Source organism: Camellia sinensis, chromosome 15 (genome assembly GCF_055761805.1).
Source record: "Camellia sinensis isolate YWXY chromosome 15, ASM5576180v1, whole genome shotgun sequence".
Classification (NCBI taxonomy): domain Eukaryota; kingdom Viridiplantae; phylum Streptophyta; class Magnoliopsida; order Ericales; family Theaceae; genus Camellia; species Camellia sinensis.
The window spans coordinates 91,254,180-91,326,268 of record NC_138975.1 but is presented as its reverse complement, the minus strand read 5'-3'; the positions used below and the strand labels follow the sequence as shown (position 1 = coordinate 91,326,268).

General features: G+C 39.7%; 5 protein-coding genes across 8 annotated transcripts in view; 1 reads left to right on the top strand and 4 right to left on the bottom strand.

Annotated features, from left to right (window-relative positions):
- Positions 1 to 959: 959 nt before the first annotated feature.
- Positions 960 to 1,709, bottom strand: LOC145813121 (uncharacterized). The gene has a single exon (XM_082908392.1). It carries the CDS (start codon positions 1,707 to 1,709, stop codon positions 960 to 962), a length of 750 nt encoding a protein of 249 aa, XP_082764518.1.
- An 11,921-nt stretch (positions 1,710 to 13,630) lies between these two features.
- Positions 13,631 to 14,614, bottom strand: LOC145813120 (protein FAR1-RELATED SEQUENCE 5-like). The gene is made up of 2 exons (XM_082908391.1): positions 14,504 to 14,614; positions 13,631 to 14,305 (listed from the first exon to the last, which is right to left on the bottom strand). The coding sequence occupies exons 1-2, from the start codon at positions 14,612 to 14,614 to the stop codon at positions 13,631 to 13,633; spliced, it is 786 nt and encodes a 261-aa protein (XP_082764517.1).
- Positions 14,615 to 17,389: 2,775 nt separating this feature from the next.
- Positions 17,390 to 17,794, bottom strand: LOC145813119 (uncharacterized). The gene has a single exon (XM_082908390.1). The coding sequence runs from the start codon at positions 17,792 to 17,794 to the stop codon at positions 17,390 to 17,392; it is 405 nt and encodes a 134-aa protein (XP_082764516.1).
- Positions 17,795 to 26,452: 8,658 nt separating this feature from the next.
- LOC114288254 (glyoxylase I 4-like) lies at positions 26,453 to 35,905 on the top strand. Of its 2 annotated transcripts, none has more exons than XR_014356905.1 (3): positions 26,453 to 26,711; positions 26,824 to 26,927; positions 35,336 to 35,905. XR_014356905.1 is itself a non-coding variant. In XM_028231746.2 (3 exons), exons 1-3 carry the CDS (start codon positions 26,557 to 26,559, stop codon positions 27,047 to 27,049), a joined length of 270 nt encoding a protein of 89 aa, XP_028087547.2. In that variant the 5' UTR covers positions 26,453 to 26,556; the 3' UTR covers positions 27,050 to 27,406. The 2 variants fall into 2 exon arrangements, 1 of the variants encoding a protein (XP_028087547.2); XM_028231746.2 differs by lacking the exon at positions 35,336 to 35,905 and adding an exon at positions 27,039 to 27,406.
- Positions 35,906 to 68,773: 32,868 nt separating this feature from the next.
- The window catches only part of LOC114288284 (protein-L-isoaspartate O-methyltransferase 1), an 8,630-nt gene continuing 5,314 nt past the window's right edge, over positions 68,774 to 72,089 (bottom strand). Inside the window, exons 4-6 of one of the 3 annotated variants that reach the window (XR_014356904.1) lie at positions 70,772 to 71,032; positions 70,081 to 70,141; positions 68,774 to 69,163 (exon numbers count right to left, since the gene is read on the bottom strand). Coding sequence is in view for 2 of the 3 variants with exons in the window: in XM_082909482.1 (XP_082765608.1) it covers positions 70,782 to 71,032 (251 nt within the window). In the remaining variant the exon portion in view is untranslated. Of the gene's footprint in view, positions 69,164 to 69,517; positions 70,142 to 70,527; positions 71,033 to 72,089 lie in introns of those variants that run through there. The other 2 variants (XM_082909482.1, XM_028231769.2) reach the window with 2 other exon arrangements.

Genomic DNA, 72,089 nt, shown 5'->3' with positions numbered 1-72,089 from the left:
GAAGGGGCTTCTAATCTGGAGACTTAATCGGCCCCAACGTGTTGTGCACCAAAGGGGGACACCAAATTCGGAGACTTAATCAGCCCTAAGGTGTCATGCACCGAAGGGCGCTCCAAATCCGGAGGCTTATTTGAGCCAATAGTGATATCCATGAAGGGCGCTCCGAATCCGGAGACTTAATCGGCCCCAAAATGTTCTGCACCGATGGGGGCTCCGAATTCGGAGGCTTAATCGGCCCTAAGGTGTCATGCACCGAAGGGCGTTTCGAATCCGAAGGCTTATTTGAGCCAATCGTGATATCCACGAAGGGCGCTCCAAATCCGAAGACTTAATCGGCCCCAACGTGTTCTGCACCGAAGGGGGCTCCGAATCCGGAGGCTTAATCGGCCCTAAGGTATCGTGCACCAAGGGCACTCCGAATCCGGAGGCTTATTTGAGCCAATCGTAATATCCACGAAGGGCGCTCCGAATCTGGAGACTTAATCGGCCCCAACGTGTTCTGCACCGAAGGGGGCTCCAAATCCGGAGGCTTAATCGGTCCTAAGGTGTCATACACCGAGGGCGCTCCAAATCCCGAGGCTTATTTGAGCCAATCGTGATATCCACGAAGGGCGCTCCGAATCCGAAGACTTAATCGGCCGCAACGTGTTGTGCAAAGAAGGGGGCTCCGAATCTGAAGGCTTAATCGGCCCTAAGGTGTCATGCACCGAAGGGCACTCCGAATCTGGAGGCTTATTTGAGCCAATCGTGATATCCACGAAGGGCGCTCCGAATCCGGAGACTTAATCGGCCCCAACGTGTTCTGCACCGAAGGGGGCTCCGAATCTGGAGACTTATTGACACTAATGGGAAGTGAATTACGTGATGGAAAAAGATGAGACTTTTCATTGCAGAAGTCAGCTAAATACAAGTATCAAAGCCCACAAGTCGGGTCAGTGATAGAACTTTCATAAAACTGTTCATGCTAACTGCCAGCAGCCACGGATCTCTTTAATGCCACGGGCTGTCGGGAAGCGCATAAGCTGATGATAGGTGCTTGGCACGGCTTGCATGATATGCAACCAGGTTCGCCCCATGATGACATTATACGGCGAAGGAAGCTTTACGACCAAGAATTCAACCTTGACTGTTCTGGAGCCCGCTTGAATGGGTAGTGTGATCTTACCCAACGGGTACCCTGGATTCGTGTTGAAGCCGAATAACGGATAAGGCGCTAGAGATAGATCTAACTTGTTGAAGCCGAGTTTGATGAGGGTCTCATAATACATAACCTCCGACGTACTCCCTGGATCTACGAGAATGCGTTCGACGGTAAACTGGTTTACGCGTAATCTGATAATCAACGGATCAATGTGGGAGATTGTCATGCCGACAAGATCAGAATCGTTGAAGGCAATACTCGGAGCTTTTTTGGGCCATTTGGTTAGAGTATGTCGCTCTCGAGGGACTGGATGTGATTGATTTGTGTGCACGATTAAAGGCGCTGGCAAGCTATATATCATATGGATCACGCCAAGTGGAGGTGAATCTTGTCTTAAGGCTAGTGCCTTGGTTGGGTTGCCTTTTCTTACGTACTGTTGCAGCCGGCCAGCTTGCACCAGTTCCTCCAGGTGATCCTTTAATGCGTAGCAACTTTCAGTTTCATGGCCATGATCTTTGTGATACTCGCAGCGCTTATCCTGCCTTCGTGTGTCAAGAGGGCCTACCATCTTCAACGGCCATTTGAAGAACGGGAGATGTCGGATTTTGGACATTACCTCATTGATCGGCTCTGTTAGTTCTATATATTTTTTGTCGGTACGTCTCGTGCGCCTGCTGTCGACTTGCAGCAGTTCATCCGTTCGGTGAGAGCACTGATCATTTGATCGGCGAGAATCCCGCCTTTTATCTCGTTTACCCCGCTACCGTGGTTCTGGGCTTTAAGGCGGTACGGAACTTATTGGCTGAGCAATTTTAGGGGATGCTGTTTTACTAGATACGCGTCTGGCTTTAACCCGCAAGGCATCATCCTCTACCTTGCAATATTCTTCAACTTTCTTCATCAACCCCCAGACCGTTTTGGAGGGTCTTTTGGTCAAGGAACTGCGGAGGGCACTGTCTGGTTGCAATCCCATTTTGAAGGCGGTGATGGCCATGGAGTCGTTGCAAGCGTCGTCAACAAGATTAAAGCATTCCCAATAGCGCGCCGAATACGCTCTCAGTGTTTCTTCAGGTTGAATTTGCATCGCCCAGAGAGAGTCTGCTTGTTTCAGCTGGACCTCGTTGGTGATGAATCTGGCCCTGAAGGACTTCTGTAATTGATGGAAGCTTTTGACCGAAGCCGGCTTCAGTTTGCAATACCACCTGACTGCCAAAGGTCCCAAGCTGCAGGGGAATATTCGGCACATGAGGGCCTCGTTGTCTGCATGCAATGTCATGGCTTGCTTGTAGTGACGGATGTGATCGGTCGGGTCTGATTTTCCATCGTAGCGGATAAATGACGGAGCTTTGAACTTCTTGGGCAGAATTGCCCTTGCAATTTGTCGGACAAAGTGTCACGACCCAAACCCGACCCTATGGGTTTAGCACCGTAACCGGCCAGTAATCCGAGATTACCGAAGGCCTGCAGAACAGTAGTACAGTAAAACAGAGTACAGGGCCTGGCGGAAGCCAATACAGTAAATAAATAATGTCCATTGAGCTGTGACAGTCTGCATGCCAAAAGATTTTTCATGCATTCACATATACAAACAGTACAGTCAATACAAAATTTACGGTCACACAGTACAGGGACTTAATCCCTTGATAACAGTACGGTAAACAGTCAGTCTATACAATTCATCCAGTTATTACAAAACAGTAAGACAGTACAGAGGGGGGACTTCTAAAACACCCCTAAGCCTTAGCATGATAGGCTCGGAACCTCGCAGTGAGGCACAAAGGCTGGCTTGACAAAACTGGAGTAAGCCTGACGCTCCTAGCTGCGGTCTGGTGCCTGAACACCTACATATATATATGAGCAGTGAGCTAAAGCCCAGTGAATAACATAAAGCGTAAAGGGATTTAGAATGAATGTCCTTACAGTAATGAAAACAGTTCATTTCAATCAGTATTTCAGTTGCTCAGTACAGTAAACAGTCATATGTGGTATATCCATTAGCATATCAGTAACAGTAGGTCTTAAAAGACCGAACAGTAATGACGGCCATCAGCCAGTAAACAGTAGTGGCTCCACGAGGGAACCGACAGAGATCTCTGTAACAGTAACAGTAAACAGTAGGTGCTAAGGATGCCACAGTACAGTTCAGAAATAAAGGACATACATTCATTCAGTAATACTAGTTCAGTAAACAGTTCAGTTCAGTATTCAAAGATAATCAGTTGAACATATCTTTACACAATTGTTACTCACAGAGTTCTGGGCTACAGTAGGCTAGAGCGTCTCCTCCAAATGCCAACCCTAAACAGTTAACAGATTGAACACACTCTAAGTTTCACAGATGGGAAAGGTAATAATTAAATCCCTAAATTTGCCTCGATGTGTTCTACATTTATATCCTCATTAAGATGTCTTAAACTAGGCCTAAGAATGCCTAGAATGGGATGAGGATGCAAAGATGTACATTTAAAAGCATTTTCAGAAAAACAGAGTCCCGCTCGAGCTCAGGTTTCCCCGCTCGAGCGGACATGCAACAAAGGTACACGCTCGAGCGTAAAATTTCCCGCTCGAGCGTACTGTAAAAGTACTGGATGGGTGAAATCTCCGCTCGAGCGTGAGACATGACTCCGCTCGAGCGCCCAATCCTCCGCTCGAGCGGACTGCAAAACAGTGCAGAGATGCTGGATGCTCGAATTCCACGCTCGAGCGGCACTTTCCCCGCTCGAGCGGAAGTGCGAAATCTGGAAATTCCAGATTGCACCTCCAAGCTCAAAACCAAGTTGTTAACAACTCAAAACCGATCCTCTTGGGCTTATTTTCTGGAAAACTCTTATAAACACATGGAATAACATGATTCAAAACTCAATTTGAGAAATCAAAGCCCAAGGGTGTTTAATTCAAACCCAATTTCAAGCCATTTTCCAAGAACAATATGAACATGCAAACATGCATGATCTTAAATCATTTTCAAAGCTTTAATGCTGTTTCAAAAGAGCTCAAACCTTCAAAAACAAGATGAACTCATGGAGTATGACCAAAAGATGAACATGCATGTGAGGAATCGTGGACTACAACCTCAAAACTTCAATATATGTACATGCATGCAACAATTAAGCTTCAACATAGCAATTTGAGCCATAGGGTGGCTCTAGACCTCAACTTAGCTCTAACCCATGCAAGAATCAACTCAAAACATGAATAAGAAGACAATGGAGCTACCTTTAGTCTTGTAGCTCAAGAAGGGAGCTCAAATATGCAATCAACCTTCAATTCTTCAAACAATTCTAGCCAATTCACAATGAAACAAGTTGAACTCAACTCTTCTAGCTCCTCTCTCTCTCTCTCTCTAAGGACGGTTGTGTGCAGGAAGTGGAAGAAGAAATGTTTTGTTGAGTGTATTAGGAGATCAAAAGGCTCAAGTAGTGGGCCACTCTAGTGGCAATTTGGTAATAAGTCCAATTCATGAAATTTGGTACCATTAATCTAATTTAATCATACCTAATCAGTTTTCAGATGACTTCACCATAAAATTACATAAATTATGTTGATCAAGACACACTAATCAATTTTGGATTCGGCCACCGATAAGGCCTTCAATTTGCAATTTAAACATGCAAACAGGAACAGATAATCAAACAGTCAAACAGATAGAATACAATTTAACACACATATACTCAGTCAATTCGATTCCAGTTTTCAGTCAGTCAGTTCAGTACCTTAGGCAGTTCAATTATCAATCAATTATCAGTCATTATCAGTTCCGTTTAACAGTAATCGGTGATTATCGGTAATCAATCAGTCATAAATCAGTAAACAGTATGAGGGTTGTTACAGTCTCCCCTCCTTATAAAGAGTTTAGTCCTCTAAACTCGAGTTACCTTCATTCTGGAAGAAAACAGGATTCAGTGGAAACAGTTCAGGATATCTTTTAGCCATGTCCTCTTCCCTTTCCCACGTGGCATACATGCCACCGTGGTTCTGCCAGTCAACTTTCACTAGTGGGATCTCTTTGTTCCTCAGTTTCTTGATCCGTCTGTTTACAATCTGTATGGGCCGTTCCTCGTAAGTGTAGTCATCACTCAACACTACGTGGGTATGCTCTATTACATGGAAAGGATCCCGAAGGTAGTCTCTCAACATAGAGATGTGGAAGACGTTATGCATATGCTCCATTTCAGGAGGAAGCGCAACTTGATACGCCACCGGATTGATTTTCTCAATGATCTCGTATGGTCCGACGTATCTCGGTGCTAACTTGCCTTTGACTCCAAAACGAGTCTGGCCCTTCATTGATGTCACTTTCACAAAAATGTGATCACCCACTTCATACTCTCTGTCTCGTCTTCTGACATCAGCATAACTTTTCTGTCTGCTCTGTGCAGTTTTCAATCTCTGTTGTATCAGTTTCACTTTCTCAGTCGTTTCATACACAATCTCGGGCCCAAGCAAAGGCCCATCTCCAACTTCTGCCCAGCAGATCGGAGATCTACATTTCCTGCCATACAATGCCTCGAAAGGCGTCATACCAATACTCGAATGGTAGCTGTTGTTGTAGGCGAATTCAGCCAAAGGTAAATGACTTTCCCAGTCTCCCTGAAAATCAAGGACACACATTCTCAGTAAATCCTCCAGAGTTTGGATGGTTCTTTCTGACTGGCCATCTGTTTGAGGATGATAGGCACTACTCAGCCTCAAATCAGTACCCAATGCAGTCTGTAGACTTTGCCAAAACCTCGATGTAAACTTCGAATCCCTGTCAGAAACAATAGACACAGGCACTCCATGCAGTCTTACAATTTCAACAATATAGATAACAGCCAATTTGTCCGCATTATAGATTGTCTTGACAGGTAAGAAGTGAGCGGATTTGGTTAGTCTATCAACAATAACCCAAATTGAATCCATACCTTTTCTGGAGTGAGGTAACCCAATGATGAAATCCATCGTGATATGCTCCCATTTCCACTCTGGTATGGGTAGGGGTTGCAATAATCCGGCAGGTCGTTGATGTTCAGCTTTGACCTGTTGGCAATGAAGACATTTGGACACAAAGTCGGCAATTTCTTTCTTCATTCCTGGCCACCAGAAATTCTGTTTCAGATCTTGGTACATTTTCGTATTCCCCGGATGGATCGACAATTTCGAATTGTGGCCTTCTTGCAGAACTCTTCTTTTCAGTTCAATATCATTCGGTACACACAGTCTTTCTTGAAATTTCAGTACATTATTCTCAAATTTGAATCCCGGTCTCGGTTTGGATTCTCTTTCCTCGATGATCTTCTTCAAGAAGTCATCCAGTTGCTGTTTCTCTTTAATCTCTTCAATCAGTGCTGGTTGGGCAGAAATAGCAGCTAAGGTTCCACCTTGTTCTCTCAAAACAATTTCAATTTCAGATTTTTCAAGGTCGTAAAGCAATTCTTTCTGTCCAGTAAACAAACATGCTACGTTTCCAATTGATTTCCGACTCAATGCATCGGCAACGGTATTGGCTTTTCCCGGATGGTATAATATCTGTAGGTCATAATCTTTAATCAGTTCTAGCCATCTCCGCTGTCTCATGTTCAGTTCTTTTTGTGTGAGGAAATATTTTAAACTCTTGTGGTCGGTATATACTTCACATGTCACCCCGTACAGATAGTGACGCCAGATTTTCAGGGCAAATACTACTGCAGCAAGTTCCAGATCATGGGTCGGGTAGTTCTTTTCATGCGGTCTCAGTTGACGGGAAGCATAGGCAATTACTCTCCCATTCTGCATTAAAACACATCCCAAACCCTTATGAGAAGCATCACTAAATACAGTGTAGCCATCCGTACCTGAAGGTAAGGTAAGAATCGGTGCAGTCACTAATCGAGTTTTCAACTCCTGGAAGGCAGATTCTCTTTGGTCAGTCCAGTCAAATGATGTCCCCTTTTGTGTCAGTTGGGTCAACGGTAAAGCAATCTTGGAGAAATCTTTGACAAATCTTCTGTAATATCCAGCCAATCCCAAAAAGCTTCGGACTTCAGTCACGTTTGTCGGTCTAGGCCAGTTCACTACAGCTTCAATTTTCTGCGGATCAACAGAAATTCCATCTTTGCTAACAACATGCCCCAAAAACATAACATGGTCAAGCCAAAATTCACATTTAGACAGTTTACCATACAGTTTCTGTTCTCTTAAGGTTTGTAGGGCAAGTCTCAGATGATGTTCATGTTCTTCTATATTCTTGGAGTAAATCAATATGTCATCAATAAATACAACAATAAAATTGTCAAGGTACGGTTTAAAAATTCTGTTCATAAGGTCCATAAATGCAGCTGGTGCATTCGTGACTCCAAAAGGCATAACTAAAAATTCGTAATGTCCATACCTCGTTCTGAAAGCAATTTTATCAATGTCTTCCGGTTTAACCTTCAGTTGATGATACCCCGATCTGAGATCAATCTTAGAAAATACTTGAGCACCCTGTAACTGATCAAATAAGTCATCAATACGTGGCAATGGGTATTTATTTTTCACAGTTACCTTATTCAGTTCACGGTAGTCAATGCACAGTCTTAGTGAGCCGTCTTTCTTCTTGACAAACAAAACAGGAGCGCCCCATGGCGAAGTGCTAGGCCTGATAAACTTCTTATCCAGCAGTTCCTGCAGTTGCACTTTCAGTTCTTTCAGTTCAGTTGGGGCCATTCTGTAAGGAGCTTTCGATATCGGCTGTGTACCCGGATTCACATCAACAGCGAATTCAATCTCCCTGTCAATCAAATCCCCTGGCAAATCATCTGGAAATACATCTGGGAATTCCCTGACTATAGGAATACAATTCACATCAGTTTTAACACTATTATCAGTAGCCACAGTCAGTACAGAACACAGATATCCTTTACACCCCTTTCTAATTAATTTAACAGCTTTCACTGACGAAATCAAATACGGAGGAGGTACTACTCCACTCCCATTAAACACTAATTCAGGCAAACCAGGTGGACGGAAAACAACTTGCTTGGTCACACAATCAATAGTGGCATGATATTTTTGTAACCAATCCATCCCCAATATTACATCAAAATGATCAATGTTCAAGGGTAGTAAATCAATAAACAGATGCATATCCCCAACAATGATTTCACATGCGGGGTACATATAAGAACATGTCATAGATCCCCCAACGGGTGATGATACAGCTAACAGATAGTTCATAGGTTCTAAGGGTCTATTCAATTTACGCGAAAAAGCATGCGACACATAAGAATGCGTAGACCCCGAATCAATCAGTACATAAGCATTCTGAGTACAAATAGAGAGAATACCTGACACAATGGTCTCGGTATTCTGGACGTCTCTCGGTACTAGGGCGAACACTCGGCCCTGCCTCATGGGCTCCTTCCCGGTAGCTTTGGGGTTAGGCTTTGGTGCTACAGTTGATGCTGCTGCGCTTGGTGTAGCTTTGCTACTAACTTGCGGAGCAGAGGGACAGTCTCTAACCATGTGGCCCACTTTGCCACATCTGTAACAGGCTCCAGATAGTTTATAACAAACCCCTTTGTGCTTCTTGCCACACTCAGAACAGGGTGGTATAAACCCACTTCCTTGGCTGGGGCTAGTTGTCAACCCCGTATTCTGTTTCTTGTTGGTCGGGTTATGCTTGCCTTTCTTGAATTTGAAACCCTGCCTTTTACCATGCCATTCAGTTGTTGGTGGTTCAGATTTCAGTGCTTCAATGTTCGACTCGGCCATCAATGCCCGGTCGAGAACACCCACAAAAGTCGGTAGTTTCAAAACATTTATCCGGTCAAGTATTGCCACATTAAGGCCACCCTCAAATTTTCTGGCCTTCTTGTAGTCAGTGTCCACCATGTGTGGTGCATATCTGGCAAGTTCAGTAAATTTGGTTTCATATTCTGCAACGGACATTGTGCCCTGCTTCAGCTGTTCAAATTCAGTCACTTTCCTATCCCTGACACACTGTGGGAAGTACTTTTCAAAGAAGGACTCCTTGAACTGAGCCCAAGTCATAACAGTATTTGTATTGCGGATCAACATCCACCACCTTCTAGCTTCTTCTTGTAGGGTGAAGGTAGCTAACAATACTTTATTCGCTTCTGAGCACGGAAACACTTCAAACAGTTTCTCTGTTTCCAGAACCCAAGCTTCAGCTTTTAACGGTTCGAGGCCTCCCTGAAAGGATGGCGGTTTCATCTTGCTGAACTTCTGGGTCAGAGCAATAATGTCCCCATCATTCACATTCACATTCACATTCATATTTTGTTCCGGTACAGCCGGAGGAGGTAGGGGCTGTTGATTCAGTTGTTGGTCCAGTCTAGCAGTTATCAGTTCCATCATTCTTTCCATTCTTGCCTCAGTAGATGAGGATTCAGGTTCATTTGCATTGTCCATTTCACTATAAGCGGTTATAACAGTTATAGCAATTGTAACATAAACATTTGCAAATTTAGACAGTTCACATCAACATGTATTCAGTCATAACATAACCACACACTTTTCAAGTTCATGAAATGCCCTAATCACTTTTCTAGGACACCCTATAGCTCATTTGGACACGTGTGTGCGGTATAACTCGTGGTCAAGTATCGCTCTGATACCACTCTGTCACGACCCAAACCCGGCCCTATGGGTTTAGCACCGTAACCGGCCAGTAATCCGAGATTACCGAAGGCCTGCAGAACAGTAGTACAGTAAAACAGAGTACAGGGCCTGGCGGAAGCCAATACAGTAAATAAATAATGTCCATTGAGCTGTGACAGTCTGCATGCCAAAAGATTTTTCATGCATTCACATATACAAACAGTACAGTCAATACAAAATTTACGGTCACACAGTACAGGGACTTAATCCCTTGATAACAGTACGGTAAATAGTCAGTCTATACAATTCATCCAGTTATTACAAAACAGTAAGACAGTACAGAGAGGGGACTTCTAAAACACCCCTAAGCCTTAGCATGATAGGCTCGGAACCTCGCAGTGAGGCACAAAGGCTGGCTTGACAAAACTGGAGTAAGCCTGACGCTCCTAGCTGCGATCTGGTGCCTGAACACCTACATATATATATGAGCAGTGAGCTAAAGCCCAGTGAATAACATAAAGCGTAAAGGGATTTAGAATGAATGTCCTTACAGTAATGAAAACAGTTCATTTCAATCAGTATTTCAGTTGCTCAGTACAGTAAACAGTCATATGTGGTACATCCATTAGCATATCAGTAACAGTAGGTCTTAAAAGACCGAACAGTAATGATGGCCATCAGTCAGTAAACAGTAGTGGCTCCACGAGGGAACCGACAGAGATCTCTGTAACAGTAACAGTAAACAGTAGGTGCTAAGGATGCCACAGTATAGTTCAGAAATAAAGGACATACATTCATTCAGTAATACTAGTTCAGTAAACAGTTCAGTTCAGTATTCAAAGATAATCAGTTGAACATATCTTTACACAATTGTTACTCATAGAGTTCTGGGCTACAGTAGGCTAGAGCGTCTCCTCGAAATGCCAGCCCTAAACAGTTAACAGATTGAACACACTCTAAGTTTCACGGATGGGAAAGGTAATAATTAAATCCCTAAATTTGCCTCGGTGTGTTCTACATCTATATCCTCATTAAGATGTCTTAAACTAGGCCTAAGAATGCCTAGAATGGGATGAGGATGCAAAGATGTACATTTAAAAGCATTTTCAGAAAAACAGAGTCCCGCTCGAGCTCAGGTTTCCCCGCTCGAGCGGACATGCAACAAAGGTACACGCTCGAGCGTAAAATTTCCCGCTCGAGCGTACTGTAAAAGTACTGGATGGGTGAAATCTCCGCTCGAGCGTGAGACATGACTCCGCTCGAGCGCCCAATCCTCCGCTCGAGCGGACTGCAAAACAGTGCAGAGATGCTGGATGCTCGAATTCCACGCTCGAGCGGCACTTTCCCCGCTCGAGCGGAAGTGCGAAATCTGGAAATTCCAGATTGCACCTCCAAGCTCAAAACCAAGTTGTTAACAACTCAAGACCGATCCTCTTGGCCTCATTTTCTGGAAAACTCTTATAAACACATGGAATAACATGATTCAAAACTCAATTTGAGAAATCAAAGCCCAAGGGTGTTTAATTCAAACCCAATTTCAAGCCATTTTCCAAGAACAATATGAACATGCAAACATGCATGATCTTAAATCATTTTCAAAGCTTTAATGCTGTTTCAAAAGAGCTCAAACCTTCAAAAACAAGATGAACTCATGGAGTATGACCAAAAGATGAACATGCATGTGAGGAATCGTGGACTACAACCTCAAAACTTCAATATATGTACATGCATGCAACAATTAAGCTTCAACATAGCAATTTGAGCCATAGGGTGGCTCTAGACCTCAACTTAGCTCTAACCCATGCAAGAATCAACTCAAAACATGAATAAGAAGACAATGGAGCTACCTTTAGTCTTGTAGTTCAAGAAGGGAGCTCAAATATGCAATCAACCTTCAATTCTTCAAACAATTCTAGCCAATTCACAATGAAACAAGTTGAACTCAACTCTTCTAGCTCCTCTCTCTCTCTCTCTCTAAGGTCGGTTGTGTGCAGGAAGTGGAAGAAGAAATGTTTTGTTGAGTGTATTAGGAGATCAAAAGGCTCAAGTAGTGGGCCACTCTAGTGGCAATTTGGTAATAAGTCCAATTCATGAAATTTGGTACCATTAATCTAATTTAATCATACCTAATCAGTTTTCTGATAACTTCACCATAAAATTACATAAATTATGTTGATCAAGACACACTAATCAATTTTGGATTCGGCCACCGATAAGGCCTTCAATTTGCAATTTAAACATGCAAACAGGAACAGATAATCAAACAGTCAAACAGATATAATACAATTTAACACACATATACTCAGTCAATTCGATTCCAGTTTTCAGTCAGTCAGTTCAGTACCTTAGGCAGTTCAATTATCAGTCAGTTATCAGTCATTATCAGTTTCGTTTAACAGTAATCGGTGAGTATCGGTAATCAATCAGTCATAAATCAGTAAACAGTATGAGGGTTGTTACACAAAGGGATCGTGTTGATCTTCTTCATCCGAACTGTTTCTCCTGCGCTTATTCCTTGTTGGTAGGCTTTTTTCGGAGGAGCTGGAGGTTTCGGATCGTCCCTTCTTGTCGAGCTCCGTGGATAATGAGTTGGAGTCACTATCGGTGTCCCTTGGTCGGGCTCGAGGTCGTTGTTCACCTGCCCTTGGAGGTCATTCGGGATCTTGGCAAGCGGCTTCTCTGGATTTCGCTACTTCCAGGGCCAAATCTTGGTGGAGACGTTCATTTTCAGTGATCATATTCTCCAGCCTCTATTCATTCTGCTTTGCTTGTTCCATAATTACTTGCATTGTCTCTTGCGCTGAAGTCGTTGGTGAGTCGAAGTTCAAAGCGTGTCTTGCAGCGATGGTTTCCTTTCCTAGCATATTTGCTGGAGTAAGGTCATCTCTCTGTGTAATCTCGTCAGTGGCTACTGGAGGATCTTCGGTTACGCCTTCCATGGATGTATTCGAGTATTCCCACAGACGGCACCAATTGTGGGGAAGTGGTTTGGAAATACCCTTCGAATCTTGGGAGACGCTTGGGTTCTTCAGATAGTCACCTGAAAGGAAATAAACACTCCGACGTGGGTGCCAAAATTAGCACTCCGACGGACAAGTCAGTCTCAAGCTCTAGGTTACTTGTATTCTAAGTTAAACAAGGAGATCCTTACCCTTCTCTGTAGTTCCTGTATTTATACTCGTTTACTGGGCCTCGGGGCCAAGGCCTACTCGTTACTTATTGTCCTCTCTCATATTCGGCTCCATGGATTTACGCTTATCCGGCCTATCTATTGTATTCGGCCTCCTGAGCGCGCCGGGTAACGCCGAATAGTGTCCGTTCTGCAGAGTACGTTCTCCCCGGCATTGCCAGTTATTCGGCTCCCACATATTTATAATTCTATTCTTCATATGTAATTATTGGCCTTTTGGTCAATAAGTTTTTGTTATAAAAGTAAAAGCTCTAATGATTATTTTAGTACCCTCACTTAAATATTTTCCCGCTTACGTTTAGTAATTGTTTAAGAATTGGCCGGAGGTAACTTCAGTTACTGGCCATCACGATGCTTAACCCTTGGGTATGGGGAGTGGGTCGTGACAGTCATACTGCTCAACAAATTGCTTTAAAGTAGTCTTCGAGTTCACATATCCATCAAAAAATGTATTCATGCTCTCACTTCGTTGTGTAGTTGACATGCTAACCCAAAAAATGTTTCACATAGGCAGGAATCCATCCATGTTGCTGATCATATAATACCCCCAACCATTCATTATCATAAAGGCTAAACTTTACAAGCATTGCTTGTCATTCTTCATCAAATTCAGTGTTTGTGAAACTATCATAAACTGCATTTTGCAAAGTGAACTTGATAGATTCATATTGGGAATATCCTCTCAATTTCTCCGAAATTTTCTTCATTGTATACCATAAGAACCATCGATGTCGAGACTATGGGAATACAATTAATATGGCATTTTGCATCGCTCTGCACTGGTCAGTTATTATGGCTTTTGGGTGAGCATCTAACATGCAACTTAAGCATTCTCTAAATAGCCCAACAAATGTCCCCGTGTTCTCATTACATAACAGCCCACAACCAAACAAAATTAATTGTCCATGGTGATTAACTCCTACAAACGGAGCAAACGACATATCATATTTGTTTGTCAAATAGGTTGTGTCAAATGAGACAACATCCCCAAATGCTTTGTAAGCCTCCCTACTCCTTACACCCCCATCTTCATCTAAGTCAATTGCAGAATACAAGTTTGAATTTTGTTGTTGCATGTTATGAAAATAAAGTGTATGAGAATCAGCATCTCCTACCCCCAGTCTCAATTTCCTAGCATTCTCAATGTGATTCTTTGCATCTCGTTCATCAAATGTTAATGCCTCATATCCCCCGGCTTCAACAACTAGAGAATGAAAATTCCTAGCCACCCATATCTTTGCTGCATCTTTTATTTCTAGCCTCCTCTTCACAGGAGTATGAATCCTCTTATCCATTGCAAAATGCCATGAGTCACTAGGAATCAAGTCATGAGTATGCTCAAGCACAATTGTGGTTAACTTATATCTTCCATCCTTTTGTAGACTGGCTCTTACCCTTGCTTTACATTCAATCTTTGATAACAAAGATGGTTCCAAGGGATACTTTTGATCTTTTTGTTCTCTTCTGCCCCTGAGTACATTCAATTCCAAAGTATTTTACCTCCCCATCATCTCCAATATTTTGTGTTCTATAAGCTATAGCAAATCCTAGGTGTTTTGCATATTTCGCATAAAACACGTACACTTCTTGCTTTGAGCTAAAATGCATACACCCTTCTTCAGTTCTTCAACTTCACCACTCTCATTTAATGAAAGATTGTTCTCCGGTTCGTCAACTTCCTCAATCCCATCGAATGAAGTATTGTTTGAATCTATGTCCATTGTAGCTTAAAACTGAAATATAGATTCACAATGAGAAAAAAGTATACAATCCTAAATAATTCCAAAGCTTTACATACTCAGGTAGTAGCTTAAAACTTAAAATAGCATTCCTTGTCCAAAAGCCCAATAAAGAACAAAATTTCCTTGTCCATACAAAATGATTTAAAAATCTAAAAAGCAAAAAGAAAAACTCTCCTTGTCCAAAAACTTGTAATAGTAAAGGCTATGAATAGCCCCAAAATTTAATCATCAGAATAAAAGAAAACATGTTACTATTTAGCCCCAAAATTATTAGAATAAAACATTGCTATGAATAGCCCCAAAATAATCAAACATGTATTATTTAATTAGAATAAAACATTTCTATAAAACATGTATTATTAAATTATCATAATAAATGGTCAAGAAGGCCTTTTATTAAGATTTTTCCTTAAGCCCAATTGTCAAGACCCAAACCCGCCCGTATAAGTTTAGTGTCATAACCAGCTAGTAATCTGCGATTACCAAAGGTCTAACTGAACAAAGTAAAAGAACGGGGCTGGCAGAAGCTAATGCAAAAGAAAGTAAGACGTCCAACGAGCTATGATCTTACATGAGACAAAAGGCATAGCTATATAGATACATGTACATCAAGGTATCACAAGTTTATTATAATACAACACAACCAAAAGAGAAAAGTCATTCCCATCAACAACAGTTGTGACACCAACAGATGGGAACCTCGACACGAGACACAAAAGGTAGCTTGACCAAAACAGAGGCAAGATCACTATCACTACGTCCCCTCCTGAACTAGATTACCTATATATATATATATATATAACGTGAGCTAAAGCTTAGTGAATAACAACTACATAAAGGGGTTTTGAATGATGATCATGATGTAAACAATTTACAAACGGAACAAATTCTTATCTTATACAGAAAGCACAAAAGTACATGTGGTACATCCCATAGCAAGCTAATACAGGAGGTCTATAAGACCGAATAGGAGGTCATAAGACCGGTATGAAAATATGATGGCCATCAACACAATAAACAAGAGTTCCAAAAATTGGAACAAATTCTTATCTTATACAGAAAGCACAAAAGTACACGTGGTACATCCCATAGCAAGCTAATACAGGTGGTCTATAAGACCGAAAAGGCGGTCATAAGACCGGTATGAAAATATGATGGCCATCAACACAATAAACATGAGTTCCAAAAATTGGAACTGACAGAGATCTCTGTAATCTTGTAAACTGGTGCTAAGGATGCCACGATATACAGTGTAAGAAAAATTAAGATCATTATTCATAAGAAAAGGCATATTAGGACAGAGCATAACATAAAGTGAGAAAGAGATACTTTAAGTTAAACATATCTTTACAACAATGTTACTCACAATTGGCTTTACGATGCACGTGGCCGGGACGTGGCGTTTGATCTACACAGACAAATATAAGCGTAGTACACTTAATTCGTTATACAACTAACTAATCATTTTCATTATTTAGGAATTGATTTGCCTAAATATCTTTTACTCTCTTTTAATGCCCGTGGAACCTGTGTAATGGAAATGTATGTCAAATATATATGAAAATCACGATAACAGAGGCCCGGAAGTGGGGTAAATGAAGCAGAAAGCTGAAAGCGAGGCTGCCAAACGGCCGTACGTGCCGAGCCCCTTGGCCCATGTGTGAGACTCCCACCGCACGTGCACCGCACATGCACCAGCAAGTGCATATATTGTAGAATGCTCCCAATACCTCCCTTGTTTTCCGCACGTGCGGGCCTATCCGCCTCACATGCGTCCCATCCACACGTGCGGTTCTGGGTGTTCTAGAATTGAAAATTCTGTTCTGTTTTGGGCTTTAAATTTCAAAACAATCAAACCGAAATTTGTACAAAATAAGTCTCACGACTAACTCAAACATAGTAAATGGACAATCTCTACTTTCAAATCAAGATCAAACTTTTAAAACAAAACTCATAAGCCAAACACAAGAGCAAAACTTGAAGTTAGGAAGGTTACCAAGAAAACTCAATGAAAAATGCCTTCCCCAAGCCCAAAACCCAAGCTAAACAAGAAATAGATCATGCAAATGTCATGAATTTCTAGTATTTTCTTACATAGCTTCCAATTGTTCCTATGAAGATTTACCCTTAACCTTTTACTTAGAATCCTCACTTAAGCATAAAGCTAACTCATTTCTAAAAGATTATTAGTGTGATTTCTCAATTCTAGAAGATTATGTGAGAATTCTTACCTTATGTGTTGATTTGGTGAAGTTGGTTTCAATCTCTCTCCTTCTCCCATTCTTTCTCCTTTTGTCCCCCTTAGTCTCTAGAATACTCTCTCTCTCTTTCTGTCTCTCAAGTTATATATATCTCTCTCTCTTTCTTATTTGAGTTTAGCATAGATATATATATATATATATAATTTACTTAAAGAAATTAAATTCTCATCAATTAAATTAAGGTAATTGAACCTTACTTCATCTGATTAAGGTGAATTAGGCTTTACTCACCTAGTCCATTATTTAATTTATAACCTTCTACTTTAACGACTCAGACAGATCTTTTTCATTAATTACCATATCTGTCAAGTCAACCCTAGTGCAAATGACACATAATTCATAATTAACTCACATATAGGAGCATATAAGACAGAAAAGTCACATGTAGGCACACAAGTAAGATAAGCTGCAGAAATAACTATTAATTATGGAAGTGGGTGTTACAGTCTCTCTCCTTTAAGACATTTGGTCCTCCAAACTCAATTACCTTCTTCTATGAAGAGTGTAGGTCTAATGGGAAAAGTTCGGGATGTTTCTCTTGCATATCTGCTTCTCTTTCCCAAGTTGCGTACAAGCCATTGTAGTTTTGCCAGTCTACCTTTACCAATGGAATTTCTTTATTTCTCAACTTCTTAATATGGCGGCTAACAATCTGGATGGGCCATTCTTCGTATGTATAATCATCACTCTTAAGTATCTGAGTAATTTCAATAACCTGTTGAGGATCTAAAAGAGATTCTCTTAGCATGGAAATATGGAAAACGTTATGCATGTGCTCCATATCCGGAGGTAGAGCTACCCGGTTCGCCACTGGATTCAGTTTCTCAATGATCTCATATGGTCCGACGTATTGACGTGCTAACTTACCTTTGGCTCCAAAACGAGTATGTTCCTTCATTGGTATAACTTTGATAAAAACGTGGTTGCCCCCTTCATATTCTCTTTCTCATCTACGCACATCCGCATAGCTTTTCTGTCGACTTTGTGTTGTTTTCAACTGGTTTCTTGTACAAGTTCGGGTCCCAATAACGGTCTATCTCCAACTTTAGCCCAACAAATTGGCAACCGACATTTCCTGCCATAAAGAGCCTCGTATGGTGCCATGCCAAGACTCGAGTGATAACTGTTATTGCATGCAAATTCAACCAAAGGCAAGTGTGTCTCCCAATTTCCTTGGAAATCTAGTACACACATACGTAGCATGTCCTCTAGCGTCTGGATTGTCCTTTTTGATTGGCCATCATTTTGTGGATGGTATGCACTGCTCAACCTCAATTCAGTTCCCATAGCCTTCTGTAGACTTTGCCAAAATCTCAAAGTGAATTTTGGATCTCTATCAGATACAATAGATACAGGGACTCCATGCAATTTCACAATTTGATTCAGATATATAGTAGCCAATTTATCCACGTTATATGTCGTTTTGACAGGAAAGAAATGAGTAGATTTTGTCAATCAGTCTACAATTACCCAAATAGAATCCATACCTCTACTAGAACGAAGCAATCCAACCACGAAATCCACTGTGATATGTTTCCATTTCCATTCTGGTACTGGTAATGGCTGAAGTAATCCTGCAGGTCGTTGATGTTCTACTTTAACTTGCTGACATTGCAAACATTTGGACACAAATTCCACAATTTCCCTTTTCATCCTTGGCCACCAAAAGTTCTTTTTCAGGTCTTGATATATTTTTGTATTTCCTGGATAGATAAAGAATTTGGAACTGTAGACTTCTTGAAGGATTCGTTTCTCCAAATCATCGTCGTTTGGTACTCATAATCATCCCTGAAACTTGAGTATGCCATTCTCAAAACTAAACCCCGGTCTAGGTTTGGAATCCTGTTCATCCATTATTTTCTTTAAGAACTCATCTTGCAACTGCCCTTCTTTGATCTGTTCAAATATTACCGGTTCATGCAATATTGTTTTCTGCCTAGTGAGTAAACAAGCTAAGTTTCCCGTTAATTTTTGACTAAGAGCATCAGCTACCGTGTTGGCTTTTCTAGGATGGTAAATAATTTGTAGATCATAATCTTTAATTAACTCTAGCCATCTACGCTGTCTCATATTCAGCTCTTTCTGGGTAAAGAAGTATTTAAGACTTTTGTGATCTGTATACACCTCACATGTTGCTCCATACAGATAGTTGCGTCGAAGTTTTAATGCAAAAATTACCGCAGCCAGTTCCAAATCATGAGTCAGATAACTTTTCTCGTGCGGTCTTAATTGACGGGAAGCATAGGCAATCACCTTTCTGTTTTGCATCAATACGGCCCCAAGCCTTTATAAGAGGCATCACTATAAATGGTAAAGCCATCCGTGTCGGAGGGTAAAGTGAGAATCGGTGCTGTCACAAGTCTTGTCTTCAATTCTTGAAAAGATGTATCTCTCTGGTCAGTCTATTCGAATGGTACCCCCTTTTGTGTCAATTGAGTAAGTGGCAAGGCAATCTTTGAGAAATCTTTCACAAATCTGGGGTAGTAGCCAGCTGAACCCAAGAAACTACGGACCTCTGTGACAGTTGTCGGTCTAGGCCAGTTCACCACTGCCTCTATCTTTTGTGGATCAACAGAAATGCCATCTTTCATTGTCATATGTCCCAGAAACATCACACTATCCAGCCAAAATTCACACTTCGACAATTTAGCATACAATTTCTTCTCCCACAATGTTTGAAGCGCAAGCCTTAATTAATGTTCATGTTCCTCTTTGCTTTTGGAATAAATTAGAATGTCATCGGTAAAAACCACAATGAATTCATCAAGGAACGGCTTAAAAACCCTGTTCATTAAATCCATAAAAGCAGCTGGTGCATTTGTAACTCCAAAAGGCATAACAAGGAACTCATAATGGTCGTACTTGGTTCAGAAAGCAGTTTTCCCCACATCCTCAGCTTTCACTTTTAACTGATGATATCCGGATCGTAGATCAATTTTAGAAAACACATGTGCACCATGTAGTTGATCGAACAGATCAACAATTCGTGGTAACGGGTACTTGTTTTTTGTTGTCACCTTGTTTAACTCCCAATAGTCAATGCACAACCTTAGGGTTCCGTGCTTCTTTTTAACAAACAACACTGGAGCACCCCACGGGGATGTACTAGGCCTGATAAATTTCTTGTTCAGCAATTCTTGTAACTGATTTAATTCATTCAGCTCAGTAGTTGACATCCGGTATGGGGTCATGGAAATTGGTTGGATACCTAGTATTATCTCAATAGTAAACTCGATCTCTCTATCAATTAACTGCCCCGGCAAATCATCTGGAAACACATCTGGGAATTCTTTCACTACAAGAATACTACTTACGTCTAGTTTAGCAGTAGTTGGCACTGTTAGCATCGAACATAGAAATCCCTTACAACCGTTGTTCATCAATCTAGTCACTTTCATGGAGGAAATCAAATATGGGGAAGATATGACGCAATCCCTATCAAATGTAAATTCAGGCACTTCAGGCAAATGAAACATAACTTGTTTAGTCACACAGTCAATAGTAGTACAATACCTCGATAACCAGTCCATTCCCAGAATTACATCGAAATGCATGATATTTAAGGGTAATAGATCAACATATAAAGTCATATTCCCAACATTAACATCACATGCACGATACACATACGCGCAAGTCATAGACTCCCCAGTTGGAGAAGATACAGCTAACAAATAAGGTTTTAGTTCCAATTTTTGAGTTAATTTTGAAGCAAATGCATAGGACACGAATGAGTGTGTAGACCCCGAATCAATCAAAACATATGCATTTTGAGAACAGATAGGAAGAATACCTAACACAATCGTTTCCATCGTCTGCACATCCCCTGGTACCAATGCAAAAACTCACCCTTGCTTTTATAGTTTCCTTTCCGTATCTACAATCAAATTCACTCTTGATGTTGACACTGATGCAGTTGAGCTAGCCCTAGGCTGGCTTGTGCTTTGGGACACTAAAGGGCAATCCTTGATCATATGGCCTGTTTTTTCACACCGAAAACATGCGCCGGAAATTCTACGACAAAGTCCCTTATGTCTTTTCCCACATTCTGGGCAGATGGGTGTATCGTTCCATTGGCTTGAGCTAGTAAATGATCTTGTATTATGTCTCTTATTCGGTAAAAGGTTGAAGTGGTTCCGACCCTTCTTGAAATTGGATCCCAATCTCTTACCTTTGTATTCAATCACTGGTGCCTTTACTTGTCTTAGTGCAACAACATTCGCCTCGGCCATAATGGCTCTATCCAAAACATCAACATATTTTTCTAACTTGAGGACATTAATTCGATCAAGAACCTTAACATCCAAATTGCCTTCAAACTTTCTGGCTTTCTTGTAATCAGTATCTACCATATGTAGCGCATACTGCACAAGCTCAGTGAATTTGGCTTCATACTCTACCACCAACATAGTGCCCTACTTCAATTGTTCAAATTATGTTACTTTCCAATCTCTTACACACTGTGAAAAATATTTTTCATAAAAAACTTTTATAAACTGTGCCCAAGTCATGGCAGCCTGCTGATCACGGACAAGCATCCACTACCTTCTCACTTCCTTCTGCAAGGTAAAAGTTGCTAACAACACCTTATGCTCTTCAGTACATGGAAATACTTCGAATAACTTTTCAATCTCTAGTATCCAAGCTTCAGCTTTCAGCGGGTCAAGTCCTCCTAGGAAAGTAGGCGGTTTCAGCTTGTTAAACTTCTATGTCAAGGTAACAATGTCACCATTGTTAGGTGGCTCCACTAGAATTGGTGGTGGAGGAGGAGATGGAAACGACTGTCTCGGTTGTTGTCTTAACGCTTCTATCAATAATTCAACTATCCGCTCTAACCGGTCCATTCTTGCATCAAAAGACTCAGATGTCTTTGTAGGTCTTGTCTCTTCCATTGGTCTATATGTAAACAGGGTAATAATAAACATAGGACATATAAAGTTCACAATTGCATTGCTACCACACCGGCACATAAAAGAACCCACACACACTCACTCATGCAATTAAAATGCCCAAATTTCTTTCCTAGGACTTCCTATAGCTCATTTGGATGCGTGTGTGCGGTCGAACTCGTGCTCTAATACCACTCTGTCACGACCCAAATCCGCCCCTATAGGTTTAGTGTCGTAACCGGCCAGTAATCTGCGATTACCAAAGGCCTAACTGAACAAAGCAAAAGAACAGGGGTAGCCGAAGCTAATGCATAAAAAAGTAAGACGTCCAACGAGCTGTGACCTTACATGAGACAAAATGCATGGCTATATATATATATACATGTACATCAAGGTATCACAAGTTTATTATAATACAGCACAACCAAAAGAGAAAAGTCATTCCCATCAACAACAATTATAACACCAGTGACAACCGACCATAACACGTGAGTGAGTTCCAAAAGGGTAATCACTGGGTCAGCTAGTGCTCCAATAGATGGGAACCTCGACGCGAGCCACAAAAGGTAGCTTGACCAAAATGGAGGCAAGATCACCGTCACTACGTCCCCTCCTGAACTGGATTACCTACATATATATATATATATATATATATATAACGTGAGCTAAAGCCTAGTGAATAACAATTGCGTAAAGGGGTTTTGAATGATGATCATGATGTAAACAAGTCACAAACGGAACAGATTCTTATCTTATACAGAAAGCACAAAAGTACACGTGGTACATTCCATAGCAAGTTAATACAAGCGGTCTAGAAGACCGAACGGGCAGTCATAAAGACCGATATGAAAATATGATGGCCATCAACATAATAAACAGGAGTTCTAGAAATAGGAACTGACAAAGATCTCTGTAATCATGTAAACGGGTGTTAAGGATGCCACGATATACAGTGTAAGAAAAATTATCATCATTCATAAGAAAAGGCATATTAGAATAGAGCATAACATAAAGTGAGAAAGAGATACTTTAAGTTAAACATATCTTTACAACAATGTTACTCACAGTTGGCTCTACGATGCACGTGGCCAGGACGTGGCATTTGACCTACACAAATAAATATAAGCATAGCACACTTAATTCGTTATACAACCAACTAATCATTTTCATTATTTAGGAATTGATTCGCCTAAATATCCTTTACTCTCTTTTAATGCCTGTGGAACCTGTGTAATGCAAATGTATGTCAAATATCTATGAAAATCACTCTAATGGAGGCCTAGGAGTGGGGAGGCCTAGGAGTGGGGTAAATGAAGCAGAAAGCTGAAACAAAGGCTACCAAATGGCCGCACGTGCGGAGCTGTTTGGCCGCACGTACGCCAACAAGTGCATATATTGTAAAATGCTCCCAACACCTCCCTTGTTTTTCGCACGTGTTGGCCTACCCACCAAACGTGCGCCACAACTTCCCGCGCATGTGGTCCTCCCAGCCGCACGTGCGGTTCTCCCAGCTGCATGTGCGGTTCTGGGTCTTCCAGAACCAAAAATTCTGTTGTGTTTTGGACTTCAAATTCCCAAACAATCAAACCCAAATTTGTACAAAATAAGGCTCACAACTGACTCAAACATAGTAAATGGACAAGCTCTACATTCAAATCAAGATCAAACTTTTAAAACAAAAATCATAAGCCAAACACAAGAGCAAAACTTGAAGTTGGGAAGGTTACCAAGAAAACTCAATGAAAAATGCCTTCCCCAAGCCCAAAACCCAAGCTAAACAAAAAGTAGAACATGCAAATGTCATGAATTTCTACTATTTTCTTTCATAGCTTCCAATTGTTCCTATGAAGATTTACCCTTAACCTTTTGCTTAGAATCCTCACTTAAGCATAAAGTTAACTCATTTCTAAAAGATTATGAGTGTGATTCCTCAATTCTAGAAGATTATGTGAGAATTCTTACCTTATGTGTTGATTTGGTGAAGTTGGTTTCAATCTCTCTTCTTCTTCCATTCTTTCTCCTCTTCTTCCCCTTAGTCTCTAGAATACTCTCTCTCTTTCTTATTTGAGTTTAGCATAGATATATATATATATATATCTAATTTACTTAACTTGGCTTAAAAAAAATAAATTCACATCAATCAAATTAAGGTCAGTTAAATTATTTCTTTCTGTCTCTTAAGGTAATTGAACCTTACTTCATCTGATTAAGGTGAATTAGGCTTTACTCACCTAGTCCATCATTTAATCTATAACCTTCTACTTTAACGACTCAGACAGGTCTTTTTCATCAATTACCATATCTATCAGGTCAACCCTAGTGCAAATGACGCATAATTCACAATTAACTCACACATTGGAGCATATAAGATAGAAAAGTCACATGTAGGCACTCAAGTAAGATAAGCTGCAGAAATAACTATTAATTATGGAAGCGGGTGTTACACCCATTGAGGGTTGGGCCATCATTACATGTATTCTACTTGTATCTTCAACCTTACATACATTCTACTTGTATTTACTGAATAATTTTTCACAACTATTATTCAGGAAATTTTCTAAAAACAAACTACCTTATAGGAAAACACAAACGAACAAAGAAAGATATGTTCAAGAAGGCCTCAAATATTTTCCCACATTTAATATGAGGTTCTGATATTAAACTCCACATGATTTGTTTCAAACACTAAATTTGTTTCAAGATTTCTCCCACAAAATCTCTATTTGTTTGAAGATTTCTATCACAAATTTCAGATCATTAATCAATATATTTGTAAACCTTAACTATCCCAGATCATTACTCTACCATTTCAACATAAACAAATCATCGAACACTTTGAGAGCAGAAAATCCAGGGACCGTGAGTTGCAGATTACACAAGCAAATCATTCCAACATTTCATAGGCATATATATATATATATACAAATTACACAAAAGGGAGCGAAGGAGTTGAAGTTGAAGACACACATACCCGTGAGTTGCCTTCATTAACAGTTGAAATGCGATTCACGAACAGGTTGATGGTGCTGGCAGCTAAAGGATAATTTTGGTGGTCGCCGGTGGTCACCCAGGTTGATCATGAATAGCAACAACTAGGCTGGTGATCAACAGTGGCACACAGCTCGGCCAATAGGTCACGAGCTACAGTTTTGTCCTCCTCTCTCTTTACTCCCGCTTCGTCTTTGTTTTCCTCTCTATTCTCGCTTCATCTCTATTTTTGGAAATCAAACGCGTGCTTGCACGAAGATGTGCGATTGGACGAAGGAGAAGACAACCCCTCGCCAACTCATTTAGGCCATTCGAGCCAAATGAAATTCGGGCTACGTAGCTGCACTGTACAATAATTATCATGTAGTTTATTAATAAAGCAAATTTAACTTACATTTGAATTTATAAAGAAACACCATTGACACCTCATAATAGATTATATATATATATATATCAATTTTATTTTTTTTTTTGTTTTGAATATAATATTATTTATTTTTATTAATTTTGTATTAATTATTTTTAAAATTCTTGATGATAAAAAACTGAGGACGTGTAACAATTTTTATTAAAAAAAATTAAATGTACACAATTCAATCTTAAAATCGGACATAACCGCCTCAAATGAAATGCTTTCTACCAAATGTGTAAACCCAACCTCATAAGAGAAAGTTGTGATTGAATTTTGCGAACGGAGAAGAAGAACAACTTATGTGTCAAGCATTGAAGTGGTGAATAAGCACCCAAAAAAAAAAAAAAAAATTCCGACCTCAATTTTGACGACTAACCCAAGTGGTATGCCATAAGCAACATCTTACCATGTTATTAGAGGTTGGTTTTTGAATTTTAAATTAGTGAGATATAATATTATTATAAGCAAGAATTATTATACAAGTCAAAAAGATCACGTAATTATATATGTTTATTTAACAATATCATTTTATTTTATTTGTTTTTAACATTTTTTAGTTTGTAGGCCATATAATTCTTTAGGGGTATGTTTGATTGGAAGGATTAAAGCATAGGATTGGGATTATTAATCCGTGGGCCCAATAATCCTATGTTTGTTTTGACATTTTGGTTTAGGATTATTAATCCAATGGATAATTAATCCAACAAGTTTGTAGGATTATTAGTAATGGGGTAGGGGTGGGATAACTAATACCACACTAATTTAATAGGATTATTAATACCTCACTATTAGTGTTGTGAATCAAACATGGCCTAGACTCCTTGGAGCCACGGCACGTTCCGAGACTAGTCAAGTCACACATAAACTAATTTGAATCCCTCATCATAAAAAAAGAAAAACAATTATTATTAATGATTGCTCACACTAACGAGTTATGTTAGGGATTTTAAATAATTTATCAAATTTTTTACTAATTTTATCATTTGAATATGAGATCTACCCACATATAAATTTATATAAGTCACGTGCCCATCTAAAAGGTTTGATAAATTATTCAAGATCATAACATTTTCAAATATGAAATTCGCACCCATGACAATTACTCTGTCGGGGGTAGGTCTCATGATCTGAGTCAGCAACATGTCAAATGTCTTATAGTATATCTGACACGTGTACATGAAAGCATGCATACGTGGTGGACATGAAGGCCTTTCACGTCGTCTATATAAACCAAGCCCTTCCCTTTCAATTTCATAGAATTCCGTGACTATCTCAGCAACTTTTCTCAATCCCTCTGTTTTATAGTCTCTGATTCTCTCTTCTTCTCTGTTCCAGCAATCTTTACTTTCTTGAATTTTGAACTTTCTAGAGAAAATGAAGAAAAATATGGAAAACCCTTTGCGGCTCACCTCTCTGAATCACATCTCACTTGTTTGTAGATCACTCGAGAAATCAATCGATTTCTACACGAATGTTCTTGGGTTCGTCCCAGTGAGAAGACCCAACTCATTTAATTTTGATGGAGCTTGGTAAGAAAAAAACCCACTTGGAATAATGGAGTTCCTACCTGCTTTTTAATTTACTCGGGAAAATATTTTTGTTGTTGATTTGATTGATTTGGGTTTCGGGGTTTTAATGTAGGTTGTTCAGTTATGGAATTGGAATACATCTTTTTCAATCAGAAGACCCAGAACATATGATGAAGAAAAGCAAAATCGATCCGAAGGAATCATATTTCATTCCAGGTACTTTCAGGTTTCAATCTGATCAATTGTAATATGTTTTTATTATTTTCAATATGTTTATATGTAATTTGTCACTTCCTTGAACTAACTTGGGATGATGACAATAATCAGAATCTGAATAGTTACGGAAGGAACTCAACATGAAGACAAGGATGATTCTCTCCAACTTTTTTTGGCTCTATTTGGGCTTCGTTTGCAAAGCCAAGTTTGGGTTTTTTTTTTTTTTTGTTTTTTTGACTATTTTAATCATAAAAAACAAAATAAGCTTTTTAGTTTAATAAGACAAAATATTACATTCAATCCATAATTATTATATTATTTCTCTCACAAAAAATCAAGTCCTTCCCAAATAAAAATTTTTAACCTCAAACTAAAATAATTAAAAAAATCAAAAAATCAATTCACTTTTCAATCGAACCTTAGGTTGCATGCCAAAAACACAAAAAAAAATTGATTTTGATTTTTGTTTTTGTTTTTGTTTTTGTTTTTTTAAATTTAATTTGTGAATCGACATAACAAGACGTGTACATTATGATGTTCTGATAGGTTTAAAAATAATCATTTTGTTTGACTTTGTGATTAAAGTAGATGTTTGAATTTTTTATTTTCCATAGTTTTTGGTAATTTTTTAATATTTGAATTAAATTCTTTACTTTCAAGATTCAATAGGTACCCCAAAAATAACATATAATAATTTTTTACTTTCTGGGGTTAGTTTCAGATTTAAATTTTTTTTTATAATTAAAATAGGTTGAAATAAGAATTTGATTAAAATTTTGGAAAACAATCATCCCAGCTCATTTACCCAAGCCTGATGTGTTCATTCTAAAAAGCACGAATTTGTATATGATGGACGCACTTAAACCCCAATCATCTTGAACCCGATCAAATACACCACGGGAACCAATGGTCGAGCCCACTACTTCTGAGCTATTGAGCATGATTGAAGATCTTCAGAGAACTGTGGCAAATTTATCCTTTGGGATCTTGGTTCCATTATCGACCACATCACATGCCAGGAATTTCACGTCAAAAGGCTCTCCAATCTTGGGACGAGCCACAGTTGGAAAGGGCCAACCCTAAGCTATCTCAAGTCTGGGTAATGACATGTCAACAATGAATGGGCCTCGCTTCGATTATAGCCACCCAATCCCTTGGCAAAGCTGAAGCAAGGGGCAAGAACAAGGCCGGGGCAAGTATCGATCCTGAAGCACATCTCCGGTGTGCTATTGAGACTTTAAAGGTCCAAGGGCTGAACAAGCAGCCAGTGCTTGCAGTAGTTGCAAAGACTGTGGATGACACTTTCGTCACTCGAGTTGAAAGCATTTTGAATTAAGGGGTAAGCCAGGAAAATGGATGCCATACTGGAAACAGCAATTTCAGCTTTAATCCTGCACTCGTAAGAGATCATCAAACCCAGTCAACACCTGCTGACCCTTCTGTCAATATTTGTAGGACTGGTAACTGCACCTTCAATCCCCTTTTCGTGACCTTATCTAAAGCTCTCCAAATCCTCAAAGGACAAGGCCATCTCAAACCCCTTGACCCTCGGCCTCTCCCTAATCCCCTTTCAGCCAAGTATAATGCTGCCAAGTATTGTTCCTTCCCTCAACAAACCAGCCATGACATTGACTGATGTTTTCACCTTCGCCATAAAGTACAAGATCTGATTGACAACAAGGTCATCACTCCACCAGGTCCTACAAAGTCTATCAACGCTGGATCGATGAACTTGGGAGATAATGTGACTATGTGATCGGGGATAAACCACCTGCTTATGGCGCTCATTTTACTCCAAATGTATGGATGGCACGCACTGTTTTAGCACTTTGAAAATTCTGTTTATTTTATTTTCGGACTTGGGTATTGAGTTAGTCTTGTTGTGTTAGGGTTAGGTGATTTCGAGCATGTTAACTTGGATATCACTTCCTTGTTTGTTTTTTTTTTTGTCTTTTAACTTTTTCTTTTGAGTCTGTTTCTATCATTGAGCCAGTTGAGCCAGAAGATGATCTGAAAGAAACGACAGTAATTTCCACTTACTTCTCTGTGCCTTTAAATCATTGCATTGACTAAAGTTTTTCAAAACTTTTCTAACACTATGATGAAAACAAAGAGGGAGGAATTCCTCGGGATTTGCAAAATTTGATCGACTGAGAGGAATGCTAAAGCCCTTAATGAATGAGATCATGTATGTCAATGTTGGTACTGAGAAGGATCTTGGCTTAATCCAGATTGGTTCTTTATTGTCTTCAAAGGAGCACGAGCGACGAGTCGCTTTATTAAAAGATTTCAAAAAATGTTTTATGTGGTCCTATGAAGACATGCCTGGAATTGATCTTGAGATTGTACAACATAGGATCACTCTCGGCCTCGAGACATGCCTGGGTCATTTCTTGAACCAATGGAGACTAGCAAGAAAGCCAAAAAAAATTTGCTGAAGGACAATCGACTTCCTATCCACGACACTAGGGGCAAATTTAGACCTAATTGGATGGGCTCTTACATCATTAAGACTATTAGTTAGGAATAACAGTCATTTTCGTGGATTCAAATGGATGGCTTAGAGATCCTACGACCAACCAACATGGACAAATTAAACTTTTGTATCCTTGAGAGGCTCGCTGGGCTGAAAACTCGGAAGAGCGACCCAGGCAAAAGTTAAAGTAAGAAGAAAAAGAAAAAGAACAAAAATGGAAAAAATGGAAACAAAGAAAAGAAAAAGAAGAAGAAAGAAAAATGAAAAGGGAAAAAATATAGCTCACAAGGTTGAAATCCTGAAAAGGCAACTCTAGAAAAAGTTAGAGTGCAAAAGGAGAGTGTTAATACTCGAGTGTACCTTAACCTGAGAATTACGTACGGCCTGATTCCCATCTTTGGGATTCGTAGGCAACTTCATCATGAAGTTCAGCCCCAACCATTTTCAACCTTCTTGTCTCTTCCATGTTGATTGGTTTCTCCTTATTTAAACTCAGTTATCCTATCCATGTGCAAATTGGCTCATCTTCGTGCTCATCTTCATTCAAAAGCAGGTGTCCTATTCCATTAAAGGATTCAACTGCAAGACAATTCAAGTTCAGATCTGATGTTGCGCTTCTTAAGAGTTAATTCCATGTTGGTTGAGCAGTGGCCATTTGCAAATATAGTTTTTGAGGATTTTTAGTAAAGTTGACTAATTCTCTACGAAATTATTCCATTTTTCCAAAATCGAACCATTTCTTGGACCCAAAAAAGGAAAAATTTTAGTGCTCATAGCCTGACTTACATGATTTCAAAGCAGAAAGTCGAACAGACATGTTAATCTAACTCTCATGTTGGTCAAAATTATTTTAGCAGAAGCCAAAAACACAAAATATAGTCAAAGCGATTAACTAGGGGCACAGCCGAGTCAGGTTTTCTGTCTTTTCCCCATTATCAATGCACTCGCAAGGGAGAGCACAACTGAAGCTAGCCATAGGCACCAAAAACTCTTTCATCCTCCAAGCAGTGAGGTATCGAACCAAGTGCGAAGCACTAGAAATAAAGCTGGATATTTGGTCCCACCTCATAAGGTCCACAACTTCCAACTTATCCATCAACCACACCTGGGAAAGGATAAAAAATAAGAGAGATTAAACAATAAAGAGATGTGCGCTGAGAGAAATGTGAAGAAAGGGCTTTTCAGAGGAACAAAGATTGAGGGTCAAAGTGATGTTGGAACCATAAATAAGAAAGGGTGAGAAACAATACCTGGAGAAGCAGTGGGCTTCCTGTGAGCCGAGAGGTCTCCCACCAGTGGAAAGCATCCAAGTGTTGTGTTTGTTGTTTTTATTTGTCTTGATTCTTCATTTTGAGTGTAAATAGATGTGTTTAGGTTGTTTTACTTTGTTCTTCCTTTGTTGAGTTGTATTTTGTATTGCGGTCAGTCGTAGGCTCAATATCTAGTTAAGAACTCGTTCTCGATTTGCAAAAATAAATCGTTTTGTGCTCAAAGTGCCGTGTCATTCCCACCATGATGTGCACAACAACATTCTTTCTTTCATAAACTGCTAGGTCCAATCCCGATCAAGAGAGAGCAACAGAACTAGGACTTATTTGAAGCTACATAGGTTCTGGACTGCTAAGCAAAAGAAAAAGAGGGAAAATTGGAGCATCTGAGTTTGCTTTAACTTCAGCAAAATTCTGAGATTGCAATCTGAATACATCTTCTTAGGCCTTGTCTTTTCTCCGGAGTATAAGTATACCTCGACCTCAAGCTCAAACTCAAGCCTGCTTCAAGTCAAAATAGCGATCAAAAGTGCTCTCACTGAGCACCCTTCCCCACTAGAGGCATCTTGGCTGTGTTTGCAATGAGTTCTTAGGAGACCAACTGAGACGGTGGAAACTAGAGTTCAAATGGCGATACCTAGAACATAAAGGTTTGGAATTTTTAAGATTAAAGTCTGGTTTAAATGCCCAGGGGTGTATCCTCGACTTTAAATCTATGTGGCAGCCCCATAGGTTGAGGTAGCGTATATGTGTCTCAACTTTGGATACTGAACCGACCAAGTCTGTCACTCCGTTTGAGAATAGGGAAAGTTGTGAATATGATCATGAAGAAAAGCGGCATCCGTGGCTTCTACGTGCAGATGTCACCCCTTGCCAGTATTTGAGGACCTTTGAACTGTGAGTTGGAGGTAAGAGTTCGAAGAACACACGGGGGAGATCCCTATCAGAGTAGAGCAGTTTATCGCCACTCACCCTTTAAGGTGCTTTCTAAGCGTTGCTTTGCTGGTTTACTGCATTTTCTAGACATCATCCATTACATTACTTGTCACACATACCCCATCGTGCATCTATCGCATGATCTCATACCACATTGTGCATCTATCGCAGAATCTCATCATACATTGTGCATCTATTGCACAAACTTATCATACTCTTTGCATCTATCGCATCATCTCAGGACCTCTTCTCATGATTTCAGCGTGTTTGGAGTTTATCTCAGGACGTACAGGAATGCAACCCTAAGAGGTTTTTCTCCTCCTCTTCACATGATTTTAGCGTGGATAGAGTGTTCCCTTCCTCACATGATTTCAGCGTGTTTGGAGTTTATCTCAGGGTGTGTAGGAATGCAACCCTAAGTGGTTTTTTTTTCTTCCTTTTCTCACAATTTCAGCGTGGTTAGAGTATCTTAGGACACACAAGAAACGACCCTGAGTGGTAGGACCTCTTCTCCCAATTTCAACGTGGTTTGTGTGTTCCCTTCCTTACACAATTTTAGCATGTTTGGAATTTGTTCTTCTTTCTCTCACGATTCCAGCATGGTTGGAGTATGTCACCCTATTCATCTACTACATTATCCATCATGCCATTTTATTGCCTGTATCCTTTCCATGTAAAGCTTAGTTCGACATGTGCTCATACCTTTCCCTTGTTGAAACATGGTTTTGTTATGTGTAAGTACCCATGTTGCGCTAAGGCCAGCATTGAGGGTGTCAGCACCTTTTATGTGTTAGACTTGGTCAGTTTTGTGCCCATACCTTTTCTAGGTAAGATGTGGTTTGGCTTGCGACCCTTATTCATTGTATCTATTACATCATACTCTATCTTGTTGCATCTATCCTTTTCGCGTAAATGCATTTAGGATCATTATCATTCCATTACATTGTGTTTTCCCAATACATCTTTCCTCAGTAGATCATTCCTCACTTATATCATGCCACCCAATTACTTGTACTCTTTCTGCAAAAAACATAGTTTTGCATGTGCTCACCCCTTTCACGTTGAAACATGGTTCCGTTATGTGTAAGCATCCATGCTGTGCTGAGGCTAGTATTGAGGGTATAGGCACTTAGCTTGTGTTTGGCGTCATTTGGCTCGTGCCCACTTCTTTTCTACATAAAACGTAGTTTGATTTTTGCATCCCCATTTTTTTTATAGTATTCGTGTGTTTTGTACTGCTTGTGGTTTGATTATTTCGTTACATTGTGTATCATTTGCATCCTGCCCCTGAACAACGCTGGTTTGATTCCTTGCAAAGGGATATGTAGGTAACCCTCGGGTTCAACCAACTGCATCTGCATTTTGTTTGTTTGCCCAAGTCTTATGGCCTTGTCAAAATGGGTCGTCTTCGAGCTTTGACATTCACTCACGTCATTTCATGACTCTGAGCTCTGTCAAAGAGGGGCAACTGTAGACACCCCATTTTTGACCGCCCTTAAGACTTGGGCGCCTCAGGTTGATCACTCAATGATGACAGTTATGCTATACAAACATTCAATTTCTTTAGCAAGAAAAGCGTCTAAATCCCAACCTTACACCTCATTTTAGACCAAAACTATTTAAGACCATAAAGCCCTCTTTTTCAAAATATTTTTCCAAATGTTTCTACGATGTTTCGAGTCTCACATTTCGTTTAAAATATTACACTTTTCAGTAAACCGAGTAAAGACAAAGTGGAAAAAAGTGGAAGGGAGGTGGACACTTTTAAAAATCTTTAAAAACATCTTATTTATGGGTTTGGAGTTGAAGGAAATAGGAGGGGAGGGAAGAAAATTAGGTTGGGGAAAGATTGGGCATCAAACCGTTAAGATAGAAATAAGCAGCCTTCACTAAAATAGGCATATCTCTTTGTACACTTCGAATTTAGATGTCAGGCTACCTCCATTTGAAAGTAGACTTCTGGGGCTTCAATTTAGACCCAAGGATCACCTAAAACCGAATCTGGATAAGGGAGATATACCCGTTTGAAGTAGAACTTGAAAACAGATTTTTGTGGTCGGGCGGCCACTTTTTGTGGATGACCGTACAAGTACTGGCCGGCCAATCAGTTGCGAAATTTTTTGTCATTTTGAGTGGATTGGCCAGCCAAGTGTCCCCATAGGCCAAACTAGTGGCCGGTTGGCCAGAAATAAGTGTACAACCATTCCCCTAGTGGCAGGCCAGCCAGTTGTTCTAGCAGAGCAGATTTTTGCAGATATTTGTTGCCAGCTCTCTCAACAAATGCATGTAATACACCAGCTGTGTCTATACAGATATTTTCAACAGATGCACATGTTTTTCTATATATAGGGGACCTTCCCTCTTGGTTTTAGGTTAGAAAAAATTCCAAAGCTCCAAAACTTGCATAGCTCTCTCTCTCTCTCTCTCTCTCTCTCTCTCTCTCTCTCTATCTTGCAACTTACACACTCTCTCTCTCTACACTTCCTAATCCAAAAATTTAGCTCTTCTTGCTGAGATTCTTGAGCTCAAATCTCAACTCTTGAGAGTGAGAACTTGTTGGTTTGTGAACAAAGGAGTTACTTCTCTTCAAGAGATATAATTTTGGGCATCTCTACACTACTTTTTCCTTATCTTTTCTTACTATTTTTGGACTATTTTCAACTATTTTTATGAGCTAAAGCTTGTGGTTTAAGGAAACTAAAGGTAGAGGGGTTAATCACCCTTCTTTGAACCTTGTCTCCTAAGCCTTTGCACTTGTATTTCCCATCTCTTCCTCAACTTTTTCCAACTTTTTACCACTGAATTTCAGAGGTTTTTAGAGACTAAAAATGTGATTTTGAAATCCCAAAAATGGAGGGGTTAGCCACCCTCCTTGTGCTTGTTTACTAGCCCAAATTCTCCATTATTTTAGCTAACTTTTTCAAGCTTTTCTCTTAGAATTCCAGCACTATTTTGAGTTTTTTTAGGATTGTTTTAGGTTGTTTATTTCATTTGCGCTTTGTATAACATGCTTGTAGTGTAGTAGTCTTCATAGGTTTGGTGTTTTAGGCATTAGACATCGATCTATTTGAGGTGATAACATTTATTTCATGCTTTTCATACTGATGTTCACTCAAAATCATCTTTGCACTCTCCCTCTTTTCTTGGCTTTTTATTTCTTTGAAAATTGTCTCAACCGAGTGTTGTTTAAGCTTGAGAAAGGGACCATACAATGCTAAATGGTTTAATCTTTTCAGAGGTTCATTACCAGGGCATTACCTCTCTCTCATGCCCAAAACAACTTCTTAGTTGACACTCTTCTCCATTTAGTGGACTTAACTATCATTTTTGGACTAAAATGAGTAAGGAATGGAAAGGTAATTGAAAGAGGTAATAAAATTGGGCTAAAATGGAACAAGATAATAAAATGGTTTGGGTTCAATCGGACGTTAATTGAACCCATTGAGTCTTGAGTCGTTTCATACTTGTTAGTGATGAAAACGATTCAATGTTAACCACTTCCCTTGATCAATATCATGATAGGGAGAGGTTTTTGCTGGCATTTTTAGTTTCATGTATTAAGCTTTTGCCCCTTGATTCATAAGTTATCATGCAATGAATTTGCATCAATTGATGGCTTGCGAATCAAGCCTACTCTTCCTTCGACCTGTTTAATGATAAGGAGAGGTAGGGTGGACAATCATCCCCTGAGAATACTCTGTTTGTGCTTTGTTTTATGTCTGTTGCAGGAGGGCAGCACCAAATATTAGTAGCCGGCCGACCACCTTTACTGTACGACCAAAAACTTTTACTGGCCGGCCAGCCACCTTTTTCAGCCCGGCAGTGTCTCTTTTTCCTACAAAACAGAGCAGAGGCTGAGGTAAAAAACAATGTAATTTTCTAACTGTGCTACAGAAACATTCTAGCGGCAAAACAGAGAGCATTTTCGGGTGAAAATCAGCATTCGTGCATGAACCATTCCTCGCTTCTCAGGGTTTGTTAAAATAATGTTTTAATAGTAGTATGTTGTATTTAAAGTAATGGACTTGTAATAATTAATTCCTTAGTTAATTAATTCGGTTTTGTAACTAATTAGTTTGTTTAATTAATTTGTGTTTATTAGTTAGAGTAGCTAGTTAATTTTTGTGTTGTAATTAATTAATTTGTTAGAATAGCTAGTTAGTTTTTGTGTTGTAATTACTTAATTAGTTAGAATAGTTAATTAAGGCGTTGTAATAATTAGCTTAATTAGCTAGGACATTTATTCGGACTCTCCTACGAGAGGGAAAAAATATAATAATGTGCACGCCTTCCAACCTCACGTCTTTCTCCTTTTTATTTATCCGCTTATGATGGATAGTGTAAAGCATCATGTTTTAATTAGCATTTTCCATGTACAAAGTATCCATTTGTCTTGCATGCATAGGGTTCAATTCATCATTCTAATGGCATCGTCATTTATTACTTCCTTAAATACGTGCATAACTGCATGCTATCAAAGTGATTCACATGACATATTAGACAATTGAACCTCTTAGTTGCACTTTTGTATGTGTTGCATTAGTCACTTGCATTGTTAGAATCATGCATTTAACTAATTGTTTGATTTCTTTTGGCTTGCCTTTGAATACTATGTGAGCACTCATTGCTTTAGCATACCACATGCGTGTGATTGTTTCCATATCAAGCATGTTTTCCATGAGGTTAAGTGCCTAAGTGATATACCTATTTGGATGCCTGTGGATGAAGGCTAATTGCTTAAGTTGAGATAACTTGATGAATGTACATATGAGATCACTTTTTCAAGTGGTACATATTCAAAACTCTTTTCAAGACATACATGAAATCAAAATGTTCCACCTTTTTCAAATTAGTCTATACTTGTGTGTATCAGAAAGTAAAATTAGCCTACTAATTGGAACAAGAGCATATATTGTAAATAAGAATCACATCATGATTAAAAAAGGCCGATCTTTGACTAGGCGAGTGGGGTGCTCAATTCATGACCTTCCCCTCTCGTACCTAAGTTCCCGAGCCGAGACAATTTGGTAATGACAGACACATGACCTCTGACACGAGTCGCGGGCTTCCTAAATTTTCCAAAAATATTTAGGTGGCGACTCTAAAATCTGGCAAAACAGTCTATTTTTTGGCATTTTGATTCAAAATCGATTTTCCAAAAGAATTGTCGGATTTAGACTCATTTTATCTATTTCACATTGCACTTATAAAATCAGATTCATAACCACGGGAATCCGAACTGTAGGGCTATCGTATCCAAAACGAGCGAGAAAAACAAGTTACAGATTGAAGCCCTCAACCAATGTAATAGCAAAGAAAGCACAATAAGCACGCTCCCCAACAGTCTTGGCAAGGAAGCAATGAAGCGAGTGGTGTATGACGAGTCGCAGCCTTTTGATTTTGGTCTGTTAAAGGCTTCAATGAACACTGGGTGATTGTACAGTGGTCGAAGGCGACATGCTAGGTGGTTTCTAAGAAGAGAAGACGGGCTTCATTATTCTCCTTGCCTATCACTTTTAAAAATGACTTGAATTCATCATACATAGATGTTAATTTTTAACCCATTAGCAGTTCTTTTTCTTTTTCTTTTTCTTTTTTTTTCTCTGAGTTCATCACGAACTGTTCTTCTTTGGACCGACGATGTGGACGAAATTGGTGGAGGATCCATTTGTTGCTTCTTGCATCAAGGTTAACGGTGGTTGTGGGTTCTAATTTGAAAACGTTTAAACCATTTTTCAGTCTATGTTTAAACTGACGTGGCGTTTGATGAATGGATGACTGTAAATTATATGTTGTATGGGTAAGCCGTGTAGAACATTTACTCATTTCACAATCACTAAGGACTTCTTTGGTAACATTTATGTTTATAACATTTTATTTATATTTACAAAAAAAAATTGAAAATTATAAATAAAAACTCGTTTAGTATTCATTTTTATTTTGAAAAACTTGTAAACAATTAACAAAATTTACTAAAGTTTTTCAACCACAAAAAAGTTGGTTTCAATTGTTTGGAAAAAAAAAAAAAAAAAAAAGAGTTCATTCCTTCCTCTTCCTACCCTCTCTGGCCACCCCCACCTCTTGCCACCATTGGTGACCTCTTGCGGCTAGCAACCACCTTGGACTAGCGGCAACTACCTCCCACTAGTCACAGCGGCAACCACATCACCTCTTACCGAAATCACATTTAGCCACCACACCTCCAGAGGCCGGTCACCATCTCAACCGTCGGTAACCACCATCGACCATCATCTCCCGCGGTTAGAAACCATCTCCGATCATTGATCGTCAACAACCACCTTTAGTCACTACATCTCGCAAGCCACCTTTCACTTGTTTTCAAAACTAGTTCTTAAAATACATGTACAAAACATGTTTTTTGTTTTCATCTTTACACATTTAAAAAAAAATACTTAATATTTTTTTGTAAACAAAAGAAGTAAGTTTAAACATTTCCAAATAGCACCTAAACAAAATAGAGAAGGAATATATTCAAAGTAGGAGACATAACACAGTATGTTGTAAATAAAATTAGCACTCTGGAATGAGTTCATATGCTACTAGTCTTATAATGGGAAAAGGACACTCCATCATATTTTCTTACTATAATTTATTTACCTGCACGCTTTGGGGTTTCAAACATAAAAGTTTAGTTATTTTTAATTCGGATAGTAAAATTTTACTCTAAAAATATATCATTTCATAAGTTTGATAAAATTATCTTTTAATATTTTGAATGGTGATGGTAACATGATATAGTAATAGCAGTTGTTAATGATAATAGTAGTGGTATATTATTGTTTAAATATTAATTTTAGATAATAAAAATTTTACTCTGATAACAATAACTTGAAATAGTAAAATTTTACTTTCCAAAATAGCAAATCTAGCAAAATGTCATTATTTTTTTCTTTTAAATTTCATATTCAATATTGGTCTTATTTGATAAATCTTGATAAGAGAATTTCAAATATATAAATTTCATTAAAAAATAGAAAAACACATCAAAAAGTTATGAAATTTTAAATCTTGACAAATGAATCAAGAGTAGTTTGGTAAATGAAATAAGCATGATAAGTGTAAAGTCGGGTAGTTCTGTTTGCACCCAAAAATTAAGTTAGGCATCCCAATCTAGTGAAACTTTTTTATTACTATTACGTCCTCATTTAAAATGACAATTAAGTTAGGCATCCCAATCTAGTGAAACTTTTTTATTACTATTACGCCCTCATTTAAAATGACAAAAAGTACTTCATATTGAAAAAAATACAAAGCGAAGTGTTTTGGACATCTCATTCATAATCAAACTCACTCTTCTCTTCTCTCTTCTATTCTTTTATTATTCTCTTCACTTTGCATCTTCATACTCAACCATATTTTGCTTGAATTCATCATTCTTGCATTCTATTTCATATTAATATTAACAATGGACAATGAATAAAACGTTTCTAAACAAGCTTTTTATAGAGAAGTTTTCTATTCATGTTCATCATTTTCGGCTGTTAGATTTATGAAATTTGTTCATGAATTCAGTACCAAATAAATTACATTTATTCGCAAACTTGTTTCGAAACACAATTCATATATTCTACAATGTGTTTCCGAAATAATGGTCATTATTCATTATTTAATATCCTAACAATTGTTTATGTTTGGCTCTGTGTTTCCGAACTTTTAATTTTTTAACTTCTTCATATTCCAAATCCAAACAAAAAAAACTATTTGATATTACATATGTTCTGATATTTTGTTATTCAGACTTGAGTATCTGCATATGTTTAATTTGTTTGGTACCAAGTCTTCAGGCAATTTCATAATTTCAGAATTCAGTATCTTGACATATTTAATTTGTTCGACTGAGTATCAGATGGAAATGATGGAACTAGTTTTTTGCTTTTCGGAATTGAGTATCCGGATAAAAAAAACAAGAACCAATTTTCTGTTGTTCATAATAGAGTATCTGGACATATTTCATTTATTCGTCATTAAGTTTCGAAGAAATTGTAGAACTCACTTTTTTCAAAGAATCAAAATGGAAAAAACCCAATTTGATAGAATGCCAAAATACACTAAAACCATAGGGTTGGAGATGGCGGGTTGGCGAAGAGGATGTTGGAGATGACGGGTTGACTTTGCTATAAAGGATGACTTTGTGCATTTGTTGTAACAATTAGACTAATGGAGTTTAAAAAGTAGATTTCCTAGTATATCTCTAGGTTTTTAGGGGTTTTTTAGGGACATAATAAGTATTATCTAGAGTGCATTAAAAAAATTTAAATTTTCAATTAAGATGTTCAAAATAATAGTGTGTCCAACCTAATTTTTGAGGGTGCATTTAGAGTTATCCCTAAAGTCATTCATGGAATAAACTCTTTTACAATGTCATTCCAATGAAAATAAAAGAGGCTCTCGCCAAATCTCCCCAATTAAATCGGTGGATGTATCTTGAATTTCCTACCTAGACTACAGATTAAATTATCCTCATTGAGATAAATTATCTCGTTATACATAAGTAATCCTATCCACAAATTAAACAGGGTTTTTGAAGCAAAAACAAAGAACTACATTATACCAAACACAATTGACAAATTATCCCTAACAAATCTTACTAAATCATAACATCTACCTAAATATGTAGCAACTAATAAAATAAATTCTAAAATATTATTTAGAAAAGTTCTATCCTAAGAAAGCTATTATTTATTCAGTTGCTAATTGGGTTATGTGCTATAATCATGAGATGACCATCTAGTACTTTGCACTGATAATTGTACGAGCACAAAATAATCCTCCTTATATAATCCTGTTAATCAAGTTTGCACTCCTTCAAACATCGTCGTCATATCACCTGAGAACACAAACGTGAACTAGCCGACAGGTGTGTGCCGGAAACCCCTCTGATGCCTAAGCCAGCAAATAGACAATAGACAAAAAGCTCTGCATATTCAAGAGTTAGAATTGCAATATCTGGGAATAGGTTCTGTCATGAGTTTTTATAGATCGCGCATGGCACAATCCTAGTAGAACTCTATCTCTCCTCAGTAAAGTCCTCCTAGGAGTCACATTATTAAAGAATAATGTTTATCCTTAGAACACCCTCCTCACTGCATGCCAAGTGATATGGCAACAACACTATGTTCGGTTCTAAATATCCGACAGAACTACATTACGTCGTCCTGCCACTGACCAAACCGCGCAATCCTTGACCATCAAATGGATTGTGCCGAGCTAAAGTTAGCTCAGCCTTTTTCATACAGCCATCTTCTATCAACTGGGCCTAACTCACTGACTAGCATATCATCCAATCAACCCAGGACCAAGTTACTTGAGCTCTTTTCTCAATCCACTGCGTGGCCCAACTTCGACAGGCACTGATACCTAGTTCGGCCTAATTTCTTAGTAGAAATTACCCTCTCAATTGCCCCTTAATTCCATCTGTAGAGCATGATTGGGATTACATTCTTCTAGTCGAGATAGAAATGCTTAAGTCAACCGAACCAATAATGTTGTTCCGTCTCTTCAATCTGCTTGGTGCCCAGCAGTCTTATCAGTTGCCCTGTACATTCAACTGTCACTCTGGCACCACTTCAATCATGGGACACATGGCATGCCCCCACTGGTCCCGTACTTTTGTTACAGCCGTCATACACCACCAAAAATTCGAAAAGACCGCGCCCTTTCACTTTTTATATATATTCATATACTTGAATAGTCCCAGCCACTGTTCATCTCCTTCCTCTCCGATGACTCCAGAGCCCAAACCCCTCGGATTCCTCTATTGTTATATCCAAACCACGTTACATCTCACACCCGTGGTCTCACAATCATTCAAAGAAGCGTTCCTTCTACTCGAAATCCGAATCAGCCTTCAAATTTGTAAGTTTCTCAAACTTTCCAACTTTTTCCATGAATATTCATGGTATTCTTTAAGTTTTTGACATTTTACTACTATAAATCCACCAAATAGGCTCGAAAACAATGTTCTACTACATTAATCCACCATAAAATGAACTTACGATTAGAGCCTCTGTAATAACCCTTAAAATTCAAAATTTGAAGATGTCCCTTCGAGACTAAAATTAGAAATAGTGATTTGGATCCAAAATTGTGTCACAACCGAACTAGAAACATGTTTGTGCCCGTTTAAATGACTATAGCCGAGCTAATAGCCCTACATCTGAACTTGATCAGGCTAAAACCTTGCCCCTAATCTGAATCAGGCCAAGCCCTCGCCCATCTCCTTAGCCAAGCTAGAACCTTGCTACGGCGTTGGGCTGAACTGTGACCACTAGCTCACGACCGAGCTACGCACCGCATGCACACACTATTGCCTTAGCCGGGTTAACAATGGAGCATAACAGCTTTTATTTGTCACTTTGCAGACTTGACTTGGTTGTCCAAGCACATCCACACTTCACTACCTGGCATTACTGGTCAACCAAGCAACCAAGTTAGAGCCGAGCTACTTGGCCCAACAAACAATTTGCACCATGGAAAAATACCGCTTCATGCTGAGTTTTCCAGGTGCTATAGTTGAATTTAGAAGGGAGTACCACATTCCAGATGATATACAACTCACCCCAGTCGAACAAGACACTGTACCGTGGAGCAAATCTGGTTTTTTCCCCTTCACAGTGCTATTGATAGTTGAAAGCAGACTTCGATTCTAGTCCAATCATTCATTTGTGAATTCCTCAGGCAAACCAGGCTTTACCCAACCCAAGTGTCCACTAACACCTACCGAATTATAAACAGCATAGCCGAACTAACTCGTCGTCTAGCTTGGCCAGGCGCACGATTCAGAGGTTTTCTTGAATCCTCCTCTGCATTACATACAGAGCTATATGACGGATTATGCTAATGTCGTTCAACAAAAATTCTTGAGGGTGGAGGAGGAGAGCCTGACTGCGCCCACAGTTAATCTCGGTCGTTAAGGCTCACTTCCGGCTTGGTCGGAGGTGCCAAGCCAGACCGAGCCAAGCCTGATCATCGAAGAAGGCATCACCGATCTAACTTTAGAAGACGGTGCTGGAGCCGGCCTGGCGAGCGATGAAGTTGATGTTGGTGCTAATGTTGAGCTAGATGACTTATTTACATGACTGTGTTGAAACTTGCTATTATGCTTTTTGTTATTATACCTTTTCTTTTTCTTCTTACTTTTGCAATGTAACTGAGCTATTAGCCCCACCGCTTGTAATAACTATGAACATCAATGGAAAGTTGAACTTTTTGCTCATCAATTGTATTTCTTTCTTGATTTGAACTTTCTGAGCTCTGCCATTAATGAAAAGTTAATCATTCGACTCCTCGGCCATCATGCATTGAGATGAGTGATTGGTGGCCCGAGGGTCGAGGACTACACTCACTTGAGCTTGTGCAATGATGGGAGAGTGGTCGTGCAAACATTTGTTGAAAATACCTTACTATGCCTCTCTCTTGCTTTGTGTTGCAGGAAACCAGGAACAAGAGGCAGAAACTGGTCGGCCGACCAGCTTTTCTGGCAGGCCGACCACCTCTTTTGGTCTCCACCACAAAAGGTGGTCGGTAGGTGGTCTCCAAGGCCAAGGGTTGGTCGGATGGTATCCACTGCTCAACCTCAATTCAGTTCCCATAGCCTTTTGTAGACTTTGCCAAAATCTCAAAGTGAATTTCGGATCTCTATCAGATACAATAGATACAGGGACTCCATTCAATTTCACAATTTCATTCAGATACATAGTAGCCAATTTATCCACGTTATATGTCGTTTTGACAGGGAAAAAATGAGTAGATTTTGTCAATCAGTCTACAATTACCCAAATAGAATCCATACCTCTACTAGAGCGAAGCAATCCAACCACGAAATCCATTGTGATATGTTCCCATTTCCATTCTGGTACTGGTAATGGCTGAAGTAATCCTTCGGGTCGTTGATGTTCTGCTTTAACTTGCTAACATTGCAAACATTTGGACACAAATTCCGCAATTTCCCTTTTCATCCTTGGCCACCAAAAGTTCTTTTTCAGGTCTTGATATATTTTTGTATTTCCTAGATAGATAGAGAATTGGAACTGTGGGCTTCTTGAAGGATTCATTTCTTCAAATCATCATCGTTTGGTACACATAATCGTCCCTAAAACTTGAGTATGCCATTCTCAAAACTAAACCCCGGTCTAGGTTTGGAATCCTGTTCATCCATTATTTTCTTTAAGAACTCATCTTGCAACTGTCCTTCTTTGATCTCTTCAAATATTACCGGTTCATGCAATATTGTTTTCTGCCCAGTGAGTAAACAAGCTAAGTTTCCCATTGATTTCTGACTAAGAGCATCAGCTACCGTGTTGGCTTTTCTAGGATGGTACATAATTTGTAGATCATAAGCTTTAATTAACTCTAGCCATCTACGTTGCCTCATATTTAGCTCTTTCTGGGTAAAAAAGTATTTAAGACTTTTGTGATCCGTATGCACCTCACATGTTGCTCTATACAGATAGTTGCGCCGAAGTTTTAATGCAAAAATTACCGCAGCCAGATCCAAATCATGAGTCGGATAACTTTTATTGTGCGGTCTTAATTGACGGGAAGCATAGGCAATCACCTTTCCATTTTGCATCAATACGCACCCCAAGCCTTTATAAGAGGCATCACTATAAATGGTAAAGCCATCCGTGTCGGAGGGTAAAGTGAGAATCGGTGCTGTCACAAGTCTTGTCTTTAATTCTTGAAAAGATGTATCTCTCTGGTCAGTCCATTCGAATGGTACCCCCTTTTGTGTCAATTGAGTAAGTGGCAAGGAAATCTTTGAGAAATCTTTCCCAAATCTGGGGTAGTAGCCAGCTAAACCCAAGAAACTACGGACCTCTGTGACAGTTGTCGGTCTAGGCCAATTCACCACTGCCTCTATCTTTTGTGGATCAACAGAAATGCCATCTTTCATTGTCATATGTCCCAGAAACATCACACTATCCAGCCAAAATTCACACTTCAACAATTTAGCATACAATTTCTTCTCCCACAATATTTGAAGAGCAAGCCTTAAGTGACGTTCATGTTCCTCTTTGCTTTTGGAATAAATTAGAATGTCATCGATAAAAACCACAATGAATTCATCAAGGAACGGCTTAAAAACCCTGTTCATTAAATCCATAAAAGCAGCTGGTGCATTTGTAACTCCAAAAGGCATAACAAGGAACTCATAATGGCTGTATTTGGTTCGGAAAGTAGTTTTCTCCACATCCTCAGCTTTCACTTCTAACTGATGATATCCGGATCGCAGATCAATTTTAGAAAACACATGTGCTCCTTGTAGTTGATCGAACAGATCATTAATTCGTGGTAACGGGTACATGTTTTTTATTGTCACCTTGTTTAACTCCCAATAGTCAATGCACAACCTTAGGGTTCCGTTCTTCTTTTTAACGAACAACACTGGAGCGCCCCACGGCGATGTACTAGGCCTAATAAATTTCTTGTTCGGCAATTCTTGTAACTGATTTAATTCATTCAGCTCAGTAGTTGACATCCGGTATGGGGTCTTGGAAATTGGTTGGATACCTAGTATTATCTCAATAGTAAACTTGATCTCTCGATCAATTAACTGCCCCGACAAATCATCTGGAAACACATCTAGGAATTCTTTCGCTACAAGAATACTACTTATGTAACGCCCTCAAAATAATAACATTAAACCCATCAAATAAGACATGCATTGATATGTAAAAGTTCTTCATTCTTCCATATATCGGAATTTCATTACATAAGTATTACATATTAACAACAAAAGCAAATGCCCTATGGGCTTACAGCTTTCCAAGTTAACACTTGGTTACAACAAAAGAGTACTAACTCATTACACATTAAGCCCTTGGCTTGAATTACATGTAATACATCAAAAAGTAAACGACAGAAGTATGTCCGCCTCTAGCCTCCCAAGCTATGTCCTTGGAGGTGGCATGCTACCTGTACCTGAAAATGATATTCCCATATTGGGTGAGCCACAGCCCAGTAGAAATACACTAAACCAACCATGAACAATGACTAAAAGATTAGCAATTGATAGATGGACAACACTGATACATTCACATAAATCACATATTTATGTCATACTACTTATGAGTCCAAGTTACCTTTCATTTTCCCTTTTTCAACAGATAAGCATGTTAGCTCTATCATCATCCCAATAGATATGTATAACAACAATATCCCATATTCACAGATAAGCATATAAGCTATATCCACACTCTCAACAGATATGTATAACAACAATATCCACATTCACAGATAAGCATATAAGCTATATCCACACTTCACAAAGATAAGCATATGAGCTCTATCTTCACTTCTCTAGACAAGCATATGAGCTGTATCTACGGAGTTCATCCCCTATCTTCTCCCAACACTATCCGGTTTAGAGGTACATCCCCTATCTTCCCCTAAACCGCGGAGTACATCCCCCATCTCCTCATCTACACATAACGTATACAAACACATTGGTTCTATATACAATCACTCAATACATACCGTTAATGTATTCTATCAACCGTCAAGTTCCATGACACATTCCATTGATTAGTTTCCGTTTGCCTAATCATCATGCATTGTCTACAACAATCACGACTATCCTCCACCGATAGCCCAAAGCAGTTATTTCTATACAGAAAATAAATGCACAATGGATATTCAATCAACATTTCATTTCCTCATTCCTCACAATTAATTATCCCAATTAATTAAACAATGTAATTAGGTCAATTCCCATAATTAACATTTCGACCCTTAGGTCCCCTTTTCATCAATGATTTAACATTTATTCCATTTCTCTATGCCAAATATGCATCTAGGTTTATTATGAATAAAACCCCAACTTTTGTAAAATAACACAAAAGCCCCAAACTTTCACAAAATTACCAAACCAACCCCAACATCTCAAAATACTAAAATTTAAAGACAAAATCCATAGAGAGGAGTAGGATATCCCTACCTCGAAGTTTGAGCCAAAAAGGAGATGAAGACTCGAAGATCAACGTGTTCCAAATCCCAACTTTTTCAGATTAAAACAAAGCTCTCAACGCCCTCTATCTTTTTAACAAAGGCCCTAGGCTAGATTCACACTCTAGGGAGATCAATTCTTAGAGAGAGTGTAAGTTTAGAGAGAGGGTCTCGGATCTAGGTTTTGATAAAAAAGAAAGTGAAAAAGTGATGTTCAAAAACGCTACTGTCCGCTGATATAAAACACGCTCGCTCGAGCGAAGACTTGGTCGCTCGAGCGACCAGACACAGAAACTCTCGCTTGAGCCAAGAACAAACCAGACCGCTCGAGCCAAGAAAAGCTCGCTCGAGCCAAGAAATACAACTCTCAGGTCCAGAACCAGACGCCATCACTCGCTCGAGCGAAGCCACTCTGGCTCGACCCACCAGACACAAACTCAACTCTCGCTTGAGCGACCAACTCCTCGCTCGAGCGAAGGTCCAAAAATCTGGGCAGCAACACTAGGCTCCCAAACACAACCAACCTGTAACAAACCTGCCCAACACATCCTATAACTCAATATACAAAGTAAAGAGGATGCAAACTAGATAATAAACAATTACCAACATCCACGGACACATGTCCGGATCACTGTACAACAAGGGTAAACCCGGGATCGCTATAACCTCCCCCCCTTAAAGAATTTCGTCCCCGAAATTAAGCACAAGTTTTCAAAAACAAGTTTTTCTCCATTTCAAACAATGTTATATTTTAACATTCAACAATTTGACCCATTACCGGTCGTCCCATCCCTTTAACAAGGGGCATTTCACAATATGTAAACAACATATGTACTTTCAACATGCATCAACATTATGCATTATCTTTTCCAATTTCAACAATATATTCAACATATATAATGTTACATTCAACTTCCATATGAGGCAAGTTCCAAAACATATTTCCAATAAACCAAAACATTTTCAATGTTTCACAACTTAAGACATATATAAAAGCTCTTAAGTTCAACAATAGTTCAAAATTTAAATACAAGATCACATATCAACAAACAAGTCCGGATATTTTTCGCGGACTTCCAACTCACGTTCCCAAGTGGCTTCCTCCACTCCGTGATGTTTCCACAAGACTTTCACCAAAGGAATGGTCTTGCCACGCAGGACCTGATCCCGCCTATCCAAGACCTGAACCGGTCTCTCCTCATACGAGGCATCCTCATCTACCTCTAAATCGGTCCAATCCAACACATGTGATGGATCTGGCTCATACTTCCGAAGCATACTCACATGAAACACGTCATGCACTCCGGACAACTGCGGCGGTAAAGCTAACCGATAAGCAACCTCGCCAATCCTCTCAAGGATCTCAAAAGGACCAATAAACCGAGGGGATAACTTCCCACTCTTCCCAAATCTCATCAAGCCTCGCCTAGGTGATATCCTCAGAAAGACATGATCACCTACCTCAAACGCTAAAGGCTTCCTTCTACGGTCGGCATAACTCTTTTGTCGACTCTGGGCTGTAACAAGCCTCCTACGGATAAGCTCAACTTTCTCCGTCGTCTCCCTAACCAACTCCGGACCCAACAAAGGTGTATCACCCACCTCGGCCCAACAAACTGGAGACCTACACGGTCGGCCATACAAGGCCTCAAACGGTGCCATATCGATGCTAGACTGAAAACTGTTGTTGTAGGCAAACTCTACCAAGGGTAAGTGCCTCTCCCACTTCCCACTGAAGTCCAGGACACAACCCCGAAGCATATCCTCGAGGATCTGAATAGTACGCTCGGACTGCCCGTCAGTCTGAGGATGATAAGCCGTACTAAAGGTCAACTTAGTGCCCAAGGCACTCTGCAAACTCTGCCACAACCTAGCAGTAAAACGAGGATCTCTATCTGAGACGATCGTCACTGGGACCCCGTGTAATCTCACTACGTCCCGAATATACAAGTCGGCAAGATGATCTACCGAATCTCTCACGCGCATAGGAATAAAGTGCGCCGACTTAGTCAACCGGTTTACAACCACCCAAATCGCATCACTACCCCGCTGAGTCCTCGGAAGACCCACAACGAAGTCTATAGTGACATGCTCCCACTTCCACTCGGCAATAGGCAAGGGTTGCAACAAACCCGCTGGCCTCTGACACTCGGCCTTCACTCGCTGGCAAGTAAGGCACTTCGATACGAAAACAGCCACATCTCTCTTCATACCCCGCCACCAAAACTGGCGACCCAAATCCTGATACATCTTAGTACCTCTCGGATGCACCGCAAGGCGCGAATGATGAAACTCTCGGAGTACTTCCTCACGGCAAGACTCCGGTACAAACAAACGGTCTCGGTATCTCACACTCAGGTCGGGATACACCGTCAAACCCTTCTCAACTTTCCCACTGGAGATCTTCTCTCGGAGGGATTTTACCTCAAGGTCACCTCTCTGTGCCTCTAACACTCGTGTCACAAGTGTAGGCTGCGCAACAACAGAAAACAAGGCCGTAGCCTCAACAGATTCGCCCAAAAGCAAATCAAACTCGCCAAGTGCTCCCAACATCTCCCATTCCCGGATGGCTATACAAGCTACATCACTAATGGTCTTCCTACTAAGGGCATCGGCCACAACATTGGCCTTTCCCGGATGATAATGCAACTCAAAATCATAATCCTCGATGAATTCCATCCATCTCCTCTGCCTCAAATTCAAGTCCCTCTGTGTAAACAGATACTTCAAACTCTTATGATCCGAGAATACCTCGAACTTCTCACCATAAAGGTAGTGCCTCCAGATTTTCAAGGCAAAGATCACAGCTGCTAACTCTAGGTCGTGTGTGGGGTAATTCTTCTCGTGTATTTTCAACTGACGTGAGCCATAAGCTACCACTTTCCCCTCTTGAATCAGCACACAACCCAAACCCTCTCGTGAGGCATCACAATAAACCGCATAACCCAACCCTCTCTCCGGAATAATCAACACCGGAGCGGTGGTCAATCTAACTTTCAGCTCTTGGAACGACTTTTCACAAGTCTCAATTCACACAAACTTGACTCCCTTCCGAGTCAGTCTAGTCAATGGTGACGCTAGCCTGGAGAAATCTTTCACAAACCGACGGTAATACCCAGCTAATCCCAAAAAACTGCGGATCTCAAACACACTCTTAGGCTGTGCCCAATCCTGCACTGCCTCAACCTTGGATGTATCAACAGACACCCCTTCCCCGGATACCACGTGGCCTAAGAATTTGACTTCCCTCAGCCAGAACTCACACTTCCCAAACTTGGCATACAGCTTATGGGCTCTAAGTAACTCAAGCACCACTCTCAAGTGTTCCTCGTGCTCCTCCTCAGTGGGCGAATAGATAAGAATGTCGTCCACAAACACGACTACAAACCGATCCAAGAATTCCCGGAAGATCCGGTTCATCAAGTCCATAAAGACTGCCGGTGCATTGGTAAGACCGAATGGCATCACCAGAAACTCGTAATGGCCATACCGCGTACGGAATGCCGTTTTCGGAATATCCTCCTCCCTGACCCTCAACTGGTGGTAACCCGATCTCAAGTCTATCTTAGAGAAACAACGGGAACCCTTCAACTGGTCAAACAAATCATCTATACGGGGCATAGGGTACTTATTCTTAATCGTAGCCCGATTCAATTTTCGGTAGTCAACACACAATCTCAAGGCACCATCTTTCTTTTTAACAAAGAGGGCCGGTGCTCCCCACGGCGAAACACTAGGGCGAACAAAGCCCTTATCTAGCAATTCCTGGAGCTGAACTTTCAACTCAACCAACTCTGCTAGAGCAAAACGGTAAGGTGCCATAGAAATCGGCGCCGTGCCGGGCACTAAATCAATAGAGAACTCGATCTCTCGGTGAGGTGGCAAACTAACAAGATCTTCGGGAAAGACATCCGAATACTCACAAACCACCCCCGGCAACACAAGCTGGGTCTCACCACTCTCACCACTCTCAAAGCTGGCAAGTAGACCACTAAGCTCACTTCGCCCTCGCGAATCATACCCCGGTGGCAAAACACTACCAACCCGGTCTCCCAAGAAATGGAACCACTCCCCGCTTAAGGTACATAACGTGACCCTCTGGCGGTAGCAATCGATAACAGCCCGGTATGACGATAGCCAGTCCATACCCAAAATAACATCAAAACCCTTCACGGGCATGACAACAAACGGAAAAGGAAGCCTATAGTCGGCGACCTCTATATCACATCCTCTAACACCCTGTTTCAGGATCAACTCACCACCCAAAGGCGATACCACACAAATAGGAGATGCTAACTGTGCTAACTCCAATTCCAAAACAGATGCAAATGCAGCAGATACAAAAGAATGAGATGCACCCGTGTTTATCAACACATTAGCAACCGAGTTGCAAAACAGAAAAGTACCTCTCACTACCGATGGAGCCGGTACTAAATCCTGCGCGGTAACAGCATACACGCGCCCCGTAAGCCCCTGGTCTACCTGCTCACCTCTCGGAGCAAAAGACTGTTGCACAGACTGGGATGACGAAGCTCCCGGATTGGGCCTCGAGGCCTGCACAAACTGAGCTGGCTGAAAGCCCTACGTCTGCCTAGAACTAGACGCTCCCGAAGTGGCACTCAACTGCGGGCAAAACCTCTTCAGCTGCCCAGGCTGTCCACACTGATAACAAGACAAGGGCTGCCCCCTGCCCAAACTCTGACTCTGCGGTCTAGTTGAAGAAGAAGCAGCTCTCTGACCCCCACCCTTCTGTGGGCAAACAGAAACCTTGTGACCCAGCTGGCCACACTTGTAACAAGCAAACTCCCCCTGATTGCCTCTCCCCGAGCCTGCACTCGGCACTGGAAAGGTCGATCTAGAAACTACTCCCTGAGACTGCTGAGGGTTATAACCCCTCTGCCTCCTGCCATCACTCTGACCATCCTGGCTCCTCTTGGAGCCCCTCTGTTCTTCCTCCTCCTCCTGCATCATAATTTCCATATGAGCAGCAGCATCTACCAGGTGTCTATACTCTCTGATGTAAGACCCACCAACTCTCAACTTGAGGCCCCCGCCTCAACTTCCGCTCAAACTCATAGCAACGGCGTTCCTCAGACGCCACTAGTTCAGGTGCAAACCTGGACAAACTGGTAAAAGTAGCCTCAAACTCGGCCACTGACAAGCCTTGTTGTTTAAGCCGGCTAAACTGATCCCTCAGCTTCTCCCTAGCTGCTGCAGACAAAAACCTCTCCTGAAAAGCATTCACAAACGCCTCCCAAGTACCACAAACATGAGCCTTCTCATACTTCCACCATTGACCCGCATCTCCCTTCAGCTGGAAGGATGCCAAGGTCACTTTCAGTGCTCCGTCCTCGATGCCAAGCATCTCGAACGTCTTACTCATTTGCTCTAGCCACTCATCAGCCTTCAGTGGCTCCTTCGGATCCCCAATAAACTCATCCGGATTAGACCGGAAAAACTCCCTCTTCAAGAAAGAAGGCCCTGCCTCAGCTGCCTGATTCCCAGCTCTAAGAATACCCAAAGCTCCTGCTATCTCCCTAGCCAAGGCACCCATGGCCTGCTGACCCACTGGCTCGGCCACATTGGCCTGACCAACTCCCTCTTGCACTGCCGGAACCTCCTTCGGTAACGGTACTTCCTGCCTCGCAGGTCTACCACGCCTAGCACCTCTTCCTCGCCCTGACATCCTAATAAAGGTAATACAGAACATTAGCACATTCACAAATGTGCCGAAACTAAACACTCACGTCCTAATGCATGGACAACTGTAATTCACTCCACGTAAGCACATAAACACATAAGCACTTACGAATTTCATTTCCGGATAATGATAGTCCCGAGGCGTTACTAGAGTTCCGGTTAGAAATAGCATTGATCAAGTGCTTTTCCAACAAGACTCCCAGAAACCCAAGGATCCAATCAACATCCTAGAAATTAAATCCCATACCCACATAGTCACATAAGCATGTTATCAGTTAAGCACATAGCATATGATACTACATCTAAGTCTATATCAAGTGAGACAAACCCATTGTGATACTAATCACTTCCCACGTACCCAAAGTATTCGAACCCGGCACGCTCTGATACCAAGTTGTAACGCCCTCAACATAATAACATTAAACCCATCAAATAAGACATGCATTGATATGTAAAAGTTCTACATTCTTCCATATATCAGAATTTCATTACATAAGTATTACATATTAACAACAAAAGCAAATGCCCTATGGGCTTATAGCTTTCCAAGTTAACACTTGGTTACAACAAAAGAGTACTAACTCATTACACATTAAGCCCTTGGCTTGAATTACATGTAATACATCAAAAAGTAAACGACAGAAGTATGTCCGCCTCTAGCCTCCCAAGCTATGTCCTTGGAGGTGGCATGCTACCTGTACCTGAAAATGATATTCCCATATTGGGTGAGCCACAGCCCAGTAGAAATACACTAAACCAACCATGAACAATGACTAAAAGATTAACAATTGATAGATGGCCAACACTGATACATTCACATAAATCACATATTTATGTCATACTACTTATGAGTCCAAGTTACCTTTCATTTTCCCTTTTTCAACAGATAAGCATGTTAGCTCTATCATCATCCCAATAGATATATATAACAACAATATCCCACATTCACAGATAAGCATATAAGCTATATCCACACTCTCAACAGATATGTATAACAACAATATCCACATTCACAGATAAGCATATAAGCTATATCCACACTTCACAAAGATAAGCATATGAGCTCTATCTTCACTTCTCTAGACAAGCATATGAGCTGTATCTACGGAGTTCATCCCCTATCTTCTCCCAACACTATCCGGTTTAGAGGTACATCCCCTATCTTCCCCTAAACCGCGGAGTACATCTCCCATCTCCTCCTCTACACATAACGTATACAAACACATTGGTTCTATATACAATCACTCAATACATACCGTTAATGTATTCTATCAACCGTCAAGTTCCATGACACATTCCATTGATTAGTTTCCGTTTGCCTAATCATCATGCATTGTCTACAACAATCACGACTATCCTCCACCGATAGCCCAAAGCAGTTATTTCTATACAGAAAATAAATGCACAATGGATATTCAATCAACATTTCATTTCCTCATTCCTCACAATTAATTATCCCAATTAATTAAACAATGTAATTAGGTCAATTCCCATAATTAACATTTCGACCCTTAGGTCCCCTTTTCATCAATGATTTAACATTTATTCCATTTCTCTATGCCAAATATGCATCTAGGTTTATTATGAATAAAACCCCAACTTTTGTAAAATAACACAAAAGCCCCAAACTTTCACAAAATTACCAAACCAACCCCAACATCTCAAAATACTAAAATTTAAAGACAAAATCCATAGGGAGGAGTAGGATATCCCTACCTCGAAGTTTGAGCCAAAAAGGAGATGAAGACTCGAAGATCAACGTGTTCCAAATCCCAACTTTTTCAGATTAAAACAAAGCTCTCAACGCCCTCTATCTTTTTAACAAAGGCCCTAGGCTAGATTCACACTCTAGGGAGATCAATTCTTAGAGAGAGTGTAAGTTTAGAGAGAGAGGGTCTCGGATCTAGGTTTTGATAAAAAAGAAAGTGAAAAGGTGATGTTCAAAAACGCTACTGTCCGCTGATATAAAACACGCTCGCTCGAGCGAAGACTTGGTCCCTCGAGCGACCAGACACAGAAACTCTCGCTCGAGCCAAGAACAAACCAGACCGCTCGAGCCAAGAAAAGCTCGCTCGAGCCAAGAAATACAACTCTCAGGTCCAGAACTAGACGCCATCACTCGCTCGAGCGAAGCCACTCTGGCTCGACCCACCAGACACAAACTCAACTCTCGCTCGAGCGACCAACTCCTCGCTCGAGCGAAGGTCCAAAAATCTGGGCAGCAACACTAGGCTCCCAAACACAACCAACCTGTAACAAACCTGCCCAACACATCCTATAACTCAATATACAAAGTAAAGAGGATGCAAACTAGATAATAAACAATTACCAACATCCACGGACACATGTCCGGATCACTGTACAACAAGGGTAAACCCGGGATCGCTATAACTTACGTCTAGTTTAGCAGTAGTTGGCATTGTTAGCATCGAACATAGAAATCCCTTACAACCCTTGTTCATCAATCTAGTCACTTTCATGGAGGAAATCAAATATGGGGAAGATATGACACAATCCCTGTCAAATGTAAATTCAGGCACTTCAGGCAAACGAAACACAACTTGTTTAGTCACACAGTCAATAGTAGCACAATACATCGATAACCAGTCCATTCCCAGAATTACATCAAAATGCATGATATTTAAGGGTAATATATCAACATATAAAGTCATATTCCCAACATTAACATCACATGTAGGATACACATACGCGCAAGTCATAGACTCCCCAGTTGGAGAAGATACAGCTAACAAATAAGGTATTGGTTCCAATTTTTGAGTTAATTTTGAAGCAAATGCATAGGACACGAAGGAGTGTGTAGACCCCGAATCAATCAAAACATATGCATCTTGAGAACAGATAGGAAAAATACCTAACACAATCGTTTCCGTCGTCTGCACATCCCCTGGTACCAATGCAAAAACTCGCCCTTGCTTTAGAGTTTCCTTCCCCGTATCTACATTCAAATTCACTATTGATGTTGACACTGATGCAGTTGAGCTAGCCCTAGGTTGGCTTGTGCTTTGGGACACTAAAGGGCAATCCTTGATCATATGGCCTGTTTTTTGACACCGAAAACATGCGCAGGAAATTCTGCGACAAACTCCCTTATGTCTTTTCCCACATTCTGGGCAGATGGGTGTATCGTTCCATTGGCTTGAGCTAGTAAATGATCTCTTATTATGTCTCTTATTCGGTAGAAGGTTGAAGTTGTTCCGACCCTTCTTGAAATTGGATCCCGATCTCTTACCTTTCTATTCAATCACCGGTGCCTTTACTTGTCTTAGTGCAACAACATTCGCCTCGGCCATAATGGCTCTATCCAAAACATCAACATATTTTTCTAACTTGAGGACATTAATTCGATCAAGAACCTCAACATCCAAACTGCCTTCAAACTTTCTGGCTTTCTTGTAATCAGTATCTACCATATGTAGCGCATACCGCACAAGCTCAGTGAATTTGGTTTCATACTCCGCCACCAACATAGTGCCCTACTTCAACTGTTCAAATTATGTTACTTTCCGTTCTCTTACACACTGTGGAAAATATTTTTCATAAAAAACTTTTTTAAACTGTGCCTAAGTCATGGCAGCCTGCTCATCACGGATAAGCATCCACTACCTTCTCACTTCCTCCTCCAAGGTAAAAGTTGCTAACAACACCTTATGCTCTTCAGTACATGGAAATACTTCGAATAACTTTTCAATCTCTAGTATCCAAGCTTCAGCTTTCAGCGGCTCAAGTCCTCCAGGGAAAGTAGGCGGTTTCAGCTTGTTAAACTTCTATGTCAAGGTAATAATGTCACCATTGTTAGGTGGCTTCACAGGAATTGGTGGCGGAGGAGGAGGTGGAGACGACTGTCTCTGTTGTTGTCTTAATGCTTCTATCAATAATTCAACTATTCGCTCTAACCGGTCCATTCTTGCATCAGAAGACTCAAATGTCTTTGTAGGTCTTGTCTCTTCCATTGGTCTATATGTAAACAGGGTAATAATAAACATAGGACATATAAAGTTCACACTTGCGTTGCTACCACACAGGCACATAAAAGAACCCACACACACTCACTCATGCAATTAAAATGCCCAAATTTCTTTCCTAGGACTTCCTATAGCTCATTTGGATGCGTGTGTGCGGTCGAACTCATGCTCTGATACCACTCTGTCACGACCCAAATCCGCCCTTATAGGTTTGGTGTCGTAACCGGCCAGTAATCTGCGATTACCAAAGGCCTAAATGAACAAAGCAAAAGAACGGGGCTAGCAGAAGCTAACGCATAAGAAAGTAAGACGTCCAACGAGCTGTGACCTTACATGAGACAAAATGCATGGCTATATATATATATATACACGTACATCAAGGTATCACAAGTTTATTATAATACAGCACAACCAAAAGAGAAAAGTCATTCCCATCAACAACAATTATAACACCAGTGACAACCGACCATAACACGTGAGTGAGTTCCAAAAGGGTAATCACTGGGTCAGCTAGTGCTCCAATACATGGGAACCTTGACGCGAGGCACAAAAGGTAGCTTGACCAATACGGAGGCAAAATCACCGTCACTACGTCCCCTCCTGAACTGGATTACCTACATATATATATATATATATAATGTGAGCTAAAGCCTAGTGAATAACAATTGCGTAAAGGGTTTTGAATGATGATCATGATGTAAACAATTCACAAACGGAATAGATTCTTATCTTATAAAGAAAGCACAAAAGTACACGTGGTACATCCCATAGCAAGTTAATACAGGCGGTCTAGAGGACCGAACGGGCGGTCATAAAGACCGGTATGAAAATATGATGGCCATCAACATAATAGACAGGTGTTCTAGAAATAGGAACTGGCAGAGATCTCTGTAATCATGTAAACGGGTGTTAAGGATGCCATGATATACAGTGTAAGAAAAATTATCATCATTCATAAGAAAAGGCATATTAGAACAGAGCATAACATAAAGTGAGAAAGAGATACTTTAAGTTAAACATATCTTTACAACAGTGTTACTCACAGTTGGCTCTACGATGCACGTGACCGGGACGTGGCGTTTGACCTACACAAATAAATATAAGCATAGCACACTTAATTCGTTATACAACCAACTAATCATTTTCATTATTTAGGAATTGATTCGCCTAAATATCCTTTACTCTCTTTTAATGCCCGTGGAGCCTGTGTAATGCAAATGTATGTCAAATATTTATGAAAATCACTCTAATAAAGGCCTGGGAGTGGGGTAAATGAAGCAGAAAGCTGAAACAGAGGCTGCCAAATGGCCGCACGTGCGGAGCTCCTTGGCCGTACGTGCGCCAGCAAGTGCATATATTGTAAAATGCTCCCAACACCTCCCTTGTTTTCCGCACGTGTTGGCCTACCCGCCGTACGTGCGCCACAACTTCCCGCATGTGCGGTCCTCCCAGCCGCACGTGCGATTCTCCCAGCCACACGTGCGGTTCTGGGTCTTCCAGAACCAAAAATTTTGTTATGTTTTGGACTTCAAATTCCCAAACAATCAAACCCAAATTTGTACAAAATAAGGCTCACAACTGACTCAAACATAGTAAATGGACAAGCTCTACTTTCAAATCAAGATCAAACTTTTAAAACAAAAATCATAAGCCAAACACAAGAGAAAAACTTGAAGTTGGGAAGGTTACCAAGAAAACTCAATAAAAAATTCCTTCCCCAAGCCCAAAACCCAAGCTAAACAAGAAATAGAACATGCAAATGTCATCAATTTCTACTATTTTCTTTCATAGCTTCCAATTGTTCCTATGAAGATTTACCCTTAACCTTTTGCTTAGAATCCTCACTTAAGCATAAAGCTAACTCATTTCTAAAAGATTATGAGTGTGATTCCTCAATTCTAGAAGATTATGTGAGAATTCTTACCTTATGTGTTGATTTGGTGAAGTTGGTTTCAATCTCTCTCCTTCTCCCATTCTTTCTCCTCTTCTCCCCCTTAGTCTCTAGAATACTCTCTCTCTTTCTCTCTCTCAGGTTATATATCTCTCTCTCTCTTTCTTATTTGAGTTTAGCATAGATATACGTGCATTATTACTTCCTTGAATACGTGCATTACTGCATGCTATCAAAGTGATTCACATGACATATTAGACAATTGAACCTCTTAGTTGCACTTTTGTATGTGTTGCATTAGTCACTTGCATTGTTAGGATCATGCATTTAACTAATTGTTTTATTTCTTTTGGCTTACCTTTGAATACTAGGTGAGCACTTATTGCTTTAGCATACCGCATGCGTGTGATTGTTGCCATATCAAGCATGTTTTCCATGAGGTTAAGTGTTTATGTGATATACCTATTTGGATGCCTATGGATGAAGGCTAATTGCTTAAGTTGAGATAACTTGATGAATGTACATATGAGATCACTTTTTCGAGTGGTACATATTCAAAACTCTTTTCAAGACATACATGAAATCAAAATGTTCCAACTTTTGCAAATTAGTCTACATTTATGTGCATCAGATTGCAAAATTAGCCTACTAATCGGAACAAGAGCATATAATGTAAATAAGAATCACATCATGATTAGTAAAGGTCGATCTTTGACTAGGTGAGTGGGGTGCTCAATTCATGACCTTCCCCTCTTGTACCTAAGTTCCCGAGCCGAGACAATTTGGTGATGACGGATACATGGCCTTTGGCACGAGTCATGGGTTTTCTAAATTTTTCAAAAATATTTAGGTGGCGACTCTGAAATCTGGCAAAACAGTCCATTTTTGGCATTTTGATTCAAAATCAATTTTTCAAAAGAATTGCGGGATTTAGACTCATTTTATCTATTTCACATTGTACTCATGAAATCAGATTCATAATCACGGGAATCCGAACTGTAGAACTATCGTATCCAAAAGGAGCACGAAAAACAAGTTACAGATTAAAGCCCTCAACCAATGTAATAGCAGAGAAAGCACAATAAGCACGCTCCCCAACAGTCTTGGCAAGGAAGCAATGAAGCGAGTGGTGTATGACGAGTCACAGCCTTTTGATTTTGGTCTGTTAAAGGCTTCAATGAACACTGGGTGATTGTACAGTGGTCGAAGGCGACATGCTGGGTGGTTTCTAGGAAGAGAAGAAGGGCTTCATTATTCTCCTTGCATATCACTTTTAAAAATGACTTGAATTCATCATACATAGATGTTAATTTTTAACCCATTAGTAGTTCTTTTTTTTTTTTCTTTTTTTTTCCCTAAGTTCATCACGAACTGTTCTTCTTTGGACCGACAATGTGGACGAAATTGGTGGAGGACCCCTTTGTTGCTTCATGCATCAAGGTTAACGGTGGCTTTGGGTTCCAATTTGAATAGGTTTAAACCATTTTTCAGTCTATGTTTAAACTGACGTGGCGTTTGATGAATGGATGACTGTAAATTATATGTTGTATGGGTAAGTCGTGTAGAACATTTACTCATTTCACAATCACTAAGGACTTCTTTGGTAACATTTATGTTTATAACATTTTATTTATATTTACCAAAAAAAAAATTGAAAATTATAAATAAAAACTCGTTTAGTATTCATTTTATTTTGAAAAACTTGTAAACAATTAACAAAATTTACTAAAGTTTTTCAACCACAAAAAAGTTGGTTTCAATTGTTTGAGAGGAAAAAAAAAAAGTTCATTCCTTCCTCTTCCTATCCTCTCTGGCCACCCCCACCTCTTGCCACCATTGGTGACCTCCTGCGGCTAGCAACCACCTTGGACTGGCGGCAACTACCTCCCACTAGTCACAGCGGCAACCACATCACCTCTTACCAAAATCACATTTAGCCACCACACCTCGAGAGGCCGATCACCATCTCAACCGTCGGTAACCACCATCAACCATCATCTCCCGCGGTTAGAAACCATCTCCGATCACTGATCGTCAACAACCACCTTTAGTCACTACATCTCGCTAGCCACCTTTCGCTTGTTTTCAATACTACTTCTTAAAATACATGTACAAAACATGTTTTTTGTTTTCATCTTTACACATTTAAAAAAAAAATACTTAATATTTTTTTGTAAACAAAAGAAGTAAGTTTAAACATTGCCAAATAGCACCTACACAATATAGAGAAGGAATATATTCAAAGTAGGAGACATAACACAATATGTGGTAAATAAAATTAGCACTCTGGAATGAGTTCATATGCTACTAGTCTTATAATGGGAAAAGGACACTCCATTATATTTTCTTACTATAATTTATTTACATGCATGCTTTAGGGTCTCAAACATAAAAGTTTAGTTATTTTTAATTCGGATAGTAAAATTTTGCTCAAGAAATATATCATTTCATAAGTTTGATAAAATTATCTTTTAATATTTTGAATGGTGATGGTAACATGATATAGTAATAGCAGTTGTTAATGATAATAGTAGTGGTATATTATTGTTTAAATAACAATTTTAGATAATAAAATTTTGCTCTGTTAACAATAACTTGAAATAGTAAAATTTTACTTTCCAAAATAGCAAATCTAGTAAAATGCCATTATTTTTTTCTTTTAAATTTCATATTCAATATTGGTCTTATTTGATAAATCTTGATAAGAAAATTTCAAATATATAAATTTCATTAAAAAATATAAAAACACATCAAAAAGTTATGAAATTTTAAATTTTGACAAATGAATCAAGAGTAGTTTGGTAAATGAAATAAGCATGATAAGTGTAAAGTCGGGTAGTTCTGTTTGCACCCAAAAATTAAGTTAGGCATCCCAATCTAGTGAAACTTTTTTATTACTATTACGTCCTCATTTAAAATGACAATTAAGTTAGGCATCCCAATCTAGTGAAACTTTTTTATTACTATTACGCCCTCATTTAAAATGACAAAAAGTACTTCATATTGAAAAAAATACAAAGCGAAGTGTTTTGCACGTATCATTCATAATCAAACTCAATCTTTCCTTCTCTCTTCTATTCTTTTCTTATTCTCTTCACTTTGCATCTTCATACTCAACCACATTTTGCTTGAATTCATCATTCTTACATTCTATTTCATATTAATATTAACAATGGACAATGAATAAAACGCTTCTAAACAGGTTTTTTATTCATTATTCATTATTTAATATCCTAACAATTGTTTATGTTTGGCTCTGTGTTTCCGAACTTTTAATTTTTTAACTTCTTCATATTCCAAATCCAAACAAAAAGAACTATTTGATATTACATATGTTCTAATTTTTTGTTATTCAGACTTGAGTGTCTGCATATGTTTAATTTGTTTGGTACCAAGTCTTCAAGAAACTTCATAATTTCATAATTAAGTATCTTGACATATTTAATTTGTTCGACTGAGTATCCAGATGGAATCGATGGAACTAGTTTTTTGTTTTTCGAAATTGAGTATCCAGATAAAAAAAACTAGAACCAATTTTCTATTGTTCAGAATAGAGTATCTGGACATATTTCATTTATTCGTCATTGAGTTTCGAAGAAATTGTAGAACTCACTTTTTTCAAAGAATCAAAATGGAAAAAACCCAATTTGATGGAATGCCAAAATACACTAAAACCATAGGGTTGGAGATAGCAGGTTGGCGAAGAGGATGTTGGAGATGACGGGTAGACTCTGCTATAAAAGATGAGTTTGTGCATTTGTTGTAACAATTAGACTAATGGAGTGTAAAAAGTAGGTTTCCTAGTATATTTCTAGGGTTTTTAGGGTTTTTTTAGGGACATAATAAGTACTATCTAGAGTGCATTAAAAAAATTTAAATTTTCAATTAAGATGTTCAAAATAATAGTGCGTCCAACCTAATTTTTAAGGGTACATTTAGAGTTATCCCTAAAGTCATTCATGGAATAAACTCTTTTACAATGTCATTCCAATGAAAATGAAGGAGGCTCTCGCCAAATCTCCCCAATTAAATTGGTGGATGTATCTTGAATTTCTTACCTAGACTACAGATTAAATTATCCTCATTGAGATAAATTATCTCGTTATCCATAAGTAATCCTATCCACAAATTAAACATTGTTTTTGAAGCAAGAACAAAGAACCACATTATACCAAACACAATTGACAAATTATCCCTTACAAATCTTACTAAATCATAACATCTACCTAAATATGTAGCAAACCAATAAAATAAATTCTAAAATATTATTTAGAAAAAGTTCTATCCTAAGAAAGCTATTATTTATTCAGTTGCTAATTGGGCTATGTGTTATAATCATGAGATGACCATCTAGTACTTTGCACTGATAATTGTACGAGCACGAAATAATCCTCCTCGTATAATCCTGTTAATCAAGTGTGCACTTCTTCAAACATCGTCGTCATATCACCTGAGAACACAAACGTGAACTAGCCGACGGGTGTGTGTCGGAAACCCCTCTGATGCCTAAGTCAGCAAATAGACAATAGACAAAAAGCTCTGCGTATTCAAGAGTTAGAATTGCAATATCTGGTCATAGGTTCTGTCATGAGTTTTTATAGATCGCGCGTAGCACAATCCTAGTAGAACTCTACCTCTCCTTAGTAGAGTCCTCGTAGGAGTCACATTATTAAAGAATAATGTTTAACCTTAGAACACCCTCCTCACTGCATGCCAAGTGATATGGCAACAACACTATGTTTGGTTGTAAATATCCGATAGAACTACATTACGCCGTCTTGCCATTGACCAAACTGCGCAATCCTTGACCATTAAATGGATTTTGCCAAGCTAAAGTTAGCTCGGCCTTTTTCATACAACCATCTTCTATCAACTGAGCCTAACTCACTAACTGGCATATCATCCAATCAACCCAGGACCGAGCTACTTGAGCTCTTTTCTCAACCCACTATGCGGCCCAACTTCGACAGGCACTGATACCTATTTCGACCTAATTTCTTAATAGAAATTACCCTTTCAATTGCCCCTTAATTCCATCTGTAGAGCATGATTGGGATTACATTCTTCTAGTTGAGATAGAAATGCTTAAGTCAGCCGAACCAATAATGTTGTTCCGTCTCTTCAATCTGCTTGGTGCCCAGCAGTCTTATCAGTTGCCCAGTACATTCAACTGTCACTCTTGCACCACTTCAATCATGGGACACATGGCATGCCCCCACTGGTCCCGTACTTTTGTTACAGCCGTCAAACACCACCAAAAATTCGAAAAGACCGCGCCCTTTCACTTTTCATATACATTCATATACTTGAATAGTCCCAGCCACTGTTCATCTCCTTCCTCTCCGATGACTCCAGAGCCCAAACCCCTCGGATTCCTCTATTGTTATATCCAAACCACGTTGCATCTCGCACCCGTGGTCACACAATCATTCAACGAAGCGTTCCTTCTACTCGAAATCCAAATCAACCTTCAAATTTGTAAGTTTCTCAAACTTTCCAACTTTTTCCATGAATATTCATGGTATTCTTTAAGTTTTTGACATTTTACTACTATAAATCCACCAAATAGGCTCGAAAACAATGTTCTACTACATTAATCCACCATAAAATGAACTTACGATTAGAGCCTCTGTAATAACCCTTAAAATTCAAAATTTGAAGATGTCCCTTCGAGACTAAAATTAGAAATAGTGATTTGGATCCAAAATTGTGTCACAACCGAACTAGAAACATGTTTGTGCCCGTTTAAATGACTATAGCCGAGCTAATAGCCCTACATCTGAACTTGACCAGGCTAAAACCTTGCCCCTAATCTGAATCAGGCCAAGCCCTTGCCCATCTCCTTAGCCAAGCTAGAACCTTGCTACGGCGTTGGGCTGAACTGTGACCACTAGCTCACGACCGAGCTACGCACCGCATGCACACACTATTGCCTTAGCCAGGTTAACAACGGAGCATAACAGCTTTTATTTGTCACTTTGCAGACTTGACTAGGTTGTCCAGGCACATCCACACTTCACTACCTGGCACTACTGCTCAACCAAGCAACCAAGTCAGAGCCGAGCTACTTGGCCGAACAAACAATTTGCACCATGGAAAAATACCACTTCATGCTAAGTTTGCTAGGTGCTATAGTCGAATTTAGAGGGGAGTACCACATTCCAGACGATATACAGCTCACCCTAGTCGAAGAAGACACTGTATCGGGGGGCAAATCTAGTTTTTTCCCCTTCACCGTGCTGTCGATAGTTGAAAGCAGACTTCGATTCTAGTCCAATCATTAATTTGTGAATTCCTCAGGCAAACCAGGCTTTACCCAACCCAAGTGTCCACTAACACCAACCGAATTATAAACAGCATAGCCGAACTAACCCGCCATCTAGCTTGGCCAGGCGTATGATTCAAAGGTTTTCTTGAATCCTCCTCTGCATTACATACTGAGCTATATGACGGATTATGCTAATGTCGTTCAACAAAAATTCTTGAGGGTGGAGGAGGAGAGCCTAACTGTGCCCACAGTTAATCTCGGTCATTAAGGCTCACTTCTGGCTTGGTTGGAAGTGCCAAGCCAGACCGAGCCAAGCCTGATCATCGAAGAAGGCATCACCGATCTAACTTTAGAAGACGGTGCTGGAGCGGGCCTGGCGAGCGGTGAAGTTGATGTTGGTGCTAATGTTGAGCTAGATGACTTATTTACATAACTGTGCTGAAACTTGCTATTATGCTTTTTGTTATTGTACCTTTTCTTTTTCTTCTTACTTTTGCAATGTAACTGAGCTATTAGCCCCACCACTTGTAATAACTATGAACATCAATGGAAAGTTGAACTTTTTGCTCACCAATTGTATTTCTTTCTTGATTTGAACTTTCTGAGCTCTACCATTGATGAAAAGTTAATCATTCTTTCCAATCTTCCTTGGCCCAGATGACCATCTCGGCCAGAGAGTTCAAAAAGTTGGTCAAACCTGACAACCTACTTTGGCCGAGATAACCATCTCGATCAAAGAGTTCAAAAAATTGTTGGTCAAACCCGCCAACCTGCTTTAGCCAAGATAACTGTCATCTCGGGCAAAGAGATCAAAAAGTGTTGGTCAAACCTACCAACCTTCTTTGGCCAAGACAACTGTTATCTCGGGCAAATAGCTCAAAAAGTGTTAGTCAAACTTATCAACCTTCTTTGGCTGAGATAACTGTCATCTCAGGCAAATAGTTCAAAAAGTATTGGTCAGACCTGCCAACCTTCTTTGGCTGAGATGACCATCTCGGTTAGAGAGTTCAAAAATTTGGTCAAACTTGCTAACCTACTTTGGCTGAAATAACCACCTTGGTCAAAGAATTCAAAAAATTGTTGGTCAAACCCGCCAACCTGCTTTGGCCAAGATAACTGTCATCTCGAGCAAAGAGTTCAAAAAGTGTTGGTCAAACCTGCCAACCTTCTTTGGTCGAGATAACTGTCATCTTGGGCTAAGAGTTCAAAAAGTGTTGGTCAAACCTACCAACCTTCTCTAGCCGAGATAACCATCTCGGTCAAAAAATTCCAAAGAAGTTGGTGAAACCTACCAACTTTCTTTGGCCGAGATAACCATCTCGGTCAAAGAGTTCAAAAAAGGAGTTGGTTAAACCTGTCTACCCACTTTGTCCCCAGTCGTGCAAAGATTTTTGTTTACAAACAGGCCGAAATAAATACAAGTATTGAAAAAATTTTAGGAAAAAACTGCCTACTTGTTTTTTTAAATACCAAACAAAAAGTTAAAAAATACAAGTACAAAATGCTAAATATAGAATATCTTGAGATTGGTCGTGTTCCATGGCCTTGGGATAACTTGGCCTTCTTTGTCTTCTAAGTGGTAAGCTCATTTTCCTACTAGCTCCATAACTTTGTACAACCCCTCCCAGTTGGGTCTTAATTTGTCATCACCAGGCACCAACGTGTTTCACATTACTTTATGCAGCACCCAATCTCCAATCTTGAATTGCCTTGGGTATACCACTTTGTTATATTTTCTAGACAGTTCTTGCTAATACGAAGCGATGTGGATCAGCACCCTTTCTCTTCATTCTTCGACTAGTTCTAGCTCTAACGCTATTGCTTCTCCATTCAAATCTGGATCAAAATTTTTGCTTCTGATAGTGGGGAGGCCGACTTCTAAAGGGATTACTATTTTCATGTCGTAGGCCAAGGCAAAGGGCGTTTCCCCGATTGATCGCTTAGGCGTAGTTTGATAAGCCCACAAGACATGGCGAAGTTCCTGAACCCACTTTCCTTTCGCTTTTTCTAACCTCTTTTTCAGACCATCTAAGATCACTTTGAAGGACGCCTTGGCCAGGCCGTTGGCTTGGGGGTACGCCAGCGTGGAGTTATAGAATTCTATCTCATGCTCTTCGCAAAAAACCCTTGAAGATTCTACCATCAAATTAGGTGTCGTTGCTAGATATCAAGGCCTTAGGGATTCTAAATCGGATTATGACATTCTGCCAAACAAACTTCTTGATGTCTTTTTCTTTGATGGATGTAAATGCCTCTGCCTCCACCCATTTTGTGAAGTAGTCTATTGCTACGATGAGAACTTTCTATTGCCAGGCACGGTTGGGAGTGATCTCATTATGTCTAAGCCCCACATTGCAAAATGCCAAAGACTAGTCAGGGATAGAAGCTCTCTGGTTGGCTGATGGATTTGATGCGCAAACTTCTGGCATTTTTTACATTTCTTGACATACTTTTTTGCGTTTGCTTGCATATATGGGCACTAATACCCTTATGAGAGCTCGGTAGACCAAAGATCTCCCCCCCCCCCTTAGTGGTTTCGACAAATACCCTTGTGAATTTCGAATAAGAATGCCTCGACCTTGCTAGGATGGACACACTTTAAGTATGGTCCGGTGAAGGACTTTTTGTACAGCGCTAAAGATGGAGAAAGCCAAAATCATTGTGACTTTGCTCGAATCTTGTTGGTCTCCTTCTTGTCTTCTGGTAAAATCTTATCTTTCAAGAACGTGATGATGGGGTCCATTCAGGAGGGACCTAGCTCGGCGCAGAATACCTCGACCGTTTTAAGTTCCTTGATGCTCAGTCTTGGCAAGAAGTCAACTAGAAAAGGGTGCGGAATAGAAGTGTCTACCATCGATGCAAAACTAGCCAATTCATCTGCCTTGCTATTTTCTTCTCGGCCGGTTTGTTTTATCCTCATGACTTCGAATTTTATGATTTCGTTTCTAACCAGCTCTTGATACTTGGCCATTTTGTCATCCTTCGCTTCATAGTCGTCAGATATTTGGTTGACTACCAATTGGGAGTCGTTGTACACCATTAGCTTGGTGGCCTTCATCCGGTGGGCTAACTTTAAACCAACTAGCAGTGCTTCATATTCCGCTTCGTTATTGGATGCTGGAAATCAAAGTGTGACTATTTGTTCAATGGTTAGGTCATCTGGTGAGATGAGGACCATTCCTAGTACAGCCCTATGTCTATTGGAAGTATCATCCACAAAGAGCTTTCACATCTCCCCCACGAATAACTTCCAGCAAGTGGATAGGTCCGAAGATGTTTTAGGGTCTGGGATTTCAGTTATTTCTTCCAAGTCTTTGTGCGCTAACTGAGCGATATTTTCTTTGCTCGGTTGCCCTACCATTTCCCTTTCAGGCACATCATTGTAAATTGTGCTTATAGTGGCGCGGTTTGCCGCTTCCCCCTTTGGCAATGCACTGTTGGCTTTGGCGAAAGGTGTGGCCACTATTAGGCTTCCCTTGCATGGTTGATTAGCTTGCTGCGAGGGTTACGCTATTCCCATGGCTCTTCCCCCCCCCCCCTTTGTTCGGTCTCCACGGTCAAGTCCACCGGGCAAATAAAATGACTTCCTAAAGCAAATTCTGTCACAAAATCTGCCAAAACTTGGGTCTTTATCGTCGTTCTAGGTTTGAACTTGATGTCAAACAGTCCCAACTCCACTGCCCTCTTCAATATTCGTCCGGAGAAGTCCGCCCTTTCAAACAAGGCCTTTAGAGGAAATGTCGTCAGACGGCGCCAATTGTACGAGTACGAAATAATCCTCCTCGTATAATCATGTTGATCAAGTGTGCACTCCTTCAAACGTCGTCGTCTTATCACCTGAGAACACAAATATGAGCTAGCCGGTGGGTGTGTGCCAGAAACCCCTCCAATACCTAAGTTAGCAAATAGACAATAGACAAAAAAGCTCTGCATATTCAAGAGTCAGAATTGCAATACCTGGGAATATGTTATGTCTTGAGCTTTTATAGATTCCGCGTGACACAATCCTAGTAAGACTCTACCTCTCCTTATTAGAATCCTCCTAGGAGTCACATTATTAAAGGATAATGCTTATCCTTAGAACACTCTCCTTACTAAACGCCACGTGATATGGAAACAACACTATGTTCGACTGTAAATATCCAACCAAACTACATTATGCCGGTCTGCCATTGACCAAACTACACAATCCTTGACCATCAGATGGATTACGTCGAGCTAAAGTTAGCTCGGCCTTCTTCATACGGCCGCCTTCTATTAGTTAGGCCTAACTCACTAACCGGCCTATCATCCAATCAGCCCAAGACAGAGCTACCTGAGCTCTTTTCTCAGCCCACTACTACCTAGTTCAGCCCAATTTCTTAACAGAAATTACCCTAACCATACTTTTAATTTAGTTTAACTTGAGTAGTTGCTAAAATATCAAATAAAAAGAAAGATTGTCACGTGTATCAACTTTTAGGAAAGACATAATTAATCGACTGTATTGATCACGGTAAAAGAATTGAAAGAACCTCAAGAAACATGGGTCATATATTCTGCAAAACACCATTCTTGCAAAGGTGGTCTTTTTTCAGGCCCATCCCATTTGGATCCGTCAGAAGTTCTAACAATGCAAATCACAAAAATGCATAGTTTTACCTCCAAAAATGACTTTTCCAATCAGGGAATGCATTTACTAAATCGTTAGGCCTTTTAGCAGATCCCATTGTCAGCCCCAAGAGGATACATTACAAATGTTTGTCACCTGTTATAGATTGGTAAGAATGATTATTATTTATTCTTCTTAATATATCTCATTAAGTTGGGGTTTATGTCAATAGTTTAGGATTCTAAAAAGAGAAAAGGGGTGACTGTTAAGTTAGAAGCATAATAGTTACTATTGTGCTTCCAATGGGGTCCACTTTGGATCTCATTTCAATAATTCAAATCGTTCACTTTTAGGATACATTGAGTATAATATACTTGTTAAAAATTAAGTTGATCGGATATTGATAGTGCTTTCATCAAATAATATTTTGTAGTAAGTTTTATACTTAAAATCATATTTACTATTCATTTTTTTAGATATAAATGTGATTTGATAAAAAGACAACTAATATACGATTAATTTAATATTTTATAAGTATATTTTATTTAATATATCTTAAAAAATAAATAATTTGGATTATCGAAATAGAACTTAGAATAGACCCCATCAAAGGCACAACAATGATAGTCACCGCAGACAGTCGCAATTGCCAAGCATGGTGGCCATTGCGGTTCTAATCGCTGACGACAGTGGCAATCGCCGAGGATAGTGAGTCTTCCTGCTCCATCATTCAAATCATTCATCTTTTCTTTCTCTCTTTGATTTTTTCTCTCTTTCTACCTCTTCGTTAGGTACAAGCACACGCATTTTATTTTTTATTTTCCTAATCCACAAAGCAGTCCTTTTGTGAACTTGAAGAAACTTTAAACTTCAGATGATCCAAACGCCATATTGGGGGTGAGATGAATTTTTGATTTACAAGTTTTGCTAGAAATTTCCTTTCTTGAACCATCGGATATTTGACTAGAGCCCAAGTTAGAGACTTAGTGGCCAAACCTAATGCTTTAGGTCATCCTTTATGTCTATCAAAACCCACAAAGCAACACTTAAAAAAGCAGCAGCCACCTCCTCACCTATCTATATGGTGATCTTCAAGGATCAAAGCTTGTTATGCTCAAATGGAGCTTGAATTCCCTGAAAGACAATTAAGAAGGACCACCTTATGCACGAGTATGTGTTGACATTTGAAAAATATGACTCATTTGGTTGTGCAACAGTGCAAGTGATGTAAATAAATATCTTAAAAATTTATAGAACAGTTGAACCCGTAGAAATCAAGAGGTCCAGTTAGGGATAAAAAAATAATGTTCGAGATAAGCTCAGAGTCCTTTCAAATTTGATAGTTTGACTAGAAACGCCTTTTCAAAGAAACTGTTCTAATTAGTGAAACTGTAAACAAAAACTGTACTAATCGGTTTGACAAACTCCAAAGTTAAAAAAAATAAATAAATAAAATAAAATTTCTCTAAATCAACATAACAAAATCGAACAAGAAACTGGACCCAGCTCGAATGAAAGGATTTTCAAGTAAAATACCGGGAAAAGGCATCCCAGCCTCAGAAGAAAAATATTGCAGGCACTTCTGTAAAGGTGTACTATGTCTGTACAAAATACACATTTTAAAAATAAAAATAAAAACAAAACAAAATAATATCACACAGCCAAGACTTAGATTTCCAGACGAGATATATGACAGATGATATAGATGATGCTCGGGTTACAAATAGCATGGACAAAAGATGGATGCAAGTCCTCTTTACTCACTCTAACATTATCAATAGCCCCGTAACTGAGCTTCTCGACTTGTAAGCGGAACATAGCGAACAGAAGTCTCATCTCGAACACTGATAGAACCATCTGGATTCTTGTCAACAACCTTCAAGTCCTGGAAAATGTTCCCAACAGGAATCACCATCCTGCCCCCGGGCTTCAACTGCTCAATTAGTGCTGGAGGGATTTCCGGTGCTGCTGCTCCAACATGAATGGCATCATAAGGTGCAAACTCTTGCCAGCCTAACCTTCCATCTGCCACCACCATCCAAATTATTTAATTTACTACATAAAGCCAGTGGCCAGAATTTAAAGTAAAATGATTATTCTAACAAATTCAACTCAACCCATAAGTAATCAAAGTACATCAATCAGCTGCACTACCCAGGGTCATCCATCAATATTATATTTCATATTGCCACTCAGATGATATCATTCAATAGCAGGGTGTCTTTTGCTTTCTTCCTGGGGTCCCACAACCAGGGCATTTCATGCCAACAATCCGCATGGAGCAGAAATTCAGAAATGAAACATAAATAATGAAGAGAGAGTGTGTAAAAACACATTTGAACCTAAACCTTCTACAATTACTATAAGAGCAACCAGCTGGATTTTAGCCCAAGAAAGGACTATAAACCTAACCTGAAGTGTTTGGTCTTGAATCATTTTTCAAAGCAAAATCACTCCTAAAACAATATACAAGACCAACTCTTGTTTTTCATTTCAAGCAAACTGGTCATTTTAACTATCTTACCATGAAATGACTAGCCATGAGACTGACTCTTCTTGTTGTTGTTGCTGTAAGATTATAGCAGTCTACAAATTGAAATGCACAAAACCGCAAATTTTGCTATCCAAACATTTTTTTGCTAATTTTTTCCTCAATGTTTTTCCACATTAGAAAAAAAACATTAAATACAAATAGATTAGAATCTGAAAAAAGTGGAGTTTTGGCAAGAAAATATAAACAAGCAGCCATAATGCATCAATAACTCAACTTATAAAAGATGTAGTTTGATCCTTTTCTTCACCCCCCCCCCCCCCCCCCCCCCAAAATGCATTTACTCATAACATTTAGAAGTACCTTAATAAATTCACTAATATGGTCTGTATTAGAGTACCCCCATTATACCACACTCAAAAGAGCATGTGGTATTCAAAGTTTTCATTCAGCATATTTGACAATCCATGTTGGGGGTAACATATTTGAACCTAACAAAAAGTTTTCGTTCAGCATATTTTGATAGTCCATGTTTGAGGCAATATATTTGAACCTAGGAAAATTCTATTGCCACAGACCAATTCTTCTTTG

What these genes read in the sequence shown, in the direction of transcription:
- LOC145813121 (XM_082908392.1), bottom strand. Translation starts at nt 1,709, where the DNA reads ATGGTAGGCCCTCTTGACACACGAAGGCAGGATAAGCGCTGCGAGTAT.
- LOC145813120 (XM_082908391.1), bottom strand. Translation starts at nt 14,614, where the DNA reads ATGGACATAGATTCAAACAATACTTCATTCGATGGGATTGAGGAAGTT. An exon ending in TTGAAGAACTGAAGAAGGGT is followed by an intron (nt 14,306 to 14,503) that starts GTATGCATTTTA and finishes TTGTTATCAAAG; the next exon opens with ATTGAATGTAAAGCAAGGGT.
- LOC145813119 (XM_082908390.1), bottom strand. Translation starts at nt 17,794, where the DNA reads ATGAAGGAACATACTCGTTTTGGAGCCAAAGGTAAGTTAGCACGTCAA.
- LOC114288254 (XM_028231746.2), top strand. Translation starts at nt 26,557, where the DNA reads ATGAAGAAAAATATGGAAAACCCTTTGCGGCTCACCTCTCTGAATCAC. An exon ending in TTTAATTTTGATGGAGCTTG is followed by an intron (nt 26,712 to 26,823) that starts GTAAGAAAAAAA and finishes GTTTTAATGTAG; the next exon opens with GTTGTTCAGTTATGGAATTG.